Raw genomic sequence first — 72,089 nt, 5'->3', positions numbered from 1 at the left:
GAACACCACGGGTCCAACTCACTGGGGACCACTTTGGTGACAATATACATGATTGATACTGTGCTTTTGTTCGCAACGTTCAGTTTAGTGGACGTCTGATGTCGTGATATTTTTCTATGCTCATCCACCCACATATATTGGGATTTCAATTTTGGATGCTTCTAAGAATTTTCCAGCTGGGTCCGTTTTATTGGGTTGGATACGTTGTTCGTGGCACAGCTCAAGCGGATTGGTAGACACACACCAACTTTATTTATGCCTTGATGAAGTCTCTGTGTGAGACGAAACACGTGTTGGCGAATTACGTGCTGGGAGATCTTTTATGAAATTATGAACACTAATAAAAGAACTGATGAAATCTGAAGAGGACTATCTTTGAATTTACTTTGGATTGTTTGGATCCTTGCTCATCTAATTGGTGTGCTATGTTTGTGTTCTGTTATTTATAGTAGGCAGACTGTTTCTCCGATGATCAACCACTTAAGCCAAGACTAAAATATCAAGACTTTAAGGTGTGCTGTAATCAGAACCTCATTCCTAATAGCTCTAAATTAGAAATCCTGTAGGCCAACAATAATTGGCAGATCTCTTGAGTTCTTCCACGTCTTTTCAGTTGATGATGGGTAGTTAATGCTGTCCACCAGTAACGTACTGGGTGAGGGACATGACCCTTTTCCTATTACCTGGTCATTCCAAAAACAAACTAACCTGGACCATTATTGAAATGTTCATAACAGCTTGAACATATGCAAGAAACCTTTAAAGTGAGAACAACACAAGGTATATACTCTTAAAAGACACCTTACTGGTCTCAATGATGATGTCCCTTGGAATCACATTCATTCCTTGTAAAATGAGAGTCACTCAAAAACACAGTTGGGATGACGGCCCATAACCATGTCCCATAGTGCACCAGGGAAGTGGAGCCATCATGACGTAGGCCATACCATCTGGTGTTATAGTACACGTCATTTATCCCAGTCAAATAAATAGCACCCTCTCTCCATCAAAGGATCTGACCATTGATGTACTGGTACTGATGGCATTTCTTGCCTCTTAACGGTTATGTTCCCAAAACAAGAGTTTTTTCCTGCAACGTACAGGAGGGTTGTATGACAGAACAACACATTCTGTTGCAATGCATGCCTTTACCCCACGTGCGTTACAATGCGAATGCCTTTACCACACATAACCTTTACCACGCATTTTCTAACAACCAATATGCCTTTAATATGCATGCTTTTCCAACGAATTAAGCTGTAAAAGCATGGATGTTGAAAGCATTTGCGTGGTTAAGGTTTTCCCCAAGCCTTAAATCCTGGTCCCCAGCCATTTTTACAAATGCCGACCCCTGCCCTGAGCCCTAAAAGCGGACGTCAGCGCAACCAGCCCCCCAGCCCTTCTAAATAATACCTGTCCCCTGCCCTAACTCCTAAAACCAGTACCTCTGTGTGACTCACCTACTCCACCCCCCAGCTCTGGGCCCCCAGCCCTTTAAAAAAATACCCAACACCTGGCCTGGACCCTAAACCAGGACCCCAGCACACACACCCCTTTGGCCCTTTTTTAAAAATACCCTAAAACCATAACCACCGCCCCTAAAGCCCTTAGACTGCCCTCCCCATCGCACGCCCAATCTCCCCCTTACCTCACTCACAACGAGGAATCTCCTCCGGCGCGGCACAGGTCGTAAAGAGGAAGCAAAAAGGGTTTCTCTCTTTCCTCTAACAAGGCCGATAGCCTTAACCATGCCAGCAGCTTTACCACGCATATGACCTTATCATGCATACCTTTACAATGTTAATTCATTGTAAAAGCATGCATGGTATCACACTCACACTTATTTATCAGACGATCATTGCGCATCGCAAGGAGTGGCGCCAGGAGAACGTCCGCACTCAGGGGGTCTGTCGCAGAGTTCAGAATTCCATTCGCAGAGTTGCAAAAACATGTACGGAAATAGCAGCTAGAATTGGGGAGGATGAGGAGAGGATTTCCAACCTTGAAGATGCTCTAGCGGCGCAGAAGAGCGCAACTGACTTGATTGGCACGCAGAAAGAGGATATATTATGGAAACTTACCGATTTGGAAAATAGGGCCAGAAGGAACAATCTTAGAATTCTAGGGGTTCCTGAAGGCCGTGAAGGGGGCGATGTGAGACAATTCCTGGTGGAGCTCTTCGGCGAGGCATTCCCGGAAGTTAAACAGTGGGATTGGCAGCAGGAGGTTTTGCGTGCTCATCGATTTCCCTTTAAAAAACAGCAAAAGACTGGGGACAAACCTCGTGCAATTTTGATATGCCTTAATAATTTTCTGGCAAGGAAAAAGATATACGATTTAGCTAGACCGGACAGAAAAAGGCGGGGGAAAGATTGTGATTTTTTTTTTCCGGACGGATTTCTGCCCAGCTACAGTGGAGCAGAGGTGGCAGCCCCGCCAGCTGATTTCCCCTTTGCAGGCGAAGGGCGCACAGGCCTTCTTGCTTTTTCCTTCTAAGTTGAAAATCATATTTCAGGGGCAGACAAGATTTTTCTTGTCGGAGATCCAGGCCAAGGAATTCCTCTCCACGATATATAGTTTTGCTGGGAGTAGCCTGCTAGGGGTGCTTAGCTTTCTAGTCAGGGTGGGAGACGAGGTCAAGCGCTACTTGGGTTATAGGGATAGACTAGGGAGTTGTATCCCCTATTGTCTCTCTTTACCAATTTTTTTCTTTTTTTTGCAAGTGCTTTCGTCCCTAGCCCTTCATTTGTTTATTTTTTTTTGACGGGGTGAGTGAACCCGGGCGGGAGTGGGCTACCAGCTCTTTCCATCACAATGACTTAGGTCCTGTTGCCACATAAGGGTGTTGTAAGGGATGGGTGGGCCTGTCTGGGTGGTTGGACAGGGGTAGGGAGGGGGGAGGTGTTGGGGGGGTTGGGTAGGGGCACGGCTAAGTAGGGATGTGAAAAGTTTTGCAGTCCTAGCATCAAAGTTTGAACAAAATGATCATATGCCTGTCTTTTTTTTCATTTTAAAAATGGAAAAGTTGCAAAGTAAGTGGAATTTCTTTGTTCTGATGGGGCAGGGTAAATTTATTTTAGGTACGTGGAATATCTGTGGCCTCAACGATGCTAAGAAGAGGGCTTTATTTTCTAAAATAATGCATACTATGCGCCTTGGCATTCTATGTATACAGGAGACGCACATAACCTGGGGGAGGCGTGATTGTCTGAAACTGCCAGGGTATGATCTGATAGCATGTTCTAAGCAAACCTCTATGATTAGAGGAGTGGCCATCCTTCTGAAGCGAGGGGTAGGGGCCTGCAAAAGGGTTCGGCATCGAATGGGGAGGTGGGCCATAGCTGAGCTATTAGTTGGCGGGAGGATGTTAACCGTTTGTACTGTCTATGGCCCAAATACAGATGATCCCGAAGTAGTTAAATACTTAAATGTAGAATTGGCCACTTGGCCTAGTCCACTTCTTGGGTGTGGGGATATGAATATTAATATAGCTAGCAACTTCAATCTGGCGGGGAATGGCAACTACTTAGACAGGAAACCTAAAGTTTTCAAGGCACTTCAAACATTACTTCAAGAGCATGGGGCCATGGACTTATGGTTTCGGCATAATAAAATGGATGACGGATATACATATTTTTCCGCCCCTCATAAACTGGTCAGGCTAGATTATGTTTTTCTTTTAGATCAGCTCGCTGCAGTTTCCTCTATTTTTGCACCTCCCCGGATTTTATTTGATCACAATCCATTGATAGCAGAATGCCCTTGGCCCTGGGTTAGAAAGTCTCCACATGAGTGGACATTTGAAAGAAAGCTTTTATTGGATGAAACTTACTATGTTCATATTTAAAAATGGATAGTGGAATTCTTAAATATCAATAGGGGTACTGCGCCTGACCAAGTTGTCTGGGATGCTCTAAAAGCTGGAGTACGCGGAGAGACTAAAAGCTTTTCCTCATTCAGGTGGAAGACAGAACAAGAGCAGGTTAAGAGCCATGTGGAGGAACTCAGGGATGCAGAATTAGAGCTAGCCCTTAAAATTAAGCATGGTTATAACATAGAGGCCTTTCAACAGGCGGTTGCTATAATAAAAGGCAAACCTTTGGAGTCTTTTGGCCAGGGCCTTGCCACTAAGTATCTTCAATACCATACAATGATGTTTGAGTTTGGTGAAAACGCTGGCAGAGTACTGGCCAAGAGGCTCCATCAGAGAAGTGTACAGAGTCGTATCACCAAAATTCAAGACGAAACGGGCTTAGTACAGGACACTCAGGAGGGTGTGAATGGAGTGTTTCTAAATTATTATATCAAATTGTACACTGAGGATATTTTGAGTACTCAGGTAGAGACAGAGAGATAGAGGATTTTCTAACAGGGGTAGATAATCCTAAGCTAGAATAGGAATGCTGTATCGGTATTTATTGTCTAGTCTTCCTGATGATTTAGGGGCCCAAAGTGCTAAATGGGAAGGCAAACTCGGTAAGCCTGGTATCGATTTAAAGCCGGCATTGGAGCTTGCCATTGAGGTGTTGGTGTCTGGTAGTCTTAGAACCCAAAGTTATATGGCATTGTTTGACTTATACTATACGCCTGCAAAAATCTCGAAATGGGGCAGTAGGAAGGGGGACTCTTGTTCAAGGTGTGGGCTGTTTTCAGCAGATGTTATTCGCATGTTTTACTCTTGCCCACGTCTTGCTGATTTTTTAATAGAAGTTGAGTATTTCATTAATATTACACTCAAGATCCGGTGTAGCCTAACTCCAGAAATGGGGATAATGGGCTTTGATCCGGGGAATATTGGAAATACGTGGCATATGTCAGCCTTTTTGTTTATAGCTATGCTCCGGCTGTGTATAACTTCACAATGGTTGTCTTCTGAAGCACCAATCTTTATGAGCTAGAGAGCCAGACTGCTTGCTATTCACAGGCTTGAATTTTCCGTTTTCTTTTTAAAGGGTAAGCGGAGGAGGGAGTTGGCATCTAAGATCTGGGCACCGGTTGAGGAGTGGATAAAATGATAGAATTTCTTTTTTTTTGTGTGTCCCCTTTTTTTTAGGTTTATTGTTAAATGTTCTGCCCCATCTTAGTTCAGTTCTGAGCATCTTAGTAGGACTTGTGTAATTTCATTTTACTTTGACGATCATTTTTCTAATGTTTCTTTAAGAAATGTCCTAATATTGCTTTTGTCATATGAAATTAGATTTACATGTTGATGTATTAAGGTACTGAATGCCATGACTGCATTGTTTGGACTCAAAATCGTGTCAATAAAAGTAAAAAAAAAAAAAAAGTACAAGCATGCATGGTAAAGGCATATGCGTTGTAAAGAAATGTGTGGTAAAGGCATGTGTGGTAACAGCCGCGTTGTAATGGATATTTCCCATAAAGGAGAGATCTATAGCACATGCTGCAACCTGAGTTGTGTTTGGGTGAGTTCAGAATGTGGATGGGTGTTCATGATGGGGCAAGAGTGAGAGCTCTGAATTGAGGATAGAACAACATGGGGTTCTCACCGTGCCTTCCACAGTGTTCAGACTACAAGCACATCCAGTGCTTGGCCTCTCTGCAGAGTGTAGAGAGAGACGATCACATGCGCGCCAAAATAATGTGGTATTATATGGGACAGTGTGAAAGAGGTAAACACCTGTCTAAATGTGTGTGTGGGAGTGAAAGAGCATGGTGACATAGAAGAGACAAAAGAAATGCATGCAGAAGGAGAGTGAAAGAGTGAAATGAGAGCAATGGAGAGGAAGGAGTTCAGAAAGAGAAAGAGAGAGAGAGAGTGTGTCTCTCAGAGAGAGAGCGAGAGAGAGATTGTAGAGGAAATGGATATAAAGGGACAAAGAGGAGCAGTTACTTATTTATCTGATATTGAATAAAAAGCAGTCCTAACAAGCACTGGTAATTCTAATAGGTCTGACTGGTTTTATTTTTTTGTAACGTTTTTTATTATTACATAAAACAGAACAAAAAAACATCAACAAGCATTCAAGGTAATGTAATGGTAATACATCAGGTATACTTGTGCTCGGGAGGACGGGAGACACAGGACAACAGGAGAGAATTTCTTCGATTGCAGGTGGGGGTGGTCAAAGGCAAAATCGTATATAAACAGTACAATGCACCACAGCTAGAAGGAGTACAGGTCAGGGCGATTGGGAAGGGCTAGGAATGTCCACCAGCGGGGGCGTAGAAATATCAACCCGGTATGAGTTCCACTGGTTCCAGATCTTTCCCCATTTCCTGGGCCTGCCTCTCGCGATATACACTGTCTTCTCTCTGAACATGCACCAATCCACACTCTCTTTCCAGGCAGACACTGTAGGCGGCCTCGGGGACCCCCACAATTGTGCAATATCCCGTTTGGCAACCATATTAGCAAGAGTCACCCACCGAAGCTGCGATACATCATAATCATTCGGACCCCACACATTCAGCAAACATTGCCGGGCTTCTGGCCCCATCATAACACCCGTTACTTCGCTCATTACATCATGTATACGATGCCAAAAACCCACCACCTCGGGGCATTCCCACAATACATGGAGATAAGTGCCAAGGAGACCACAACCACGCCTACACAGGCCATCAGTGGAATAACCCATGTGAATAAGACGGGGGCCGGTGACGTAGATTCTGTGGAGAATCTTAAGTTGGACCAGACGGAGGCGGGCCGGAATCGCAACCTTTCTGGGAGAGGAGACCGCGGATTGCCAGTCCTCATCATCTAGTTCAATACCATCCGCAATCCAGGTTTCACGAAGGCGATCCAGCAAACTCGATCGGCCATTAATCATCTTTTTATAGAACAGTGATATAGTACTATCCGGCACATAACCATCCAATATACGATCTTCGAGGGGGGAGGATTCCGGAACATCACTACCTACAGGGAGCACTGAATTCAAAGCATGACGTACCTGAAAATAACAAAAAATGTCCCTATCATTCAACTTATATTCTGCCTGTAGATCCGAAAAAGATTTCACCCCTCCTTTAACCCAGAGATCACGCACTTTACTAATACCAATCGTATCCCATTTATCAAATCCCTTCGTCTTCCATAGACAGCCCAATTTTGCGGAAGCATAAAGCGGAGTAGCGCCCGTCAATCTGTCACTCCAGCCCATAGCCGCCGTCGCGCTATGCCATACTCGCACGGCTATAGCGGTAGGTCCCGACAGTTGCGAACGGGGGGACCCCGAGTAAAGCGCCCTATAATAGTCTCCACCCGGGAGTAGCAATCTATCCATCTCAAAGGCCGGATTCAGCGCCGGACCATACATCCCATGGTTGATGGCAGCAAGTTGGGAAGCCCAATAATACCTACGAATATCCGGAAGTGCTATGCCGCCATCATACCATGGAAGTGTCAGTTTTGGAAGAGCGATGCGCGAACGTCGTCCCATATCAACTGTCTCTGCAACGATTCCACCTCCCAAAAATATTTCGTCGGGATCACGTCAAAACTATTCTGAAGTGCATATAGAAATCGCAGCAAGGACATCATTTTAAAAAGGGCCGCTCGCCCTAGGGGAGACAACGCTAACCTACGCCAGCGCACTACATCCAAGCGTAACCTCTGGAGTGGGGGGAGTATATTACGATCATAGCGAACCACCGGATCCATTAAGATAAACACCCCAAGATATTTAAAACCAGACTGTGACAACTGGATGGGGCAGCCCCGCGGTAAATGAGGGACATCACCTGCGAGCACGTAGATACAGGATTTTGACCAGTTGATGACAAGGCCCGAATTCCTCCCAAAGGTGTTAAGCACGTCATACAATACGTTAAGCGATTTTTGGGGGGATGTGAGGTACAATAGAATATCGTCCGCATATAGGGAGATACGGTCCTCAAATTCCGGGTTCCAATGTATGCCCTTCAGTAAAGGTTCCCAACGTAGCCAAGCGGCGAGTGGTTCCAGCGCAAGTGCAAAGAGAAGCGGGGACAACGGACAGCCCTGCCGCGTTCCGCTTCCGAGAGCAAAAGGCATGGAGACACGACCGTTAACCACAACCTGTGCCAGTGGCGTTGCATACAGGAGTTTGACCCATCCGATAAAGCCAGCACCGAATCCAAACTTGGCGAGCACGGCCCAAAGATACGACCATTCAATTGTGTCAAAGGCCATCGTGGCGTCCAAGGACGCCAAGATGGCCGGTTCACGCAACTTCGGGGCCCTCGCGAGAACTCCATGCAAACGTCGTAAATTTAGAGCCGTGTTACGGTGAGGAATAAAACCCGACTGATCCGGATGAATCAGGTCGCTGATCACCGCAATCAGACGATTAGCGAGCAGTTTGGCAAGAATCTTAGGCTCCGCATTTAAGAGTAAAATGGGTCTATAGGACGAACAGCGATCCCGTGGTTTGCCTTCTTGTGGATCACCACAATAGTCGCAAGACGCTGATCCCCGGGGAGGGAGCCATTTTCTCGCGCAGCCAAAAACATACCTCGGAGATACGACGCTAGGATATCAGGTCGCAATTTATACAATTCGATAGGAAGACCATTGGGAACCCAGAGCCTTGCCAGAACGAATGGAACGAAGCGCGAGAGCAACCTCATCCACCGAGGGTGCGGCATCCAGGCAGTCCCGATCTGATTCTGATAAACTCGGCAATGCTATGTCTTTAAGCAACAATTGAGAATCCTCCTCGGGCCTGTCAGACACCGAGGTATATACCTCTCGGAAATAATCAGCAAAGCATTCAACAATTTCAACAGGGTCTATTACACGCATACTATCCGACTTCTCAATCACAGGAACCACATGACTCACTCTCTCCCGTCTGTCAAGCCAGGCAATCAATTTTCCTACTTTATCGCCCACATCATACAATCGTCCCTGTTGTTCCCTACTCATCATCTTGGCCGCTTCAGTAACCAAAGTTTTATATTCTAATTGTTTAAGGTGGAGAATATACAATGTCTCTCGAGTCACATCTTGCTCCAATGCAGTCTCTAAGTCTGTAATTTCTGCCTCGAGATGAACAATTGCCTCAATCTTACTTTTTTGGCACACCCAATCAAAGACAACGCCTGTCCCCTAATCACAGTCTTGAAGGCTTCCCACAGTGTGACCGGTGAGGACACAGAACCCACGTTTTCAGCAAAATACAGATCAAATGATTTAATCAATTCAGTGCGGGTTTTGGGGTTAAGAAGATACCAGGGGTTGATCGGGCCGTCCTTCCCTCAGCGCCTGTGGTAAGATTAAAATGAAACCAGATAGGGGAATGGTCCGATATGCCCGAGCCAGGTGTCTGATCTCTCCAATCGAAGGGGACAGAGCAGCAGGTATCAAAAGATAGTCCAATCTGGAAAGACTACCATGCGCTCCCGAGTGGAAGGTAAATTGATTCTGCGCTGGATGCATCAGCCTCCAGCAATCTACAAGCCCCAATGTGTCCAGAAAGTCACCCAACCAGGATTGCGCTGTAGGAAGGTCTCTGGGCGGGTAGCGGTCAGCTCTACCTGAAACGACGGAGTTAAAATCACCACCCAATATCAAAACACCCTCCGGGAGACCTAAGACCATTCGCCCCAAGTCAGTGAATGTCGTGGATTGTAGGCCGGGAGGAACATACACCGACACCAACGAGACTGTTTTCCCCTCCCACCGTCCCACCAGTGCGACATATCGACCCCTGGCATCGAGGACCACATCATCAACTTCGAAGGGGAGGGAATTCCTAAGCAAGATACCCACCCCTCTAGAACTAGATGTAAATCCAGAATGGGCAACGAGACGATAACCCCGTCTATTAAGAGCGTAACAAGTATTCCCAATCAGGTGCGTCTCTTGGAGCAAAACCACATCGGGCGAGAGGCGCCGCAAAAGTTACAAAACCACCCCTCTCTTTATCCGGTCACCCAACCCATTCACATTCCAGCACATTACCCTCAACCCCCTACCCCCCATCCAGAATCACAATGCACCCCCATCCCAAAACGAGCACAGCACCAAAGTCAAAAAGAGTGAAAGTTCTTTGCCTTGAAAAAGAAGAAACAAATAACCCCAACACAGTTCCCTCCCTCCCCCCAATGTTCCCAACACAACTCCTCCCCACCCTGCACCCCTGCACAGACTCAGAAGCCACCCCAATTTGCAGTGTGCCTGTCGCCCTAAGAAATACAAACAAACAACTAATCTACACAAAGGAACCCCAGAGGAGGAAGGGTCACGTCCACCCCGCTACCCCCAGTATACGAATGGAATGATCAATGAAGTAGTGAGCCACAGCCATTCACGATGAGAAGTTCTGTTGTTGTCCAGCACTGATGTCAGTTATTCTTGGTCCATAAGGCCTCCTTCAGCGCCACCAGCCTGGTTCCGGCCAGCACGGCGAGGCGGTAAGGTGTCCAACCATTCACTCGCTTCCTCAGGCCGAACAAAGAAGAGTGTTCGATTGTCATATTCAACACGAAGTCGGGCCGGGAACAACATCGCATATTTCAATTCCATGTCTCTAAGCCTCCGCTTTACACCTTGAAATCCCAATCGTTGCTTCTGGACCGATTGGGAGAAGTCCGGATAAAAGTTCACAGCAGCGTTCTCAAACTGTCGGGCCGTTTGTCCGTGCCGCCTGCAAAATGGCGTCGCGATCTCGGAAATTGAAGATCCGTGCGATGATCGGACAGGGGGGGGAAACCGGGCTTCGCCTGTCCCCCCGGGACCCTATGTGCGCGTTCAATAGCAAAGAACTTGCTCAGGCCCTTGGGCGCAAGATGATTGAGGATAAGGTCCTCCACTCTGAGATCAGTGGAGAGAGAACTAGAATCCTCCGGTACCCCAATAATACTCACGTTGTTGCGCCTTGCACGGCCCTCAAAATCCTCCAAGCGGCGGGCAAAGAAATCATTGGCAGTACGAAGATTGCGCACTTCTGTTTGCAGGTCAGACACATCCGTTGTGAGGCTGACTGTTTTTAAATCAAGGGACTTCACCCTCTCGTTCGTCTTGGCCAAGTCAGTTCGTATTAGGTTAACATCAATGGCCACCGTGTCCAGCTTCAGAGCCAGGGCTTCATACTGTTGGCCAATAGAGGACTTGATACCTGCGATGGCGCCCATCACGTCCTGTAGCGTCAGGTCCACCGATGTGGCAGGATCATCAACAGCCTCCTCCCGGGTCTTAGGTGTAGCACCGGGGGATCCTTTAGTAAGTGTGTAGCGGTCCATGACATTCGTCTGGGTTGAGCCTCCTCGGATGGTGGTCTTGACTTTCCGCTTATCACCCTCAGGCTTTCCCGTCATGGCGAGCCGTGCGCCCCGAAGGGAGGCTTGAGATCTAGTCCAAATGGCTCCTTAGAGTTCGCCCACACTAATACCAGAGGCAGAGTTGAGTCGGTGTGAGTCCACAGCCAAACTTTCGCTAGTTGCACTCCCAATAAACTGGCATAGAAGCCAGTTCAGGTCAGCCGTCACCCAGCGGAGGGAGACGGCGCGCAGGAGAAACGAAACCGAAAGTAATGTGAGGCTGGACGCTGAACCCTACCAGCCGTTGTTGTTTAATTATGACCCGGGTAAAGCCACCACTCAAGGCCCAGGCGGTTCCACGGAGAAGGCCACAAACTTCAGGATGGCGTAGCTCGGGGACCCAAAGTCCGATTTCGACCCAGCAACCTGCTAGCACCTCAGGCGGGCTGTGTCTTCAATGATCTTCCATCAGATCAGGATATTATCCAGGATTAATGCGGGTGGCGGTGAGGGTCTCCGGGAGCCCTGTGCTCACGCGGCCATCTCGGACGCGCGCAAAGCTCCTCCCCCGTCTGACTGGTTTTAGATGTGAGTTCATTGTTGTGTGAATTACTAGTGTGAACGGACAGCAAGAAAAAATAAGCCTGCAGCAGCATCCAAATGCTGGTCAGGAGGAACGCAGTGTCAAGCACGGGAATGTATTCAGACCCAGGATGTTAGGATACAGGATGTTTTAGGCCACGCCCTTAATTATGTGAACCAATTGGACTGGACACTTATAAATAGTGGTAGGTACAGTGAAGACCAGGGATATGAAAGGGGTAAGCCGTAAGTCCCCTAGTAACGCAATCTGAAATTCTGCCTTAACAATGCCTGGACCATATGGGGTGGTGAAGGAATGGTGGGCATCCTTAAGGGCCTCCTGGCAGCAGGGGGATTCAGGGCCCCAAGGTAGAGGCATAATCACTGACCACCTTGTATCCTTTTATTCATGGCGCTCACTCTCCACACTGGGATTGTCTCAAGACTGCTTTGCTGAATCATTTCTGTATGCTGCAATGTTTCCGAGCACTGGGAAGTGGCTGCAGAATGGAATGTTAGAACTATAAAACACACCTAAACAAACAAGCAAGCAGGGCCATGCTAGGCCAGTTGGTTCAGGGCTGCAAAAGCCCCCCCTTCTCCCTGAAAAGACTGAGCTCATTTGTGCAGTTCAGTTTTCTACATTTTTTATTTTAACTCGGTCAGACATTCTGAACAGGAGCTAGTAGTTGCTGCTACCAGACACGGGAGGTGGGGCGGGTAGAGACGACGAAAAATTAAAAAATAAAACCACTTACCTGTAACTGCCGGCCACTGCCTCTCCTACTTCCTCCATCATCTTCCTTCTCTTCCTGTAGTCCCGGCCGGTAGCAGGAAGCATCTGGGCTCCCAAGCTCCCCTGAGCCAATCACAACGCTGCAATGCAGAAATAAAGAGAGTTTGACTGGCAATGCAGCGTTGTGATTAGTCTGAGAGCTGTGGTTTGGCGCTCAGACTGAGAATGGGAGGCTGTGCATGCTCCTCACCAGGCTGTGTAATGCAAGTCTGGTGAGGAAGATGCAAAGTGCGCAAAACTGTTTGGCTGGGCCAAGAGGGTACTTAGGGAGTGTAAACCACTCCTCCCACTGCTCAGGCCAGCCTCGCCCCACAAGTCACTGATGAAATAGAAAAACTAAAATGATAATAGTTATCATTTTATTTTTATTTTGTTCAGTAGGGCGACGCTCCTCCGCCTTAGCGGAAGAGCTGCCACTGACAGGAACAATCACATGTGTGCTGTCACACACATTGAACTGAGAGGCACCAAGGGCTTAAGAATCTATCAGATCATTGGATGAGATGCTGTCCTACTGAATTGTATGTGCAAAAATTTCACTTACAGGACATTATGCACATAAACAAGAATCAATGTGTGTAGGCATCTGGCCTGGGAGTCGTTGGAGCATGTTTTTTAAACATTCAAGCAACGCGGCAAAAAAAGTTGCTGCGCTGCGTGACGGGAAAGAGTTCAACAGTGCCGTTTCTACTAAGAAAGCATGTTTTTAGGTTTCGGCCTGCGTAGGCTGCGCTTGCGCAGTCTCACCGGCGAGATCTTATGTTTCTTAGTGTGGGGCTTGAACCCACCACTCTTCTCCATTGGCTGGCTTCCTAAACGGAGGCCAGCCACTGGAGAAGAGGGGTGTCTGTCCATTTAAGCCCAGTCTTTTTGGGTTGTGTTTTTTAGTTTCTCTCTTCTTCCCATTTGCTGGAATTTTACATTCCAGCCAATGGGATGAGGAGAGAAAGAAAAACACGCCCCCGAATCCGAAAATCACGGGCCGTTTTGGAAATCCATTTCTGGCCTGCGAACGGAGAGGGCGGAGCAGCGACTGCTGGCTCCGACTGAGGGATTTAGTCTCAGCGCCTTCCATCCCCGGCTCGTGCACGTCCCTCCACCCTCACATCCCCAGACCCTCCATGGAGCGCTCTTTGGTGTTAATCTCCTCCACCTAGCCAGAGTTGGACTGAGAGCCCGACATAGACGCCTGCCTGTCCCTGTCGTCGAGGAGAGGGCCATTGGACTGGGAATGGTGGTGCCTGTGCATGCCATTCAAAGGGCCCATCATGCCTCCCCCGGGGGCCCGAGTCCCCTGCCCAGGTGGTCTTTGCTCCTGGAGAGCATGGCGGCGTGCTGCTCGAAGCCATTGGGGGAAAAGCATCTTGTTGCTGGCCAGGTGCCCGCTGGGGCCGTAGGAGACGCCTGCCTGCTGTGCGAGCCCCCATCAGCTCCCCGGCCTGGGAGTGGGACACGCTGTGCAGGTTGCCCAGGTTTTCCATTGTAAGTTCCTTGGCATGGAGGTGGCTGGCTCTTCTCCTCGGCTTCCCAGGGTATTTCTGATTCAGAGCGGGGGCATCGGTTCCAGCGCCGGGCACTCAATTCAGCATGATTTGATGAGGTTCCGCCGTGCCCGGGGCTCTGGTCCTGGATGTCGCCCTGCCGCTGGTGGCTCTCTCCCAGTCTGTGCACCTCCAGCAGCGGGGCTCAGCTCAGTGCCGGCGGGGCTGCTGCTGGACGGCTGCACATTGCATGAATACCAGCCCCACAGCCAGCCTGCGCCTCACAAGCAGCCGCGCCTGTCGTCAGCAGCTCACAGCTCAGCCGGCACCCATGCACCTTCCCTCTCACTCTGTCCCTCTCACACTCCCGCCTCCCACGCCCCCTCTTTCGCTTTCACTCTCTCTCCCTGTCACCACTCTTGCCCCCCGCCCCCCTCCCACGGCTACCTGTCCCTTCTCCTTAATCTCATCCCATTGTTGTGTTTCCCTGCCTTTCTCAGCGCCTTCCAACCCCAAACGGGCGCCTATCTCCACTCGTACAGCTCCTTTAATCCCAGCTCTGTTTGCCAGCATCCAGTTGAGATTGGCCATCTTTCTCCTGTTTCCTCTTTTTACCCTTCTTTTTGCCGCTCTTGCTTATTTTCGTGCCGATGCAGCCTATATCATTTCACCTTCGTCTAACGGGCGCAAGTGTCTGCGAGAGGAGATCTACCGGGACGTGCTAGTGACTGGGGAATACAAGGTGAGCAAACAGCCTGGGGTTAAGACCCACTTGAAGGTAAGACCCGATGGGGTGGAGTGTTCTAGGTTCATGCAGAATTAGTTCATCAGACTCCGGAATGTGTATCCCAAATCGAGTGACAAGTTGTGGACGACTGAACACAACTGAGCCCATGGTATAATGCTTCAGGAGGCCGAGAAAGCCTCAACTCACATACCTGATTATTGTCAAATGCTTTTCTATCCTCAGTCAGGGCTAACGAACAGCTGGAGGGTCGAAGGGTTGAAATCAACAAGGGAAGAAGATATAGGTTTCTTAACTTCAACCTTATGATAACACCAGACTTTTTGTCCTTGCAAAGTTGACGTTCTTTGCACAAATACCCATTCCAAGAATATGTAAGTCTTCCAAGTGTTGCCTCTGTTCCCTGGTTGTGATCGTTTTTTCTTGCCTCTGTTCCCTGGTTGTGCTAGTTTTTTTTCTTGCCTCTGTTCCCTGTTGTGCTCGCTTTTCTTGCCTCTGTTCCCAAGTTCTGGACGACTGAATGCAACTGAGCCCATGGTATAATGCTTCAGGAGGCAGAGAATGCCTCAACTCATATACCTGATTGTCAAATGCTTTTCTATCCTTAGTCAGGGCTAACGAACAGCTGGAGGGTCGAAGGGTTGAACTCAACAAGGGAAGAAGATATAGGTTTCTTAACTTCAACCTTATGATAACACCAGACTTTCTGTCCTTGCAAAGTTGATGTTCTTTGCATAAATAACCATTCCAAGAATATGTAAGTCTTCCAAGTGTTGCCTCTGTTCTCTGGTTGTGATTGTTTTTTCTTGCCTCTGTTCCCTGGTTGTGCTAGTTTTTTTCTTGCCACTATTCCCTGGTTGTGCCCGTTTTTTTCTTGCCTCTGTTCCCTGGTTGTGATCGTTTTTTCTTGCCTCTCTTCCCTGGTTGTGATCGTTTTTTCTTGCCTCTGTTCCCTGTTGTGCTCGCTTTTCTTGCCTCTGTTCCCTGGTTGTGATCGCTTTACTTGCCTCTGTTCCCTGGGGCGTTACTGGGCAGAGGTGGGCGTGTGGTGAGGGGCAGTGGGTGCCCAGGGTATGGACGCCAGCGCACCGGCTGACCTGGACTGAGGGAAGCAAAGGGTGAGCTCTGGGAGTTGGTGGGGGCCTCGAATAACCCATTTGTAAATAAGGAGAGTCCCCAGGGTGAGTGTGTGTGTGTGTGTGTGTCTCTGTGGCTTTGTGTGTGTGTGTGGCCCTGTGTGTGTGTGTGGTGCTTTTTGTGTGTGGCTCCGTGTGTGTGTGTGTGTGTGTGTGTGTGTGTGTAACTCGGTGTGTGTGTGTGTGTGTGTGGGGCTGTGTGTGTGTGTGTTGGGCTCTGTGTGTGTGGTGGGCTCTGTGTGGCTCTGTCTGTGTGTGTGTGCGGCTCTGTGTGTGTGGCTCTATCTGTGTGTGTGTGGCTCTGTCTGTGTGTGTGTGTGTCTCTGTCTGTGTGTGTGTGGCTCTGTCTGTGTGTGTGTGTGGCTCTGTCTGTGGCTCTGTCTGTGTGTGTGTGGCTCTGTCTGTGTGTGTGTGGCTCTGTCTGTCTGGCTCTGTCTGTCTGTGTGGCTCAGTTTGTCTATCTGTGTGGCTCTGTCTGTCTGTGTGGCTCTGTCTGTCTGTCTGTGTGGCTCTGTCTGTCTGTGTGGCTCTGTCTGTGTGTGTGGTTCTGTCTGTCTGTGTGTGTGGCTCGGTCTGTCCGTGTGGCTCTGTCTGTGTAGCTCTGTCTGTCTGTGTGTGTGGCTCTGTCTGTCTGTGCGTGTGGCTCTGTCTGTGCGTGTGGCTCTGTCTGTGTGTGTGTGGCTCTGTCTGTGTGTGTGTGGCTCTGTCTGTGTGTGTGTGGCTCTGTCTGTGTGTGTGGCTCTGTCTGTGTGTGTGTGTGGCTCTGTGTGTGTGTGTGTGTGTGTGGCTCTGTGTGTGTGTATGACTCTGTGTGTGTGTATGACTGTGTGTGTATGGCTCTGTCTGAGTGTGTGTGTGGCTCTGTGTGTGTGGCTCTGTGTGTGTGGCTCTGTCTGTGTCTGTGTGGCTCTGTCTCTGTGTGTGTGGCTCTGTCTGTGGCTCTGTCTGTGTGTGTGTGGCTCTGTCTGTGTGTGTGTGGCTCTGTCTGTCTGTCTCTGTCTGTCTGTGTGGCTCTGTTTGTCTGTCTGTGTGGCTCTGTCTGTCTGTCTGTGTGGCTCTGTCTGTCTGTCTGTGTGGCTCTGTCTGTCTGTGTGGCTCTGTCTCTGTGTGTGTGGCTCTGTCTGTGTGTGTGTGGCTCTGTCTGTGTGGCTCTGTGTGTGTGGGTGCGTGTGGCTCTGTGTGTGGATGCGTGTGGCTGTGTGTGTGTGTGTGTGTGGGTGCAAATGCAATAGGTCTCGCATTCGCGAGAGATTAAGCTATTGGCATTGTAAATGACAATGCCATTAATTTATATGTTTTAAAAACAAAAATAATGTCATGAGCAATGCCAATAGCTCTAACTTTAACAAAGACGAGACCATTGCATTGTAAATGCTTGTTTAAACATCCAAGGAAGGCGGCAAAAAAAGTTGCTGCCCTGCGTGGCGGAAAAGAAATGGCACTCTTCAGCGTTCTACCTGTGCTGGCACGCTTGAAGCTGTCTGCAGCATGGCACAAGGGTGCCTGTTTAGGCGCTAAACGTGCCTAGGTTACAGGCAGGATTGTGTTTTGCGGAGGAAAGTACACCTTCCTGCACAAAAACAATCCTAGGAGGCAATCACCTCTTTCTATGTGAGATTCAGAATTCATTACACATAGAAACATATCACTCATCATTACACCTCTCCGCGGTAGATGCACCACTTTGGTCCAATACAAGGATTACTACCATTAGCATATCAGGGATTGCATCAAATGACATGTGTGGATGGGTGGGAACGCCAATGCTCCACCCATGGAATGCCCATTACAACAGGATGTAACACAATGCAGAGTAAGCTGCTGCGTTGCATTATATTTCTTTAAAAAGTCAACCAAGGCGGCCTAATCAGCCCCATGTGTGGCTTTTTAAATTCCATTTGAGGAACTGTGTTGCCTTGAAATGACTTGCAAAAAACAACAAGTGATGGACTGAATGTGGATCAATGTCACACACTCCCCCAGTCAAAAGATCTGGGCCCAAATCCATCGTTTTTTTGCACTCCACACCACCCTGGGTCAGATAATGGCTTTATGCAAATCAGCTCTGACCCTGTTGCCCCATGGGAACAGTCCAGTCCGAACTACAACAGCCATATCTTTCCCAGACCGGAATCAAGCATCCGAGGACCGGATTCGAGGTAACACCTCTCTTCAGCCCGGCTAGCTTGACTCCAAGTGGTGTGGAGTGCCTGGGACCCACGTCTGGGCAACCCCAGCGCACTTAGGGCGGCAATTGCAAAAAACAACAAGTGATGGACTGAATGTGGATCAATGTCACACACTCCCCCAGTCAAAAGATCTGGGCCCAAATCCATCGTTTTTTTGCACTCTACACCACCCTGGGTCAGATAATGGCTTTATGCAAATCAGCTCTGACCCTGTTGCCCCATGGGAACAGTCCAGTCCGAACTACAACAGCCATATCTTTCCCAGACCGGAATCAAGCATCCGAGGACCGGACCGGTTTCGAGGTAACACCTCTCTTCAGCCCGGCTAGCTTGACTCCAAGTGGTGTGGAGTGCCTGGGACCCACGTCTGGGCATCCCCAGCGCCCTTAGGGCGGCAATTGCAAAAAACAACAAGTGATGGACTGAATGTGGATCAATGTCACACACTCCCCCAGTCAAAAGATCTGGGCCCAAATCCATCGTTTTTTTGCACTCCACACCACCCTGGGTCAGATAATGGCTTTATGCAAATCAGCTCTGACCCTGTTGCCCCATGGGAACAGTCCAGTCCGAACTACAACAGCCATATCTTTCCCAGACCGGAATCAAGCATCCGAGGACCGGATTCGAGGTAACACCTCTCTTCAGCCCGGCTAGCTTGACTCCAAGTGGTGTGGAGTGCCTGGGACCCACGTCTGGGCAACCCCAGCGCACTTAGGGCGGCAATTGCAAAAAACAACAAGTGATGGACTGAATGTGGATCAATGTCACACACTCCCCCAGTCAAAAGATCTGGGCCCAAATCCATCGTTTTTTTGCACTCTACACCACCCTGGGTCAGATAATGGCTTTATGCAAATCAGCTCTGACCCTGTTGCCCCATGGGAACAGTCCAGTCCGAACTACAACAGCCATATCTTTCCCAGACCGGAATCAAGCATCCGAGGACCGGACCGGTTTCGAGGTAACACCTCTCTTCAGCCCGGCTAGCTTGACTCCAAGTGGTGTGGAGTGCCTGGGACCCACGTCTGGGCATCCCCAGCGCCCTTAGGGCGGCAATTGCAAAAAACAACAAGTGATGGACTGAATGTGGATCAATGTCACACACTCCCCCAGTCAAAAGATCTGGGCCCAAATCCATCGTTTTTTTGCACTCCACACCACCCTGGGTCAGATAATGGCTTTATGCAAATCAGCTCTGACCCTGTTGCCCCATGGGAACAGTCCAGTCCGAACTACAACAGCCATATCTTTCCCAGACCGGAATCAAGCATCCGAGGACCGGACCGGTTTCGAGGTAACACCTCTCTTCAGCCCGGCTAGCTTGACTCCAAGTGGTGTGGAGTGCCTGGGACCCACGTCTGGGCATCCCCAGCGCACTTAGGGCGGCAATTGCAAAAAACAACAAGTGATGGACTGAATGTGGATCAATGTCACACACTCCCCCAGTCAAAAGATCTGGGCCCAAATCCATCGTTTTTTTGCACTCCACACCACCCTGGGTCAGATAATGGCTTTATGCAAATCAGCTCTGACCCTGTTGCCCCATGGGAACAGTCCAGTCCGAACTACAACAGCCATATCTTTCCCAGACCGGAATCAAGCATCCGAGGACCGGACCGGTTTCGAGGTAACACCTCTCTTCAGCCCGGCTAGCTTGACTCCAAGTGGTGTGGAGTGCCTGGGACCCACGTCTGGGCATCCCCAGCGCACTTAGGGCGGCAATTGCAAAAAAACAACAAGTGATGGACTGAATGTGGATCAATGTCACACACTCCCCCAGTCAAAAGATCTGGGTCAGAGCTGATTTGCATAAAGCCATTATCTGACCCAGGGTGGTGTGGAGTGCAAAAAAACGATGGATTTGGGCCCAGATCTTTTGACTGGGGGAGTGTGTGACATTGATCCACATTCAGTCCATCACTTGTTGTTTTTTGCAATTGCCGCCCTAAGTGCGCTGGGGATGCCCAGACGTGGGTCTCAGGCACTCCACACCACTTGGAGTCAAGCTAGCCGGGCTGAAGAGAGGTGTTACCTCGAAACCGGTCCGGTCCTCGGATGCTTGATTCCGGTCTGGGAAAGATATGGCTGTTGTAGTTCGGACTGGACTGTTCCCATGGGGCAACAGGGTCAGAGCTGATTTGCATAAAGCCATTATCTGACCCAGGGTGGTGTGGAGTGCAAAAAAACGATGGATTTGGGCCCAGATCTTTTGACTGGGGGAGTGTGTGACATTGATCCACATTCAGTCCATCACTTGTTGTTTTTTGCAATTGCCGCCCTAAGTGCGCTGGGGATGCCCAGACGTGGGTCCCAGGCACTCCACACCACTTGGAGTCAAGCTAGCCGGGCTGAAGAGAGGTGTTACCTCGAAACCGGTCCGGTCCTCGGATGCTTGATTCCGGTCTGGGAAAGATATGGCTGTTGTAGTTCGGACTGGACTGTTCCCATGGGGCAACAGGGTCAGAGCTGATTTGCATAAAGCCATTATCTGACCCAGGGTGGTGTGGAGTGCAAAAAAACGATGGATTTGGGCCCAGATCTTTTGACTGGGGGAGTGTGTGACATTGATCCACATTCAGTCCATCACTTGTTGTTTTTTGCAATTGAAATGACTTGCATCACGCAAAGTCAAAGGTTAATAAATCTGGGTCCTAAGGGCAGGCCTCATTGGATTAAAGCCCAAAATATACCTCCAGCTTCTTTTCTTACTCACAAAAGTGTTTCAAGCCTTAGACATACAAGTAACACTCAAGGAGCCCAGGCTTCCCCTATTGCTCAGCTTCCAACTGCTTCCCCAGGTACTGCTAAGCTCTAAATGCTTATTATAAATGCTGTTAATACCATTGCAGGAAACATATAATATGAGAAATAAAGTATTGATTTTAAACTGCAAAAAATCTTTGGTTCCAAAAACATTTTTATGATGAAAATTGTCTAAGTGTTTTCATTTCATTTTGGTTTTTTTCAATGCTTTGTCGCTTTGGGTCTACGTTTACGGTATATATCGCTCTGAATATACACATATACAAACTTGCAAATAACAGGGACCTCCTGATATTGGATCACATTCCTGGGTCAGGGTAAGACAATTTGTGACAAGTAACTGGCCCAGGCAAAATAAACAAGGCGGCAATGTAAAATAGAAAGAAAAAACAAATAAACACTTTAAAATTGCAAAATTATTAAATTTAATAAGTTTTATAAAAATGAGATAAGATAATTTATAGTACATATTCTTTTAAAAAGGAGGGAATTAAAAAGTTATCTATACACAAAATCAAAACTAGTTGTTCAAAAATGTATATAATATTCAAATTAGTATAGAGAAAAGACGGGTTCCTTCATATACACATATACAATCCATGATACTTTTTCCAAGAAATTTGTAGAAAAGCGATATTTTATTAAACTATGGATTTCATAAGAAAAACACTAAAAAAACATTAACACATAAACAACGCATTTTTCCGTACAATCTACATTAAGCGATGCAGAAGAGTGGGAAGTAACGCAGCGATGCTACAAATCCATAAAATGGACAGTTCTCCTCTTCTTTGTAAAAGGATGTACCAGGGACTGTCCTTGCCAAAGTCCTGCCCCATTGTCACAGGACATTTTTTTTGCACAGTGCAGCTTGTTGTTGTTATTCTAGAACAGAAAATAAAAATCAGTTAGTGTTGTAAAGTCTAGCTTTCTACCTCCTCTAGCAGGAACCAGAAATACCCAGAGTAGATGGAAAAAAGCTAATGAAAAGATCTCAAGCTACTCCATGGCAGCCTTATGTCAGGTATGAACTTGTGATAAAGTCCAGGCTCTTTTTTACTTTCTGGTACTTGAGGCTTTGCAGCTCCCAATACATGGAGGTCTACAGGCACCCACTCCTGCAGCACTGAAAAGTGCAGTGAGGGGCTCTGGGGATTCCCACCATCCATAATGTTCCTCCTACCCTCCCCCAGTGGTTAATTTGTAAAAAAAAAAAAAAAAAAAAGGCGGGCAGCTTGTTCCAGCCCATTTCTCCTGTAACGCTGCCTATAACAGAGCCAACTACTAACTATGTAATGGGGAGAGGATGTGGTGTAATGGCCGGAGCTGGCCACTTGAAAGCTAGTGCACCAAATTTGAGTCTCTGCATCTGCTCAACATCCTGTCTGATTCAAGTCAAATCACTATGCCTACCAAAAATGAGCGTGTACTTGACTGGTGCTCATGAAACTATAGCGTCGCTGTTAATAATTAAGTGCTGCCACTGAGCACCGGAAACCACTGGCTCAAATTAAGCACTGCCCCCACCTCCCCCTTCTAACCTCAACGCCTCCCCAAAGTGGGCCAACGGAGAACTACACAAAGGTCTGGGCCAAGCAAAAGCTCCCGGGTGGTGTCGGCCTCTGCAGTGCAGACGCCTCCTGGATCCATGTTTCACCCAGCCAGGCCCAGAATGCAAACATCACGACTACGGTCGCTACACAGACTTGACATTGAACAACTTGAGACATCTAGCACAGCAATCACCTATTACAATCAATCAAGACTTTATTTCGATCTCTGCGGATCATAAAAGTACACCATAGAACAAGACAATCGCAAGAAAACACACAATACAAATTAAACATTTCAATATAAACAGTCAGAGCCTATTTACCATCACAACAAGGCAGTACAGTCAGAGTGCATTGGTGTTTGTGCAAAAGGGAAAAAGTTCCATATAGTAGCAACATAATTGTAAGAGTGACATGGTTATTTACAGTTACAAACTTCATAGGTTTGCCTAAAAGAAACGATTATATATGCTAAAACTACATTTGTACGAGTATTAAAAATGGTAAACTCTTGAGTGCTAATAAAATAAAGACAACACAGTAGAAAACAAAAAAAACACTTCATAACTTAAAGGACCCTCATAATATACTACATCATAAGAGCTAGACCCTTAAAACTTTCAGAAGAGTACTTAGTACGCCTGATCCATGCAGCCATTAAAAACTTTGCTATACAACATACAATCATACGCATTGTTTTCGTCTTCATTATTCTATATTCCTCCTATGTCTCCTTACTCCCAGATTTCCGCATAGGGGGCAATCCATTTGAGTCCGGATCAGGAGTATAGGGAGCAGAAGAATAGAACATGTTCAGGCGACTCAGTAATCCCTTGACAGCATGGGCAACATTCAACACTCTCCCCTACTTTACCCCAATTTCTTTTGAAGTGATTAAGGGGCAGACAACCCTACCTAAACTGTAGGTACAGTTTCCTCGCTAGAGGAGGTTCGATTTCATCCAGTGTGGGCTCAAATTACATCCAGAGTTTTGAGGGAACCTAAAATCCTCCATTTTCAGGAAGAAACTCTAAAGCAGAGTAGAATCCAAAGACAATTCAGAGAGGTGAGGAGCGAGGCTTATGCCAGTATCTTGGAGGTCATCCTCCATTGTACAGGACACATTCTGGTACCAGCATTAAGCCCATGCCAAACGACTGCGACTACAGAGAAATGCAACCTCCAGAAATGCTGTATAGCGCATACTGCAACCTGCCTCTAGGTGTTTGGGTGAGTTCAGGGTCAATGTCCACCAACCAATCAAAACAGGGGACCAAAGGTGGTATTCTGGGCCTTGAGCATTACGTTCTGTCCAAAAAGTCTGAACCCCGCAAGCGCTGCTGTCTTACCTGCAGTGTAACTCAGTTTAAACCCCCTCATCTGAACAGTGCGGTCACTGGAGAAGATTATCTGCACAGAGCTTGTGAAAGAAACCCAAGTGTTGGCTGCAACAGTGCCGCAGTATCTGTTGCTGGGAATGTTCACCGGGACTTCAGACGGGTCATCAAACTTCAACAAGTCGAACATGCAATTCAAGCTTTTTTCCAACTCAAAATCTACAAATGTAATGTTAACCTGTGGGAAAGGGAAAGGTACAGTTAAACCCCACAAAGCAAATTTACATTGTATTCCAACAAAACAGCCCTTAGTACCACCCACCAGTAGGAGGCAGTGTGGGCAAAGTGATTATGTAAGCAAAAAAAAAAAAACAGACCTTCCATTCCCACCAAGAGGTGGTGCTGGTGGGCACTGTGCTTATAGATAAAATAAGTTCTTCTAATCCTATTCTACAGAAGGACGCCCAAGAGGGTGTTGTGTTTAATCACAAATGAAGGAAAAGGGAAAGTGTTTTTTATACGTGAAGTGAGTTCTGTAGGGAGATTTTGCACATATGTAGAAGAGGAGTTATTTGGGAGAGTGAAAGGGTATTTTTCCATGTATAAATTTCCTCTTTGAGCATAGTAATTAGCTACAACTGAGGACCTTACTGCCAGGTATAAAATGCAGTTGAAGGTCACACTGTGTGTCTGGGCTAAACATAATCTATTCTGGATTACTGTCCTTTTCTTACCTTGCTGACCCTTGCCTTCCTTAGAACCTGCAGTACAAATTTGCTCCAGTTTCAGATTCTTAAGGTTATACTGATCTCTAGCGCCTCCTAAACTTCGGTAGTAGTGGCATGGTCTGCCCCCTTAGTGACTACTGTCAAAGCACAACACTTTGTGGGAGTTGGTCATGCACCGTTACTGCCAGAGATGTTCACTTCCATCTTTGACCTCATCCATTAGCAGGGCGGGCACCGCCAACTACACTGGAATAAAGAGTGCTTTGCACCACAGTATGTTAAGTTGTAATAGTAAATCCGGGGTTCACTGCCCATCTGTGCTCTGGGGCAGAAAATGTGGCGAGTGTGGCTCTATGCTCTGTTCACTGCAGCTGTTGCCGGATACCTTAATTAGAGCAGAGCTGGGAATGAACACTACAGCTTGGATTAATGCCGGACACCTGAAGTAGAGGGGGTCTGATAATGACACTGCAGCTTGGATTAATGCCAGACACCTGGGAGTACAGCGGGTCTGGACATGAGCACTACAGCTTAGACTAATGCCGGACGCCTCGAAGTCAAGGGGGTCTGGGAATGATCACTACAGCTCGGATTAATGCCCGTCACCTGGGAGTAGAGCAGTTCTGGGAATGAGCACTACAGCTTGGATTAATGATGGACACCTGGGAGTAGAGCATGTCTGGGAATGAGTACCACACCTTGGATTAATGCCTGACACCTGGAAGTAGAGGGGGTCTGGGCATTAGCACTACAGCTTGGATAAATGCCAGATGTCTGGAAGTAGAAGGGGTCTGATAATGACACTACAGCTTGGATTAATGCCAGACACCTGGGAGTACAGCGGGTCTGGGCAGGAGCACTACAGCTTAGACTAATGCCAGACGCCTGGAAGTAGAGGAGCTCTAGGAATGAGCACTACAGTCCTATGGATTAACGCATGTACACCTGGGCGTAGAGCAGAGCTGGGAATGAGCCCTACAGCTTGGATTAATGCCGGACACATGGGAGTAGAGCAGGTCTGGGCATGAGGAATACAGCCAGCATTAATGCTGGACACCTGCAAGTAGACGGGGGTCTGGGAATGAACACTACAGCATGGATTAATGCCGGACACCTGGGAGTGGAGCAGGTCTGGTAATGGACACTAGAGCTTGGATTAATGCCTGTTGTCTGGGAATGAGCACTACAGCTTGGATTAATGCAGGACACTTGGGAGTAGAGCAGGTCTGAGAATGAGTGCTACGGCCCTTTGGATTAATGCCGGATGTTAGATCTGGGGGTCTCTAATTAGCAGAGGTAAGTACCTTACACCAAGTAGGGACCCTTGCTTCTAGTCAGGGTGAAGAATTACACAAAGTATATAACCCCTGCTCACCCTCTAGGTAGCTTGGCACGAGCAGACAGGCTCATCTCTGAGGCAATGTGTAAAATAGTTGCACGTAACACAAACAATGACCCCCCATCCACCACAAACTGAGACCACACAGGTAGGTATATTATAAAAATATATCTTTATCTAGTTGCAGCAGTAAAAATCGACAATATGCTACAATTACTTTCTTTAGAAAAAAAATGTTACACTTCTTCCAAATGGTTGCACTTAATCTTTAAGGTGGTACTTAGTTTCAGGAAGTTCTCATACAAAATGTCTCCAGTCTCTTGTGAATCAGTATTAAGAATAATACTTTGCACTTATCTTAATTCAGCTCTCAAAAACGAGCAAACTAAAATATGCCACTGCTTTTGTTAGCAATAATCAGCCCGCCAAGTAATGGTCCCCAAGCGTGGGATGCGCGCCTCACCAGATTCACGGGGGACTCCTTGTTTCCAATCAGCGTGTCCTCGCACCTCAGGCGCACCGCGCCAAGCAGAACGCCCTCGCTCTCAGCCCCGGCCGGTCCCTTCTGCTCTCCCGCCCGCTCTCGACAATCCAACGAGCGGCAGGGGAGTTGGTTCAGCACACCTCGGGGGACGACCGGCCAGGGATGCGGGACTCACTCTTGGACTCCCTCGGCGAGGACGGGTCGCACGGCTGTCAGCTCCTCGCTGGGGTTCTCGTCAGTCACGGTTCTCGGCGGCTCCTGCAAAGGTCCCGAGGACGGGGACCAATCCTGTCACGGCGTTTGGGGCGAGCCTCTGACACACCCGGGAGTCAGCCAATGGCAGTGCGGCTCCCGGGACAGACCAGAGATGACGCTCCGCTCCTCAGCCAATCACGGCACAGCTGCAGTAGTGACGCTGCGGCGCATGGGCCTATCCCGTCGCGCGTTGCTGTGGGGGCTCGGCTCCTCCAGCCAATAGGAGCGCAGCGGCTCCGATCTTCGCCGCGGCAGCCCCCCTTTACGAACGGCAACTTCTAGGGATATTCTTGGCCCCGGGCAGCGGCGGTGAACAGGCGGCAGATGGTTTTTGAGGGTGCAGGTCACGGACAGACCGCCCTCTCGGCCTCACAACCGCTTAGAGCAAAATTCACGAGGGGAGGCACCGCAGACCTCTGACCCTCGCTGGGAATGTGCCGATGAGCACACCGATCCCACCTCACGCTCAGCAATTGTTCACCAAGCACGCTCCAGGTCAAACAGCACGATCTGCATAGCGTTTTGGGCTTCTTCTAGGAACCTTTTATCCCTGGGTTCCAGAAACAGGAGGCCAGCTCTTCTCAGGCCCTTTGGAGATTCAGTGAAGACACAGCACACAGCAAAGTCTTGGTAAGTTCAAGCAGAAGGGGCACAGCACACAGCAAAGCCCTTCTCCTCTCCTTCAGTTGGATAGCAGGATAGGTCAGCCCTTAGAGCACACAGCAAGGCAATCTTCCCTCAGTTCCTTCAGCAGTCCTTCTGGCAGAGGTTCCTCTTGATTGTAGAATCTACATTTTCTGTAGTCAGGGGTCCTTCTCTTATACCCCAAAAAGTCTTTGAAGTCCTTTGAAGTCTTTGTGCAAGTGGGCCCTGAGCCCGGTCTAAACCAGTTCTGGGTGTTGCTGAGGCACTGGAGGTTTCCTGGCTTCCTTCTTCCTCTCAGTATCAGGGACAGAGGTGACAGTCGCCCAGCAGGGGGGTGGAGCCAGCATTGTGGTCAGGCAGGCACAGCCCTGTCACTATCAGGTGTGATCTCCTCCCACTTCCCTGCCAGCAGATGCTGCCTTTCATCCACGGGCTGACTCAGACAACCTCCTGGGGGCGCTGCAGCCCCTGTCACACTCAGGCCAGACAGTCAATCCACAAACAGGCCCAGGCACACAGAAGGGTTAGACAAGAGAACAGCCACTTTCTAAAAGTACTATTCTCAAACACAGAATTTAAAAACAACCCTTCCTAAAAGATGTGTTATTAAATTCTGAGTTCAGGGATATCAAACACTTATGTCCCATCTTGTTCCTATGAGAAGATAGGCTGGTATCCAATGGGACCAGCCTCCCCCATGTTATCCTATGGAGCAAGATAACCTTACAGCAGTGAGCACACAAAATGGCTGCTGCTCACTACCAGAGCATGTGACCTGCACTAGTACATGCTCTACATTACCCCTACACTGCACCCTGCCCAGGGGGGTACCTTAAGGCTTCCATAGGGGTGACTGATGTGCACAGACAGGGAAGGGTTAGGCCCAGCCAGTGGGGACACTGGCCAGGCGGACATGGCAGTCCACTGACTGCGCACAGGCCCTGCGCTGGCAGGCCTGAGACACCATTTTAGGGCTACTCATGTGGGTGGCGCAATCAGTGCTGCAGGCCCACTAGTAGCATCTGTCATCACCAGCCCTGGCACACACAGTGCACTTTACTAGGGACTTCATGGTGATACAAATACGCCAATCAGGTATTCCCAATCAATATGACAATTTACATAGGGAGCACTTACACTCTGGCACTGATCAGCAGTGGCAGAGTGTCCAAAGCATCTAAACCAGCAAAAACGAAATCCAGCACAGCATCAAAAATACAGTAGACAGAGGCAAAAAGATGGGGGAAAACCACGCCAATGGTGTCAGGTCTAACACCGGACACCTAGGAGTAGAGCAGGTCTGGGAATGAACACTAGAGCTTGGATTAATGCCGGACACCTCGGAGTAGCAAAGGTCTGGGAATGAGCACTACAGCCCTTTGGATTAATGCCAGACACGTTGGAATAGAGAAGGTCTGGGCATGACAATACAGCTCAGACTAATGCCGGACACCTGGGAGTAGAGCAGGTCTGGAAATGAGCACTACAGCTGGGACTAATGCCGGACACCTGGAAGTACAGCAGGTGTAGGAGTGAGCACTAGATTCCTTGGCATTATTAATGTCTAACTCCTGGAATTACAGGTAATGTGGGCTTGAGCATTACCATCCCTTGGATTAATGCCGGACACCTGGGAGTAAAGCAGGTCTGGGAGTGAGCCCCAAAGCTTGGATTAATGCCCGTCACCTGGACGTTAGAGCAGATCTGGGAATACAGCTGAATTCATGCCAGACATCTGGGTATGATGCAAACCTCACAAAGAGCACCGCTGATGGGGTCAGTGTCGAATACCTGGTTCTACCAGGCACCTCACAGTGTTAACCTCCCCAGCAAAGAATGCCGGACACCAGTCGCTATTGCTGATCTCACTGTGCGCAAAGGCGCTGGGACCAATGTCTCAACACCTAGCTTAATATCCAGGACTTGTTGTTATTTCTGCCTCTACCTCAGTGACTGAAGCCTCAAACCCGCAAGCAGAAACAGCCATGGTATCAGTACTCAGCACCAACAAATACTGCCAAAAATTAAACAATGGGCACTCCTGCTTTGGCCACCAGGTTCGCATCTCATGGATATACCTAGAACACCCTCTGTGAATCAAGAACCCACTTTCCCAGTCCATCCTCTTAGAAAGAAGCCATTGTGAAATCCTTGGGTTATTAAGCTTTTTTTGGTTGCAGATGCTCTTCAACAGCCAAATAAATTTCAGCTCTTACCTCACAAAGGTAGACCCAGCAACAGTGCAGTTTAAAAAAAAAAAAAAAAAAAAAAAAAAAAAAAAGGTTTATGGGCTTGTGTAAAAATTGCAGTTTATTTTTACCAAAATCATAATTTTATGATTTTTTGCCAAATCACAAAATGCTGGAGAGTTTGACTAAAGCATGACAACTCATAGCAGACACCGGACTTGAATAATATTAATATATTATGAAACATCCTGGGATGGCAGGTCTGTGCCCCACCATCATTGTCAGTAACCATCTTGTTATGCATGTTGATAGGAGTGCATGGATAACCTCACGGGTGACAAGAAGCGCTCTACAAATCTACTGATTGATTGATCGAGGGTTGTGCTTTGAGATGCATTGAAGAGTCAAAGTGTGATCCTCTCTTACCAGTTGAGTGGCTCTGATGGTCCAGATGCATATTGTAGATCTTGGGTAATGCTGAGGATAGTTTGGGGTGGTTATTTGTCCAGAGCTGGCCGTCAGCGTTCCACCACAAGCTGCAATTAAATTCAACATTTTACTCATTATTGACATTTATAAATGTTCATCGTCATTGGTTTTGCTTACAACACAGAAGTCAACCTCAAATGGATGCCATAATATGTACCATTATGCACCAGCCATTCTTTCTTTTTTTTTTTTTTCTAGGTACTGGTCCCTTCTGAAGCACTGGATGGCTGCTAGATGTTGTTATTCAGCACCTTGGGTTCTATGACACAATACTAAATATATAGGAACATAGATTTTCTTTTCTTTAACTTTATTCGATCTAATATAAAAACATATCATAAAAGTATGCATATCAAGATAATATCATCCTTCTGAATACAATAAAACTAATGAAAACTGACAGTTAAAATAGCAATATACAAATTACAGCCCAGACACAATGGGGTGTAGTATTGAACTGTGCAAAGATTCACAATTCATTGTCTATACTTTATGCGATAAGTGCAACAGAAAATCAAATAAAGTGCTACAGATTTCCAATTACCAGATTAATTAATAAATAGCTAATAGAAGTGATTTAAAGAAAGAGCTACCCATCGGGGACTTGTAAAACCATTCAAAAATATCACATAAGATATAGGAGTCCTGTGTCGTGTCAAACCTCCTTCACGTCAAATAAGGGTGGAGCTAAGGATTAACATAGCTTTCCAATTGTAGTAAATGTCTCCTTCGCTTGCAAGCCCAAAGGAATGGTGCTACGCAAAAACAAACAAAAGGCTTGTGGAGCTTCTGCAAGAAAAACAGGGCGACACGACATTGATTAAAATTGTACCACCTTAGAAGAGGTCAAATATAGATTTATTACTGTTAACTCTGCCTAAGTTGAAGATATAATGGTGGTCTATACTGTGGATCAAATATATTTGTAGAGCTATATTTTTAGTCCACGATATATCAACCGCCCCTAACTCCCATCTGACGTTGACCATTATATCAAGAATCTGTTTTCCAACTAACGAATTGGTCTATGGCAATGTTTTAACCCGTTGACCGCGGCGGGAATTCCGCTGCGGTGCGGGTGATTTATGACTGGGCGTGGTCAGGACGGCCCCTCACCGTCCTCCGCACACGCCCACCGTGACGTCGGATGGCCGGGGGCTGTCCGATGCACGCAAACGGTTAATATGATTTCAAGGGATAAATAGCCCAGATCTCATTCATTCATTCATTCATTCATTCATTCATTCATCATGTATGCCAGATGGAGGGAAGCCAATACATGCTGCTCCCCACCAGAAACCACATAAAGGTAACGGAAACACATTGGTCAATCCAGTTAATATTCAAATGAATGAATGAATAAGTGTCAGCTGGTGAGACGGAATGCCTGCTACTTTACACTTCCTGTGCATGACTTACTTGCACACACCAAGGCTCATTTGGCCTCTCCAGTATCTTCTTGTGTGGGGATAGTGGACTCAACCACCTCCAGTCAAGAAGTGGCCTGTGCATCATCTAGTTTGTTCAGTTATGCATGCCTCACATTTTCCCGAATCTTTGGACCTAACTTCAGTTGCGGCTAACAACTTCAAGCTGGCATGTTGTCTTCTCTAGGAAGAGCAGCTCAGAGTGAAATGAATGGTCATATGGGGGACACCGCAAGGATATGGTGGTAGCTAAAATGAATGGGCTAACGGATGTACTGCACACTGGAAAATGCTCTGATTGCAGTGACAGCGCATTAGCAGCAGCAGCTGCTCCTCCGTAAAGGCGAAGGAGCGTCATTCCATTGACTCAGAGCCCACAGCTTAAAAATAAAATAATATTTTCTTATTGTTTTATTTTTCAGCTGCTGGTCGAGGTGGGTCTGTGGTCACAGGGAGGAGTGGTTGGTGCACCTCTAAGAGTGCATATCTGTTTGGCAGGCCTTCTTAGGCTGGCCATACAGACATGCGCAGTTAGGTTTCTCTAACGCAGCTGTAGTGGGAACACGGCACAAGTTCAAGTTCAGGAATTTGTATAGCGCACAACTCACCCAGAGGGTCTCAAGGCGCTTGAGGGAGGGTGGGTACTTTACTTATCGAATAACCAAATTGTTAGTTGCTTTCTGAAGGAGAGGTGGTTCTGTGTAAGGCGGAGGTGGGTGGGGAGAGAATTCCAGGTTTTGGCCGCTAAGTAGGAGAAGGATCTTCCCCCCATGGTGGATCTATGGATGCGCGGAATTACGGCGAGGGCTTGGTTGGACGATCGTAGTTGGCGGGTGCGGTTGTAAAAGGACAGGCGCGTGTTGAGGCATTCGGGTCCTAGGTCGTAGAGGGCTTTGTGTGCGTGGGTGAGGAGACGGAACGTTATTCTTTTGTTGACGGGGAGCCAGTGGAGGTCTTTCAGGTGACCGGAAATGTAAGCTTGGCGGGGGATGTCTAGTATGAGTCTGGCTGAGGCGTTTTGGATGCGTTGGAGTTTTCTGTAGTTTGGCTGTGGTTCCGGCGTAAAGGGTGTTTCCGTAATCCAGTCGGCTTGTGACCAGTGCGTGGGTGACCGTCTTTCTTGTTTCGGTGGGGATCCAACGGAAGATTTTTTTGAGCATGCGTAGGATGTTGAAGCATGATGATGAGACGGCGTTGACTTGTCTGGTCATCGAGAGGGAGGAGTCCAGGATGAAGCCCAGGTTACGTGCGTGGTCCGTATGTATGGGTGCGGTTCCCAGGGCCGGTGGCCACCATGAGTCGTCCCAGGCAGTGGGGGATGCACCTAGGATGAGGACTTCCCTTTTGTCCGAGTTCAGTTTTAAACGGCTGTTCTTCATCCACTCGGCTACTTCTTTCATTCCTACGTGTAAGTTGGTTTTGGCGGTGTTTGGGTCTTTGGTGGGGGAGAGGATCAGCTGGGTGTCGTCTGCGTAGGAGATGATGTTGAGGTTGTGTTGGCGCGCGATGGATGCGAGGGGACTCATGTATACGTTGAAGAGGGTGGGACTGAGTGATGATCCTTGTGGTACGCCGCAGATGACTTCGGAGGCCTCTGATCTAAAAGGGGGAGGCGGACTCTCTGGGTTCTTTCGGCGAGGAACGAGATGATCCAGTCCAATGCTTTTCCTTGAATTCCGACGTTCCTGAGGCGTTGTATGAGGGTGTTATGACAGACTGTGTCGAAGGCAGCGGAGAGGTCAAGTAGGATGAGGGCAACTGTTTCTCCGTTGTCCAGTAGTGTTCGAATGTCGTCTGTTGCTGCGATGAGGGCGGTTTCGGTGCTGTGTTTGGCTCGGAAGCCCGACTGAGGGGTCGAGGGATTTGTTGGATTCGAGGAAGGCGGCGAGCTGACTGTTGACGGCTTTCTCAATGACTTTGGCAGGGAATGGGAGGAGCGAGATGGGGCGGTAGTTCTTAAGTTCAGTGGGGTCTGCTGTGGGTTTCTTCAGAAGGGCGCTGAGTTCGGCATGTTTCCAGTTTTCCGGGAAGATAGCGGAGTTGAGGGAGCAGTTGATGATGTCCCGGAGATGGGGTGCGATAATGGAGTCTGCTTTGTTGAAAATGTGGTGGGGACATGGGTCGGTTGGTGATCCTGAGTGGATGGAGTTCATCAGGCGGATGGTGTCTTCAGTGGTGATTGGGTTCCAGGCGCAAAGGTTGTTAGAGGGGGGTTTTGGGTCAGAGGTGGGTGGAGAGGACTGGTCTCCGGACTGGTTTTCAAAGCTGTAATGTATGTCGGCGATTTTGTTGTGGAAGAATGAGAATAGGGAGTCGCAGAGGTCTTGGGAGGGAGTGATGTCGTTGGTGCCGGCGGTGGGGTTGGTAAATTCTTTGACGATGTTGAATAATTCCTTGCTGTTGTGGGCGTTGTCGTCAAGTCGATCCTTGAAAGCTGATTTCTTGGTGGATCGGATCAGTTGGTGGTGTTTGCGGGTGGCTTTCTTGAAGGTGGCCAGGTTGTCAGTGGTAGGGTTTTTTCTCCAGGCTCTCGATGGTGCGACAGAACTTCTTGGATTTCTTAAGGTCATCGTTGAACCAGGGGGCTTTTTTGCTACCTTGCTTCATTTGATGGTTTTTCAAGGGTGCTAGTTCGTCGGCGCTGTGGGTGATCCATTGTGTGAGGTTGGTGGCTGCTTGGTTTGGGTCCGATGATTTGGCAGGAGGGTTTTGGTGGAGCGATGTGAAGAGTTGGTCGGTGGTAATTTTGTTCCAGTTTCTTCGGGGAATTGGTTGTGGGAGGTTGTGGGTCGTGGTCTTTTTGTAGTTGAAGTGAACGCAGCTGTGGTCCGTCCAATGGAGAGCTGTGGTGTGATTGAAGGAGATGTGCTTGCTGGAGGTGAAGATTGGGTCGAGCGTGTGCCCGGCATAGTGAGTGGGGGTATCAACAAGTTGTTCGAGTCCGAGGTTGTCCAGAAGGGTGGTGGTGTTGCTGTCGTTTTTCTTTTCCAGGTGGAAGTTGAGGTCTCCTAGTAGAATGTAGTCCTTGGAGGGGAGGGCGTGTGGGCTGATGAGGTCAGTGATGTCTTCGCTGAATTGTGTGTGGGGTCCTGGTGGCCTGTAGATGAGGGTGCCTCCGAGTGTGGTTTTGGGGTTGGTGTGGATCTGGAAGTGAAGGTGTTCGGCGGAAGCGAGGTTATCGTAGGAGCTGGTCGCGATGCGGATGGTGTTCTTATGGACGATGGCAATGCCTCCTCCAGTTTGGTTGGTGCGGTCCTTTCTGATGATCTTGTAGCCGTCCGGGATGGCTATGGCGATGTCGGGAGCTGATGAGGCGTTCATCCAGGTTTCTGTAAGGAAGGCGACGTCCGGCGATGTAGTGTCGAGTAGGTTCCAAAGGTCAATGGCGTGTCTGTGGACCGAGCGGGTGTTGAGCAGGATGCATTTTAGGTGGTTATTGTCGGAGCTCTGTTTGGAGTTTGTGGATTTGGTGTGGGTTCTGATGCAGTCGAACTTGCAGGAGTGGCAGGTGAAGGGTCCATGGGTATGTCCTGGGGCGGCTTGGTAGCAGTTTGGTGGTCGTCCGGGGTTAAGGGCTGAGAGGGTAGTGGCGTCGTACGTTATGCGGGCGGAGTGGATTTTGCAGGGGCTAGGGGGTCTGGCGCTGGGTGCGGTCCTGGCGCGGACGGGCGTAGACGGGCTTACCTTTGGCGCACCTTCGGTGCACATGGGGCGCGACCGCTGCGCGTGAACGCTGCGCGCAGATGCATCTGTCATATGTGGATAGTGGAGGGGGGAGGGGCGAGGGAGGAGCAGCTGGGAGGTGGGAGCGGGTGGAGCGGCTGGCTACGAGGCACAACAGACAAAATGACAACGAAAGCAAAACTGAAACAGGACGAGATTGGGGCACCGAGATGAATGACGCTATGGGCAGTGGCACCGGCACAATCAAGCAGTAATTCTGATTTTAAAAGTCTAGCAATGCGAGCGCTAACTTGCACAAAATAAATGCGAGCAAAGGACACTATAATTAATTAGCAATAGCGAGCAATGGCGATATAATAGTGAGCAATAGCGATATTATAGTGAGCAATAGCGCTACGGTACCCAGGCACTAAGATTCTTCACAGGCAAGCAGTGTGAGCCAAGCGCTGCAATACAATATCCAGGCAGGGAGCGTGGGGAGCGACCGCTTCTCAGCAGAGTCAGAGAGGTCACCACTCCATTCAGGCACAGACTCCCTGTGCCTGAATGGAGCATCAAACCAGCCCGATCAGGCAGGGCCGGACTGGGAACCAAAACCGGCCCCGGCTCCCGTCCCCACTTGGGGGGTTGGAGGTGCCGCCGAGCTCTTTGCCAGGGCCAGTTTTCGGCCGATTTTGTTACCGGGCCGTTTTTGCAGCTATGCTGCAAAAACGTCCCTGTAACAAAAACGTCCCCCAGGGCCCCAAAACCAGCCCCCACCCGTGCAGCGCACCGTCAGATTGCCCGGTGCCTGCGCTCAGGCTAATCCAAATGCTGCTCACATAGGATGAGAGCACCATCTGGATTGGTTAGAGAGTCTGTCTCAGGGACTGTCGGGAGCAGCGGGAGAACCGAAGAGTTCCGAAGCGCGAGGCGGTTGCAGAATCAGGTGAGTTTAAAACATTTTTTATTTGTTATGTCAACCCTCTCCCCCCTACTGCTGCTGCCCTGCCGCCTCTCCCCCAGCCCCCCTCTCCACTGCATATTGGCAGCAGCTGCAACTGATTAGCAGCCCACTGGATATTCTTATTGCCATGGCAGTACAGAGGCAGTTGTTCTTATTAAAGTGATAGCACACTGAAACGTGCCTCTACTGCAGTGACAGCCCAAAGCATCTGCTATTACACTGAGTACTGTTCTTATTGCAGTGACAGCACACTGGTAGATGCAGCAACAGCAGCGACTGCACTGTGGCAACTCCTATTGCAGCGACTGCACACAGAACTTGCTTGCAAGTTATTTTTCTGTAGCAGTTAAGGATGGTAGTACCTAAAAGAGAGTGTATTCCTTCAGGGCTGCTTACTGGGTTGGCTGATCCCTCATTTCATGCAATCCTGAAAGCAGCCCTATAAGCATGGGCCGTTGCAGGGCGTAGGTATCTCTTGTGCACACACTGCCTGCCCTGTCATATTACTGTGACAGCACACTGCTAGTTTCTCTCACTATAGGCACTGCATAGGCCATCAACGATATTTTTAAGTGTACAAACAGATGTAACATACACGCCCGTTCTAAGACTTCATTGAAAAATACCAATGTGATGGAAAGAGACCAAAATCCCCAAAAGTCACATAAACATGTTTCGTGGGTAGTGAGTCAGCTGTGCAGGAGAAACCAAGTTCATAACATTTTAGTTGTGTGGTCCAAGTTGTAAAGTTGTGTAATCTATTCAAGATGCAGAATCATGTAGTTCTCCTTTGAGATTAATAACAAAAATCAACTCAGTAGTAAATCTGTGGAACAAAGCGAATATTATTGCAACATAAAGACCACTTGCTTTCAACCTACCTCGATCATTGAAAACAGTAGTGGTAGTTCCTAGAGTAGTCGGGGTTGTTGTTGCAGTTGTGGTTGTAGTTTCAGTTGTTTCGGTCGTTGTTGTTGGAATGCGGTTGATTATTTCCTCCAGCTCAGTTGCAGTCTTGACAGTGGTGGAGGTCGCTGAAGTGGTTGGGGTGGTTGTTGTTGCTGTGCTGTTGATGGTGTCGTTTGTGGTATTCATGGTCGTACTTGGAGTGCTGGTAGTCGGTGGTGTTGTGGAGGTTGGAGCCGTTGTGGTGATTGTTGCTGCTGTGGTGATGGACCGAGAGTATTCTATGATGGATTTTAAATCTTCCGGGAAAGGATCTGTTGGAAATCACATAAATATAAAGACAAATAAATAAAAGTATGCATTATATTTAATAGCCAATCGGCCTATCTTATGTTCTGGCATGTAAATCACTTGTTTGTGTATGGAAATCTCTCACAGGCCTAGAACAGAATCAGCATAGCCACAGCATTGTTCATAGACTATGTATGCTTCCCAGTTCCTTCACGCAAGTGGAGTGGAGTGGAGGCTGGAGTGCCATGTCGATACCTGGACACGCGTGCTGTAGGTGAGCACCCATGGGCAAGTGAGAGTCTGATGTTTAACAAAAGATAGTGGCTACTGTTCCTTCTTTCTGTGTGCTGGTAGCCCACACTATTTAACTGTCAGCAAGATATTTACCCAACTTGACCCTCCAAAGCTGGGACTCCCAACCCATAGACATTCAACTGCTGACCTGCTTTCACACACAACCCGGGTTACCATGCCAGCAAAACAGAGGCGCTTCCACTCCAAAGCGAGGCAGGGGAGTCAAGCCAATTCTGCATCAACATTAACGAGCACCATCATGGTCACAGCTGATCAAAGACACTAACTTTCACCTTCAGTGGTGTATTCTAGCACCACTAGCAGACAGAAGAATGAATGCTCCATTCCCTAGACTGCCTGTATCAGGGGCCCTACAGGCGTCACTCAGCTACATCAGCCGACCTTTTATCACACCTTGACACCTTTTTAAAGGTGTGTGATTTTTTTATTCACTTACTAACTATTGGGCGCACTGATACTCAACAAAGGCTTTCTGGTCCCAAAAAAAGAGCAATGCTCATTTAATAGCAAACACAACAAGATGATGGACGGATTCAAGCTAGCATGGCTGATGAGGGGTGAAACCCCGAAATTGGTCCCAGGATGCTTGTTTTCAGTCCAGGGAAGGCCTGGCCTGGCAGTTCAGACTGGACTGTTTCCCTGGGGAGGAGGATTAAGACTGATTTGCATATGGCTGGGTTTAAACTGGAACAGCATGGGGAGCAAAAAAAACAATGGATTTAGGCCCAGATCTCTGTACTGGGTGAATGTTTGACATTGTTCAACATTCTATCCACCAATTGTTCTTTTTTGCATGTGTCACCCCAAGTGGGACGGGTATACCTAGACGTGGGTCCGGTGCTCTCCATGCCACTGGAGTCAAGCTAGCCTGGCTGGTGAGGGGTCAAACACCGAACCCGGTACCAGGATGCTTGTTTTCAGTCCAAGGAGGACCTAGACTGGGAGTTCGGGCTGGACTGTTTCCCTGGGGAGAAGGGGCAAGACTGATTCGCATATGACTGAGTTCAAACTGGAACGGCACGGGGAGCAAAAAAACTATGGATTTAGACCCAGATCTCTATACGGGGGTGAATAACATTGTTCAATATTCTGTTCATCAATTGTTCTTTTTGCAATAATCATTTAAAACAAAAAAGTAAAACTAAGACTTGATCACAGTCGAGTAATGGATCAAAGGCAACATAAACAAGGTTTTCAATGCACTCATTGCGATTTTCTACCCCCTGCAGGTGACCAGCCGTTTTGTTCCCGAGTGGGCGCATTAGATACTTGAGGGCGCCCACCCTTGTGGGGCTTCTTGATTCGTGTCACATGGTAGATGGAAAGATTCGGACACCACAGACTCGAATAAGAGCATGTTTCTTCAGCAATAGGATGATCTCTGATATATTGTGCAGTAAAATATACGGTTGTCCCTACAGAGACATTTAGGCCGAGATTTATCTAATCTTTGCACCTGTGCAGTGTCATCCAAATTGACACAAACTGGCACAAAGTATTGTTTCGGATTTACTTTCCAGCTCAAAACGTGTTTTGTGCTCGAAAGCAGCCCTCAAGTAACACAAAGTGGTGCTTTGCACTACTTTGTCCTACTTTGCAAAAAGGGGGCATTCCATGGATGGTACATAGCTCCTCTTATCAAACCATCCATGGGCTTTAGCAAATCACTATCTACTAACATTGGTAGACATGGATTTGGGCCAACAAATTATGCCTTCTCGAGGAAGGTATATATTTGCAAGATTGTTTAAATATCTCCAATCCCTTCAAACATTGGATGTGTACTGCACTGCAACAAGCACATGTACAAACTGGGAAAATATGTAAATTATATCTAGGCATGGTATTTTGTAATGGAAACATACCTTTCCAGTACAAGGCCTATACTAGACATCATACAGACACACTTGCAGTCTGGTACAACGGATTGTGGGTTGCGGAAGGCAGCCTTAAGTGCACCAGTTCTGTGGAAGAGAGCAACAAGTTCATATTTGCACTTTGTGATGCTAACCTAAATTCATAAGCTCCTTCCCTGACAAAGATGGGCTGTGCATCCTCAGCATACATATGAAGTCTGTAGTGGCTGCTTAATTGATTTAAAGGACTGATTCATTTATAGAGGAATGTTGCACCCATTCCAGGATGGTCCCTGAGATTACCATCCATAGATTAAGGATTTTAATCAGTATGGAGAAGTCCACAGTGTCTTAAGCCATCAGACTTGCCGGTTCCAACTACCAATCGTCTGGAGCAAGTTCTCTCCAATGTTCGTAACTGCAGTTTCAGGTTCTCTCATAGACCTGAAGGCCGACTGATGGTATTGAAGAAGATTATTTCCTACCAAAGGGGCTTGCAGTTGCCTTATCAATTCACTCTCAAAAACTTAATTTGAGAGATGGAAGTTTGAGATCAGTTTAGATTTGGTTAATATCACGCCAGAAGGTTCCCTACACCCAGTACTATTACAAGCAAGACACTGCAAAGTCCACACCTTATAGACTGGGCGGACCAGGAAGTGCAAGCAGCCCAGGGTTCGAAATGTTCGCAAGCGATTCAGCCCCCCGAAGCTCCATCAACAGTCGCTGATAAGAACCAAAGCACCCAATTCGCTAACCATGAAGAGTCACCCAAGGTGGACCAGGAAGAACAAATGGATCGAGGGCTTACACGCATTTTAGTGACCCAGTCCCCGGACGCAACAACAACAGTTGCCATCAAGAATTTAAGCATCCCAACTGCAAAACATTCTCATCTAACAACGCAATCGGCGGTTAGCTCTCCCGTGCCAAAACATCACACAGAACAGAAAACTATTTCACACTATTTTTCGAAAACGGTGTCGGGCCCCAAAGAGAACCAATTTGCAACAGAGTATTACCAACCAAGACCCTATACTCTAGTCCTAACGGACCCAACAGTATAGCATGCGGTCTGTGATATCGAGAGGGTAAAGCAGCCGTTTGGCTTAAATCAGAGCAGCCCAGACAGACTACCCACGCGAAACATCCAATTCCTCTCCTCAAACCGAATGGGAGGTCAGAAACTACCCACTTGGTGGGCTTAACAAAACACGAACTAATACCGCATTACAGTTCAAGGGGGAACCATGATATATTAAATCAGAGTGCAATCCTAAAACTTACCACCTCGTTCGAGACGCTTAAACATGTGGATACAACACACATACACAGCATCGAATTCAAAACAATCCCCAACACAAACGGGAATGAAATGACAGTGGTAACATGGAAGGACCCCAAAATTGCCAATTAAGTGTGGCAATACAGAGAAGAGTTCGCCAACTGGGGAATTGAACTAAAATCAGTGCCGCCGGAAAGATATCCTGGCCCACTAGCCGCCCTCGTGGAAAAAAGATCCAAACCAGAAGGCGGAATTCTCCGGGGGGCTGTTGGTGGTATGGCCACCAACAAGGAGGAATGGGCCAATTTGCGAATCATTCACCACGGTCAGACAGGGGGACCTAATGAATGTCGGAAAATTTTACCCCCAACGCAAAACTCATCGGTGGCAGGGAGAAAAGAGGAATGAAAACCGACTTTAAAAGCCTGTTCTTGGAACATTAATGGCCTGGGGGGCAAAACAAACGAAGCCGAACTAATGTCATTTCTAAAAACTTTCGACATTTTATTATTACAAGAAACTTGGCTAATGGCTTTGCAGCAAATAGACGGCTTCAATGAAACCCAACTATTAGCAACCAAAAGTGGCCGATCGGGTAGGGCAGCCGGAGGTCTATCAATCTACCTGTCTACCAGCATCGCTTGGTCATTTGTCAATATCAACACATGCCAACAATGGATACAGTGTATCAAAATCGACCTGACGCAAGACCCCGACAAAGGCATACAGAGGGCTCAAGACCTCTCGCCAATGATAATTTTCAACATCTATATACACCCAGACTCCAAGAACAAAGTGGAGAAAATCTTGACCTTAAAAGCCCTTATCAAATCAATGCAATCCATCTTCCCGCAAGCCGGGATAGTTGTGTCAGGAGATTTGAATATGTTCTTGCTACAAAAAGACAACATTCTAACCAGGCCTCAAAACAAATGGAAAGGCGGATCAATCCCAAGCCTTGTCACTACTCATCGTAAAAAGGATAAAATCAGCCAACAGTGCGCCTTGATGTTCGCAGAGGTGGGAATGATCGCTTTGAATGGCCGCTTCCCTCAAGACCAACCAGCAGCCGCAACCAGAATTACAAAACAAGCTCATTCAGTTCTGGACTATACCATTGTGGAACTATCGGTCTTGCAATCCATCGTAAATTACAAAATCATCCACCGAACGGAGAGCGACCATAGTGTACAAGCATTTGAACTCAGCCTCCAACATAAGAGGGCCGCAGCATACGAAGTCTTGACCAAACCCCCAAGCCTTTACAATCTCAAGAGACTAGTGTGGAACAGGAATAATATCAAAGAGATAATGACGCACATTCATAACGCCCAAACCGATGAGACCGGAGACGACCCACTTTCACCTGTGGACAATTGGGAAAGCCTGATCACAACATTAATAGAAAGATTTGGCAACATCAATTGTACTTGGGCAAAGCCCCTCAAGTGACCCTGGGAAGTATAGCATACAACAAAAGGACCTTAAACCAAGAAATCAGAAAAACACAAGCGACAGCTAAAAAAACGGGTGAAGACATAACCAATCAAATATACAAACTAAGGCAAAATTACAAAAAAGAAGTATGGTTGAAAAAATCAAAACACCAAACTGGCATTTGGCAATCACTATTAGCATTCAGCAAATCCAACAATAATGCTAAATTTTGGGCAGAAATAAACAAAATCGTAAATGGAGCTGCTCAGAACTCCAACGTTAACATACTTGAGGGCGATTGGATACAGCACCTAGAACACACACAATCCAATAACACGCTCGCATGGAGTCCAACCCCCAGACACCAAACTCAAAAAACAACCAAGACGTGGATCCACAGTTCGACGTAAATTGGATAACGTCGTCACATGTAGAAAAAGTATTAAAAAACCTAAGATCAAAAGGCGCAGCTGGACCGAATGGCTTACCGAACGCCTTGTTCAAACAAGATAGTCAGTTCTGGGCGGAACATCTCACCCCACTATATAACATTGCTTTTCAGTCTGAAAGCATTCCTCAAACATGGAGAGGCAGCATCCTCCATCCAATCTTTAAGGCAGGCTCAAGATCTGATCCATCTAACTACCGCCTCATAGCGCTCATAGATGTCGAGGCCAAAATCTATGCCTCGAATTTGTTGACGGCCTTAGAAGACTGGGTACGCACGGAAAAAAATCCTCCCGATCACGCAGACAGGATTTAGGCCCGGAACCAACACCTTATGTAACCTGTTGGCGTTAAACCTCTTGGTCGACAAAGCAAGGGAGAGAACCACCAAGCTGTACACCTGTTTTGTCGACTTAAAAGCAGCGTTCGACCCAGTCCAGAGGGAGGCCTTATGGGAAAAAATGGCCTCCTGGGAAATACCACCAAAGCTGTTGCGGGCAATTATCAACCTATACTCATCCACCTGGGTAAGAATAAAACTAGGGAACGGAGAAAGAATAATTAGAAAGATACCCACCCATGTTGGCCTCAAGCAGGGTTGTGTATTGGCACCAACGCTGTTTAACATCTTCACAGCGGACCTGGATAAGAGCATCGCGGAGACAGAAAGCGACCCACCAAAGCTAGCCCAGCATAAAATCAGGAGCTTACAGTACGCAGACGACATCGTACTGTGCAGCCAGACCCCGATGGGCCTCCAACGCTCCATCACAAAGCTCCACGATTACATCAGTGCACAGGGCCTGCAAATCAATTAAAAGAAAACAAAGATCGTCTGCTTCGCCTCGCGTTTAGGGAAGAAACCTTTCAAATGGCATATTGCAGGCAACACCATAGAGCAGTCTGCCTCGTACAAATATCTGGGCATAGTGGTTGACTCCAGATGGACTCTGAAAGACCACCAATTGTACAGAAAGGCTCAGGCAAACAAATTGCGTTTTGCGTTAAACCTACTGAAAACAAAATTGAATTGCCCCTCCAACTCGCACCTGTTGAAGGTAATAGCTGCCAAGTTTCTACCATCTCTAACTTACGGGTCGGAATTGTATAGGTGTAAGGACGCAAACGTTTTGAATACGCAACAGTCAGAGCTGTTTAAACATATTTTCCATATCCCGAGATCCGTATCCCAATCGCAGATTCGACTGGAATTTGGTCTAACAAATCAGCACCAAGTCAGACAAGCGGCCATTTTAAAAACATGTTGGAAACTAAGAGCAGCTCAAGAAGACACGCTCATGGGTCTGTGTTGGACGGAGGTGAATCACCAGAGAAAATCAAAAAATGACTGGGACACAGTATGCGTGAACGCCCTGTCTGAACTCAATCTGGAAAAGGCATGGAACACAAACCAAACCTTCGCGGCTTTTAAAAAAGTGACCAACGGAGCCGCAAAGCAAAGATCATGGCTATTAGATAAAGCAGCAATAGCAAACAAAAAACACGGGTGGACGGTGTTGGCTACGTATGGGAAAATGGAGCCTCAACCTTACTTAGTCAACCACATATCCACGGCTGCCCAAAAGACTCTTCTAAACCTACGGCTCGGCTCTTCCACCTTAAAAGAACATACACCAGCATGGAAGCAATCATGGCCATCAACTGACTGCAGACTATGTGGACAAAAGGAAGAATCATTGTTGCACATACTATGCATCTGCCCCTCTCTGAAAAATTTGAGACGTTACTTTCTCCTCCACGCATTCCGTTCTTTTAAAATCAGATCATGCCGCTCGGCTGTCATGCTAGCACTGAATAGCCAACAATTGCAGACAGCTTGTAGAGCCGCAAGATTCTGTCAAAAGTCACTGGAGCTAATACAAACTACTGAGAAACACGATACTAAAGGTCTGAAGTCGGATGCGTGAAGTGTAACGAACTGATCCACTGAACCCCCTCTCTCCTCTCATAAATACACCAACAACATGGATATTTAGTTTTTTCTCTTTTTAACCATTTGAGACTTTGTACTCTTTTTAAATCATGTGTTTTATGTTACAATATTGTAATGGTTTTAATTAACTAAATACCATAAACATTTCTTCTTGGTTAATATCACTGGGTCAGCTTTGGGCTCCTTCAAGAGAGACGTGGTGAATGCTCACTACATTCAGGTGGGAACTGCACCTCTGATCAGTCACATTCATGTTATCTGGAATTAAATATAGGAGCATGTCTTTAAGGCGTGCTGATAGGCCATGTTGAGACTTTGGTTCTGCTGGACAATTTCCTACGCAAAAAAACAGTTGATGGACAGAATGCATAACAATGCCATACATTCATCTCAGTACAGAGATCTGGGCCTAAATCCATTGTTTGTTTGCTCCCCATGCCACTCCAGTTTGAACCAGCCATGTGCAAATCAGTCTTGACCCTGTGCCCAATGGGAACAGTCCAGCCCAAACTGCCAGACCAGGTCCTCCCTGGACTGGAAACAAGAATCCTAGGACCGGTTTGGGGGTTTCACCCCTCATCAGCCAGGCTTGCTTGATTCCAGTGGCATGGAGATCACAGGACCCACGTTTGGGCATACCTGTCCCACTTGGGGTGACAAATGCAAAAAGAACAATTGATGGACAGAATGCAAAACAATGTCATACATTCACCTCAGTACAGAGATCTGGGCCTAAATCCATCGTTTTTTTTTGCTCCCCATGCCATTCCAGTTTGAACCCAACCATATGCAAATCAATTTTGACCCTGTGCCCAATGGAAACAGTCCAGCCTGAACTGCCAGGTCAGGTCCTCCCTGGACTGGAAACATGCATCCTAGGACCGGTTTTGGGGTTTCACCCCTCATCAGCCAGGATAGCTTGACTCCAGTGGAACGGACAATTTCCTACAGCCTTCCTCTTATCCATATTGAAAGAGGGCTGCGATGCAGGCATGATGGGTGGAGTCACAGTGTGGAGCAAGGCGAGCTCACAAAGTGACTGTATACCATCAGATAGTAACCATTTTTCTTTTTTTTTTAAGGCTCAATTTGGGGTATTCTTCAGTACTTGTGTATTGTTCCGGGAATATCAAACAATTTGTGCCCAGCCGTTGGTGTTCCAAGTTAAGCCCAACACATAGAAACAGAGATAAGTAGGTCGTAACTTCCCTACCACTATCTCACCCATACTTTTAATTTTGTCCAGTTACTTTTTTATTAAACATTGTATAAAAGCATTAACCAGGACAATTTTAACATTTACACTCTTTTTTGTTCGCACCCCACACTTCACTACCAGCTCCACTGCAATCGCAGGTGTTGAAGCACACCCAAGTGACGCTAGGCCACTTGGGTGGGCCCCGATGATGAAGCAAGTCACCACTAGGTGGTGAGTGAGGGGTTTCCTAACAAAGGAACAATGTTTCCTGAGTTTAGACAAAAGCCTTCTGTTACCCTTCTGTTACCCTCATCGGGTAGTACTCCTCCATTTTGTTCTTCTGAACCAAGTTAAGCCCACACATTGCTGTGTAGCCAGTTGTACCGACTGCTGTTCAATTATTTCTTTTGCTTTGTTTTGGTCCCTTTAGATTAGTTGGTGTGATAATGTCTAGCATTTTTGTTTTGGTCCCTTTAATTTAGTTGGTGTGATAATTTCTAGCATTCTAGTGCTGTTCAGATGGAACATTCCTAGAAGGACTCCACCAGCCACATGCATCAACAGAAGGAATTGCGATTCCTAAATAGCGATTAAGAAATTGCGATTCCTAAATAGGGATTTTTAAGGAATCGCTATTTAGGAATCGCAAAAGCCTTTCATGTAGGAATCTCTATAAAAATAGCGATTCATACACATTCCTTAATTGCTACTCGCAAATTGCGAGTCGCAATTAAGGAATGCTGTCCTATTCATTCCTATGGGCCTCCAGGCCCATAGGAATGTACCAGTAGGTACTCGCAAATACTCGCAAATTGCTCATGCAATTTCAAGGGTGTCAAAATGACACCCTGTTGCACCCCTGAAATTGATCTGTGCACATATGTTGTACACACACATGCCCTAAGGGCATGTGTGTGTGCAACATGAAACTTTGAAAAATGCACAAAAGTTCATTTTTCAAAGTTTTTGCAAATTACCATGAAGTTCCACTTCATGGTAATTTGCTACTCCTATTAGCGAAATTGCTAATTTTTTTACTTTGATGCATTGCATTTAAGGAATCTCAATTTGGAGATTCCTTAAACGCAATCGCAATTTAAGGAATCTCAATTTGGGATTCCTTAAATGCAATTGCAATTTAAGGAATCTCAATTTAGAGATTCCTTAAATTGCGATTTTTGCATCTGGGATGATGCATCCCAAATGCAAAAATACCCGTCGCAAAGGGGCAGCGCGACCGGTTTTTAGCTTGATGCATGTGGCTGCATATTCTGTGATTTCCGGAGGTGTTTTTTTGTACTGAGATGGGTGTGATGTAGAAGCGATTTTGACAATTTTTAGTTTGATGGCCATTGCTCTCTGGTGCATGATGCGGTGAGGAAATTGGATCTACCTCATTCACAGGAGTTGGAATCTGATCAATGAGTGTTCCGACCAAAACTGGTGTTGTACTGATAGAACAGGTATTTCAGCACTATATATATATATATAAGCTCCAGGTCTAGCGTGTTGCTTGCCTTTCTTTGGGGTCATACAAGAGTTGGCTGAACCCCCAGCGATACTTTGCAGTTTATGAAGATTGAAGCCTGTTTGTTCCCAGGAATGTCTGTCCACAGGTTAAAATCTCTAACCATAGATCTTCTGGGCTTTGGTTTGCAGGTAGAGTACCAGATCCAGGTCCTCCTCAAGGAAGGGTTCATCAACCCACCTGTGTGAGATCACTGCTGTGATGATCATATTTGGGATGACCTAGCAATTATCTACCAGACATTCATACAGCTCCTTTGTGGATACCATGATATTGGCACACAGCAGGTCATGAGTCAACACAATAGTCTCTTGCACCTTTACCTGCCTTATTATTTTTGTAAATTATTCTGTGGCTCAAGGGGATGCAACTCAAAGTCTTTCAGGTTTCAGTCAAGCCTCGCTGAGAGCCGGATTCACTGACCAACGTATGGATGTTGAAAACAAATAATGGACATTGATGACCAAACCAAGGTGAGACATTCGGCACTGGTGGGTCATACACCAGACGGTGTTCATCAGACCCTTTCTGCCATTGGTGTAGGTACAGTAAAGGAGTCTATGACATGGAGCCATAAGGTAACCCTAAGCATGATGTGCCGATCATCTAAACATCACCATTCAAGTTTTTAAGCATCGCATGAATGGGGCCCTGCTCTCTGTATAATGACCAGTGGTATAACAAGAATACCGTGTGCTCTAATGGAAAAAAGGACAGTAGCCCCCGTTCCCTATCTGTATATCAAAAGGCAGTCATAATTGGGGTGCAGTGGCTCCCTCACAACTCCAAGCCTCTATAACACTGCACCTGCTACATTAAACATCATCTACGCCCTGATGGTGACAGAGGGGTGAGTCTGGTGGCTCAGTGGGTTAATGCATCAACTCCAGGAATCTCGGTTTGATCTCGATGTGAGTCCATTCAACCTTTCATCTTTCTGAGGTCAATAACATGAACTCCATTGCATTGGGTAATAAAACAAGTGAGAGCCAAGATGCCTCAAAGTTGAACCTTGTGCAACACAAATAAGTGTTACGTTAGAAGCCGTTTATGTATGTCCTTCTGACACCAGAGCACTACCAGGTGTGTACCTTCTACAAGCCCTGTCCCTCCATATTACAAACAGGACAGTGCCTGATGAAGCAGTGAGGCGCTCTACAATCCTTTTCAAAGTGGAGTCCTCCAAGTGAGAAACTTCTATGCCACTGCCCCGTTCCCTTACCAAAGGAAGAACGTATAATTTCAACTGGACTCCTCTAGTCACAGGGTGAGCTGAGCGTGTTAGGTCACACGTCTGCAGAAGCTCCTTAAACCAATGCTCCTAAGTTGCTCAAGTCCATACATGTGTAGATTACATTACTATTTGTAATAATATTGGTGTTTTTATTGTTATTATTATTTTTATTGTTCTATTCATATAGCGCAGACCTCACTGCATGGAGAGGGGATTGCTCACATATAACGTTTAACATGAATTTTTAGTGCGTCGCCAAAGGATAAGAAGTTTAAATCGAGTCTGAGTCCTTCAGGGAGTAGATAATCTAGATTAAGTTACTAGTTTAAAAATGTCTTTGTATTCTGGAAAGTGTAGTCCTGTTTATCCCATCATAAACACAGACCTACAAGTAGACAAATGCCCAAAAAACTTGGACAGGAAGAGCTACTTACTCAAGGACCGGGGAGACTCTGCTCTAGGCAGCTCTAAGAATTCATAGCCACAGGCTTCAATGATACTCTCTCTTCTTGATACTGATTGCCCAAGTAATCACTGGATGAGCGGCTATGGCCCTATGTCACTATGTTCACAAGCATTGCCAAAGCCAATAGGTCTGGCTTTGGTCACCAGCCTTTTGACTTTGTCAATGCTTGTTTTATTTTGTGAAGGTCTTTACAAAACTTTATTATTAGGGAAGCTGCAGGGCCCTACTGAGTTAAAAAAAAGATCCATGGTTAAAAGCAAAAACAATGTTTTCGGTCTCAAAAAGTCCACATTGCTATAGCAGTCGCTGACACTTAAGGGAACTACTTTGTCGGAGGGCTCCTTGTAGAAGGGTCGAATGACATCACTCGCACTGAAGTTACACAGGAGTGGGCTGAACCAGACCCATGTTGTATGCTGTGGTGGGAGGAAACAAAATGTAATTGAGACAATAACCAGTCCACCGGTTGAAGAGAGTTTGCTGGAAATCCCTGTAAATAATAATAACATACATATAATTTTAGTAAAATCAAAATGTCTTAAAACCTAAAATTGCTATCAGACGGCCTAAGTTGACTTTTGTGTGTTTTTTAAATGAAGTGCTAATTGGAATAAATAAACAGCACAACCTACTTTTGAGTAACACAACGAAATCTCACCTTTTGCAAAAACACCACCAATTTGTTACCTTGAGTTGAAGAACTCTAAGTATGAGTGAATATTTGCAGCAGCTTCTTGAGCAAATACCAAGGTGAGTTAAAGCGGCAAACAAAGGAGAGGTCAGAACCAGAGGGAGAAAGGAGAGGTCAGAACCAGAGGGAGTTATGGAGAAAGAAGAAAGGACTAGGAAGTGTCCAGGAAAGTGCAGAGAGACAAGAATAGCACTTGTATAGACACACTGAATTCTTTCCATTTCCTCAGGATTGGAAAGATGGAAGAGTGAGTCAGTCGAGAGGGATTTAAACCTGTAACGAGCAGATTACACAGATCTGTCTGTGAAAGCATCAACCCACAAGGCTATCTCCCCAGTCAGGGATAGCTGATGTGCACAGTGGTGTGGGAACAACCTTGGGGAAGCGTAGTAAGTATGAGAACAAAGAACGACAGCTTGAGAAACCAAGTTAAGGGTAAAGTTGGAAAGGGAAATGAAAGAGGAAAAGCAAGAAGAAAGAGAAAAGGGATAAACAAGACAGAATGAGTGGGAGGAAAATAGATGGTAGAGATGGGGGAGATTTGAAAACTAAGAAGGAGACCCTTGACCTTGCTGGTAGGTCGCTCCCCCACCACACAGCTCAGCCTGTGTGTCCTGACCCTGCCCCAGCTGTCGCTGGTGTAGAAGTTGAGGCCCTCCTCCACCCGCAGGCTACCACCTGCGCCTCATCCCTGTTGGCCAGTGGTAGGCCTTAGGTTTGTATCACTGTCGCTGTCTGTCTGTCTTCCCTGCACTGCCCATACTGTCTTCTGGTGTCTGTGACCGCCGTTGCCGGTCTACCCCCTGTGCCTGCATTCTTATCTGTGCCCGTTCTCTTGCCTTGTGTTCCCTGATTGTGCTCATTTTCTTGCCTTCTGCTCCCCTGATTGCGCTCGTTTTCTTGCCTTCTGCTCCCCTGATTGCACTCGTTTTTCTTGCCTTCTGCTCCCCTGATTGTACCCGTTTTTCGTGCCTTCTGCTACCCCGATTGTACCCGTTTTTTTGTGCCTTCTGCTCCCCTGATTGCACTCGTTTTTCTTGCCTTCTGCTCTCCTGATTGTACCCGTTTTTCATGCCTTCTGCTCCCCTGATTGCACTCGTTTTTCTTGCCTTCTGCTCCCCTGATTGTGCTCATTTTCTTGCCTTCTGCTCTCCTGATTGTACCCGTTTTTCTTGCCTTCTGCTCCCCTGATTGTGCTCGTTTTCTTGCCTTCTGCTCCCCTGATTGCACTCGTTTTTCTTGCCTTCTGCTCCCCTGATTGTGCTAGTTTTCTTGCCTTCTGCTCCCCTGATTGCACTCGTTTTTCTTGCCTTCTGCTCCCCTGATTGTACCCGTTTTTCGTGCCTTCTGCTACCCCGATTGTACCCTTTTTTTGTGCCTTCTGCTCCCCTGATTGCACTCGTTTTTCTTGCCTTCTGCTCTCCTGATTGTACCCGTTTTTCATGCCTTCTGCTCCCCTGATTGCACTCGTTTTTCTTGCCTTCTGCTCCCCTGATTGTGCTCATTTTCTTGCCTTCTGCTCCCATGATTGTGCTTGTTTTCTTGCCTTCTGTTCCCTCTCACTGCCCCTGATAGTGCCCGGCTGCCTTGGTGACCTCGCTGCTCCCAGTGACCCCTGCGGCCCCGCCCCCTCACTGCCCATTCGCTGCTCCTCCCGCCCACCACCCCATATAGGCCGGCCGCTGCGCGGTGAGGAGAGCGACCCTTTACCTTGCTGGTAGGTCGCTCCCCCACCACACAGCTCCGCCTGTGTGTCCTGACCCTGCCCCAGCTGCCGTGCTGTAGAAGTTGAGGCCCTCCTCCACCCGCATGCTACCACCTGCGCCTCATCCCTGGTGGCCAGTGGTAGGCCTTAGGTTTGTATCACTGTCGCTGTCTGTCTGTCTTCCCTGTACTGCCCATACTGTATTCTGGTGTCTGACCGCTGTTGCCCGTCTACCCGCTGTGCCTGCATTCTTATATGTGTCCGTTCTTGCCTTCTGCTCCCCTGATTTGTACTCGTTTTTCGTGCCTTCTGCTCCCCCTCACTGCCCCTGATTCGTGCCCGTTTTCTTGCCTCCGGTTCCCTGATTGTGCCTGTTATTCTTGCCTTCTGCTCACCTGATTGTGCGCGTTTTCTAGCCTTCCGTTCCCCCTCGCTGCCCCTGATTGTGCCTGACTGCCTAGGTGCCCTCGCCGCTCCCGCCGCTGCGTCCCCTACGTCCCTGCCCCCTCACAGCCCATTCGCTGCTCCTCCCTCCCACCACCCCATATAGGCGGGCCGCTGCGCGGTGAGGAGAGCGACCCTTGACCTCGCTGGTAGGTCGCCCCCCCCCACCACACAGCTCCGCCCGTGTCGCCTGACCCTGCCCCAGCTGTCGTGCTGTAGAAGTGGAGGCCCTCCTCCACCCACATGCTACTACCTGCGCCTCATCCCTGGTGGCCAGTGGTAGGCCTTAGGTTTGTATCACTGTCGCTGTCTGTCTGTCTTCCCTGTACTGCCCATACTGTCTTCTGGTGTCTGTGACCGCTGTTGCCTGTCTACCCGCTGTGCTTGCATTCTTATATGTGTCCGTTCTTGCCTTCTGCTCCCCTGATTTGTACTCGTTTTTTGTGCTTTCTGCTCCCCCTCACAGCCCCTGATTCGTGCTCGTTTTCTTGCCTCCAGTTCCCTGATTATGCCCGTTTTTCTTGACTTCTGCTCCCCTGTTTGTGCTCGTTTTCTTGCCTTCTGCTCACCTGATTGTGCGCGTTTTCTAGCCTTCCGTTCCCCCTCGCTGCCCCTGATTGTGCCCGACTGCCTTGGTGCCCTCGCCGCTGCGTCCCCTATGTCCCTGCCCCCTCACTGCCCATTCGCTGCCCCTGCCTCCCGCCTCCAAGCTGCTCTTCCCTCCCACATCCCCATATATGGCGGCTGCTGCACGGTCTAAGGCAAGCCTATCTGCGCCCGTCCACGCCTGGACCGCGCTCAGCGCCAAAACCCTTGGTCCCCGCACCCGCCACGATGACCACCACCACTACAATGCAAGCACACTCCATGCTCTCAACCCTGGATGGACCCACACCTGCTTCAAGGCCGCCCCGAAACGCACAAACGGACCATTCACCTGCCAGAACTGCAGCTACACCAGCCTCAGAGCAGCCAAACAACCCTCCAAGAAAGACCTCAACCACCTCCGATGCATCCTACTGAACACCCGCTCCACACGCAAACACGCCGTCGAGCTCTGGGGCCTGCTCGACACATCATCCCCGGACCTCGCCTTCCTGACAGAGACATGGATGAACGACTTCTCCGCACCCGACATTGCCATAGCCATCCCAGATGGCTACAAGGTCACCCGCAGAGACCGCACCAACGGAGTCGGAGGAGGAATCGCTATCGTCCACAAAAACAGTATCAGCGTCTCGACCAGCACTGAGGACACTCAGCACCGCCAAACACATGCATTTCCAGATCCACACAGACCCCAACTCCACCCTCAGAGGCACCCTCGTCTACAGACCCCCCCCCGGACCCAGACCCCAGTTGAGCGACTCCATCGCCGACTTCGTCAGCACGCACGCCCTGACCTCCACCGACTACATTCCCCTCGGAGACTTGATCTTTCACCTTGAGAACAACAATGACAGCAACTCAACAACCCTGATCGATAACCTCGCCAACCTCGGACTGAGGCAACTCGTCACAACACCTACCAACTCCGCTGGCCACACGCTTGACCCCATCTTCTTCACTAGCCCCCACGTCTCCTTCAGCCACACCACCGAACTCCTCTGGACCGACCACCGCTGCATCCACTTCTCCTTCCAGAAACCCACCACACACCAGCGCACCCAACAGATCCCTCGCCGCTACTGGAGAAAAATCACGAAGACCAACTGCATGCAAACCTCGCTCTCAGCCCACCCACCAACACCGACGATGCTGCTCACAGCCTCACACGCTGGATCGACGACTGCGCCAACACCCTCGCCCCAGCTGAAGAAACCCCCCCACAGAGACACCAGCAAGAGGGCCAGCTGGTTCACCCTAGAACTCCTAGCCTCCAAGCGAGCCTGCCGGAAACTAGAGAAGAAATGGCACAGCGAACAGACTCCGGACAGCCACGCAGCCCACAAGGACGCCATCCGCAACCACCATCACCTCATCAGGACTGCCAAGAGGACCTCCTTCCAAGACCGCCTCGACATCAATGCATACAACAACAAGGAGCTCCTCAACATTGTGAAAGAACTCTCCAACCCCAGCTCCAACACCAATGACGTCCCGCCTTCGCAAGCCCTGTGCGACTCCCTCGCCACTTTTTTCCACCGCAAGATAGCAGACATCCACGACAGCTTCATCACCCAGACAGCCCCAACAGACAGCCCCAACAGACAGCAACACAACAGACTCTCCGCACACCATCGACCATGACCCCCTGCTAGCCAGGGCCAGCGTGAGCATCGATGACACCATCAATACCATGGGCACAGTCCACTCAGACTCCCCGTCAGACCCATTCCCGCACTACATCTTCAACAAAGCCAGCAGCTCCATCGCACCCCACCTGCGCAACGTCATCAATCTCTCCCTCAGGACTGCGACCTTCCCAGAGAGCTGGAAACACGCAGAGATCAACGCCCTACTCAAAAAACCCAAGGCAGACCCTAGAGACCTCAAGAACTTCCGGCCCATCTCCCTGCTCCCGTTCCCGGCCAAGGTCATCGAGAAGATCATCAACAGACAGCTAACCCGATACCTCGAAGAAAACAGAATCCTGGACCCTTCCATGCCAGGGTTCCGCAGCAACCACAGCACCGAAACCGCCCTCATCGCCGCCACTGACGACATCAGGACCATGCTGGACAATGGTGAGACCGCAGCCCTCATCCTCCTGGACCTCTCCGCTGCCTTCGACACAGTCTGCCACCGCACATTACGCGCACGCCTCCACGCCATAGGGATCCAAGACAGGAATAACAGCTTTATGAGAGAAAAGTGAAATAGAAGGGTTGCTGGTGAGGAATCGAGAGAATGGATAGGAGAGAGAGAGAGGGACAAATAAAAAAAACAAGGGTAGTGAAGCATGGGACTATAAGTATTGGAGGAAGAGGAGGCAAGAGGGTAGAAGAGACGGAGGAGTGCAAGAGTGAGAAGGGCAGCAAGAGAAAAGTAGAGTGCGTGAAGAAAGGGAGAAGAGACAAACGGTGGGTGGAAGATGGTGAGGAGCAGGAGGAAGGAAGAAAGGAAAGTAATATCTTAACCTCAGACAAGCGTTGGGATAAATGATGCACTGGTACTGCTAGAGAGGCAGGATGTGCAACCCTTTCCTATGGGTTTTAGACATTGTGCTTTCACTTTCTTACATATTCCTTTTTGGAACTTTAATCTTTGTATCCTGGGGTGTACCATATTCGATTGTTTGCTCCTTTTTCTACACCCCATACCTCTGCCTTTAAAAGTGCCAATTCTTCAAGGAAGGAAATGCCTTAAGTGCCTTCTGTTTCTAAGTAATGATTATCTGAATTGGAAATCTAGCAGTTTTTTAGGTTTGGCGTTAGCCAAGACCTTTTGATTTTACTACTATTATATATAAAACACACTCACTTATAGAGACTACCAGCCAACCCTCTTCTTCTCTTGGTCTTCTGTTGTGTCATTCAAATTTTCCTTCCACCCTCCACTCGCTCAGAATGGGATAATGGGTCAGCCCACTTCAGCCACTGGCTAACTTCACTGCGAGTGAAGGCATTCTGCTCTTTCACAAGAAGCACTGCCACACACACAAAGTGGATCTTTTCAGTGCCAGAGACCACTAAGGCAATGTGCACTTTCACAAGAAGCACTGCCACACACACAAAGTGGATCTTTTCAGTGCCAGAGACCACTAAGGCAATGTGCACTTTCACAAGAAGCACTGCCACACACACAAAGTGGATCTTTTCAGTGCCAGAGACCACTAAGGCAATGTGCACTTTCTGAAACCAAAAAAACGCTTTACTTTTACCAGTTGTTTTTTTTAGATTGGCTAGAGCCCGGCAGCTTCCCCAAGTGTAACATTTTGCAAAAGCCATGGCAAAACAAACATCAGCAAAGCCAAAAGGCTAGCAGCCAACACTAGATCTATTGGCTTTGCCAGTGCTTCGTTCCATCAGAGCTCAACTCAGATTTGTCCACAGGCTGCATACCTCTGCAGTATGCACTGCTTGCACTTCAGTGAATTTGTCCTAGAAAAGTAACCGGCAAGTAAATTGTTATTGTAAAGCTCCCTGCTCCCATTTTTATGCAGTCAGTTTAATTTAAAGAGAATGGGCCAACACCCTACTGGCTCAGGACTGCCCCCCCCGTAGTTCAGGGCCTCTTCTCTTCCTCAACAAAGCAGGGGGTCAGTAAAAATGGGTGCATAGGTCCTTTCTGGGCCTCTGCCTTATGATACAATCCTTGCCATGGAGAAGTGTGGCCCTGAAATGTCCCCATCGAGGGTACGTTACTTTCTAAAATCCACTGATAACATGACCGGCTTCACCCATGCCGATGATAGAGAATTTTATTAGAAATTAAAATAATATAGTTAAAACCACAAGTGCAGTATTTTATGTGCAATTTATATTGAACCGAGAAGACGTTTATAAATGTGCAATTTGAAGTAGTTAGTAATACTTATTTGTATTAGGCCACTGACTAAATGTGTTGTAACACGCATAAAATGTTTAAAACCTTGACCTTTCCATGACTATGCCTTTAATGAATAGCTTCACATAACTCTGCAAAATGTTTGATTAATAATAATGACATTTTGAAATGTTTACTGAGAAACTTTATCGTTAGATGGAATTATGAAAAATTATCACATAGGAATGTAATGCTTGAATACAGACGTTAACCTTTTAACATTTTTCCTTATGTTATAAAGGAAGATGTGGTGGTAAATCATTTCTTGTTGTTTCGATTTTGCTTAGTACATTGTTTAGCTAACATACAATTTGTTTTATTAGAAGGTTAGAAATGTAGTCTCGCTTGTGAAAAAGGAGGTCAGAGTCCAAAATACCTCATTTGTAGTCATTGTAATAACTTTGTTTCACACTTCATGATAACTGTCTGTAGTTCATTGCATTGTACGTGGGAAAGGAAGGAGCGAGCAAGTTCTCAGAAGCTGATTGGACGAGAGGAAAAGAAGATGCAACATGGATTGTAATATTTCTTTACGACTGTTTAGATTAGTGTGTGTGTTCCTAGAGTAGGGCTGGACATGCTTTTGGCCCATATGCTTTACCCTCATGCTTTCTGCATACACCATTTCCCATCCACTCCTGAGGCTGAATGCTGAAGGCTTAATGCTGAACGCAGCAAGCGGATTTGCCACATTTTAGAACCTTATTGCGGATTGTTTCATGAACCTCTCCTTATCGGATGTTCTGCTGTTATTGATGAATTGAATTTGAGCTTTACGCTCTATCTCACTTTTAACTCTCGAACTGGAATTCATCATGGGTTCATACCGACACTTTTCATCCAATTTTTAAAACAGAGATTCTTTCCTTTATGGAACTCGCTCGATGCATTATTATGATTTTGTTCTAACCATATTTTATCAATTCTGTTAAAAGATTGAGATATTGAACTATTCGAATAAAAATAGATTTTACTAAATCTTGAATAAAAATAAAACCCTTAAAATGAACTCCAACTCTCATTATTGACTGAATTTAGAAATAAACATTGTGATTATAATTTATGTGATGATTTGCTCCTCATTCTCAAATATGATGATCAAGGTATGTGGCATATTTTGATCAAGAAGAAGAAAAACAGAAAGAGAAGAGAAACCCGAGGGTGTACCAGGGCTGTGCGTGAGAGAGAGAGAGAGAGAGAGAGACGATAAACCACACTATTTAAATTGATTCCCACTCCAGCAGATTCTGGTAGCAGAGGGAAGGTTAACGTCTTGAAAAGACGAGCTATAAAATACTTGCCCAAGTTAGAGTAATGCACGAGTGGCAGAGCCCAATGCCCAGAACTTGAAGGCTGATAAGGTGGAATTAGCGAAGGCAGATGCTGTTTTGTTTGAGTATTAATAGTGTGATGCGTCATGATATTTGATTATTTGTTGTGTTATTGAGAAGTGATTTAGGATATGTAAATTCAATGATTTGATTAAATTATATTTTTTTGTGGAGAAGTTAAAGAGTTATCAGGCTCGGCGTAGCCTAAGAGCCCCGGATATCGATATTGAACTTAATAGAAAAGTGTAGAATGCACTTTATGGTTTTCTTGCCTGCTGAATGTTTGTGGTGTAGACTATGACGTACCGTTGACTACACAATTGAGATAGGGATTATAATAATCTGTTGTCATTGTATTAATATTGAATGATGTTGGCAGAACCGTATTGTCCAAAGGGTGATGCTACATTGATCAGAGTGATCAGAGTGATTTCCCGCTGGTCTAGATTTCACTTGCGAATGTGAAAATCTTTTTTTATGGAAAAAGTCAGAAGGTGTAAAAACCTTAATATTCCCATTGTTGAATTGCTCTGATTTTCTTTGGTGACGCAAGCAAAGATTGTTTGATCCAATTTGTTAAATGTTGTAGAATTGTGTTTATAAGAAAAATTGTAAAGGAGGATGAATTGCTGCAAGGTACAAGACCATACGTCATAGTGTGCTGCGCTGGAATTGGTTGGTTGGTGTATTGTTGCACTGTGATTGGTTGATGACGAAACAGAATGTCACACTGTGATAGGTCAGGTGTTTTTTTTTTTTAAGTATTTTATTGATTTTCAACACACACATAACCCCCCCCCCCTAATATCGGCACAGTGTTAATAGGTCACTTTACTTGATACATTGCATGGAGTCATTTCCTCAGTAATGCGCGTATTCACAGCTTAATCAATATCACAGTAAGCTTCCCAGCCTCCACTTCTTGTAGCAGTAGCAGCATCATTACATATATTCATTACACCCCACAACATATTTATAGAGTCTTAGCTTAGTGCTTCCCCCTCCCTCACCCCCAACCCCTTTCAGCGGTGTGCTCCTAGTATTCTAAGCCAGAATTTTCAATCATCAGCATCATGCAAGGGTGTGTGGACCTCCTATTGTGTTTGAGTTGCTTTCCGGTTCCTGCCAATTCCGACCCCACTTCCTTCCCCCTCAGCCAAATCAAACCTATCTACAACCTATGCGCATCGACAATCTCCTGAGGAGCCTCTAGAGAGTCAGTGTCCGAATCCGGTTCTGGCAACTTCAGTAGTGTCACCAGGGCCTCCCATGCCTGTGCTGTTTCCATCGCCTTTTCATTATTCGCTCTTCTGGCCTGCCGGAACTTGACCATACCCTCCGTGCCGCCCAAGCTGTGAATTCCGTCTGCCATCGTTCAATGCAAGGGCCCTGTTTAGATTTCCACTTCCTTGTTAGTTCTCGTTTAGCTAATAATAACCCCCGATCAATAAATTTGCTTGTGACCTTAGTTCGTGCTGTATGAGGAAACCCGTGCAGTATGCATGCTCCCATGTTGGGCTCTATCTGCCTATCCGTCACTCAGCATAGGGCATCTACCACCTCCTCCCAGTACGTTCCATGCTGCGGGCAATTACACATCATATGCTGGAAATCTGCTGCATTCAAGTGGCACCTAGGGCAACATGCTGAGTCCACATTAAAATATTTGTTTATCTGCTCCGGGGTTATATATGCCCGAAGTATAACATAGAAATGAATAAGTTGGAATCTAGCATTCCGCGTACCCTTCCACGCCCTCTCCACTATTTTAGCCCAAGTCGATTCGGGTATAACTTTGCCCAGGTCCTCCTCCCATTTTCCTTGCAGCTGATTCAGTGGCTGCAGCCCCTCCTCTGCTATTCGCCTCTACAGGCACGTTACTGCCTTTACCGTCCCTGCTGCCATTACTACATATTGGCATGTCAGGGATGTACTTGGTTCTAACAACCCTTCCCCCCGTGTTTCTGAATCGCAGACACCAGAGCGGCATTCAGCAAAAATCACCCCTAGGCAAACCATATCTATCTTGCAATGCCTGAAAGGGCAGGAGGGCTCCCTCCTCATACAGGTCCCCGACCATTTGCAGCCCCAAATCTTCCCACGACGCCAGTGCCGACCAGTCTCCGCCATGCGGGAGCGCCGTGCACATTCCCAGAGGTATTTCCAGTGCATACGGGCGAATTACGCCTCCCCTAGGCTTGCTTCTATTCCAACACACTCTCAACGCTTTCGCCTCAAACGTCAATGAATCAGCTCGCAACCGCTGTCCAAGGACCACAAAGGTCAGAACATGTGGCAGAAACCAACGGTCCTCTGGGCCATCTGGCCCCCTAAACTCCTGAGCAACCGCCTGTGTGAGCCACTACAGCTGGGCTGCCAGATAGTACAGTTTGAAGTCTGGGACCGCCCATCCTCCCTCTGCTCTAGGCCTCATCTTCGTGGTCAATGCCACCCGCCTCCTGCCGCACCCCACAGGAATCCCCCTACCATGGTTCTGAGCATTCAAAACACCTGGCCCAGGATCCATATCGGCAACTTCCTGAAGTAATATAGTAGTCTAGGCAGAGCTACCATTTTCAGAAGCGCTACTTTTCCTGCCACCGATATTGGCAAAGTACTCCAAAATGCCATGCTCCCTTTGATCCCTCACACCGCTCTATTCACATTGCCCTCCAGAAGATCCGCCTGTTCATGATAAATGTTAGTTCCCAAATATGGCAGACAGCAGGGCTCCCACCATATCCCATCCAGTCCGTCAGGGGTCCCCAGCGCCCGATGCACCGGGAACAGGCAAGTCTTCTCCCAGTTCACACACAGCCCCGATACCGCCCCAAACCCCCACAGCAACGTCGTCGCCACTGTTAAAGCCTCGCCTGGGGCAGCTAAAAACATCAGCAGATCATCTGCGTATAGCAATATATAATGCATGTCTCCACACATCTCCTGTCCAGCATAGTACCTCCCAGATCTAGCTCGCACCGCCAGTGGCTCAATCGCCAATGCGAACAGCAACGGAGATAGCGGGTAGCCCTGTCGCGTCCCTCGTCTCACTGAGCGGGGTTGCGACACTGTCCCCCCATCCTCACCTGAGCCGTCGCAGACTCATATAGTATTTTAGTCCATCTCACGAACGCCTCCCCCAATCCCAGCTTGAGCATAACCTGGAAGAGAAAGGGCCATTCCAGACTGTCAAATGCCTTCTCTATGTCCACTGACAGAATCAAGGCAGTCGACGTCAAGTCTTGGCAGCTCTCTAGAATTCGGAGTAGCCGTCTCACATTGATGGACCTGTTATGCTTAGGGATGAAGCCCGACTGATCCCGATGGACTAACTGCGATATATATATATGGGAGTAGGCGGGATGCCAGTATCCTGCTCAGGATTTTGTAGTCATTTGTCAACATCGATAGCAGGCGATATGCCTTCATATCTGTAGCTTACCTTCAGGTTTTAGAAGGGGGATGATATTAGCCTCCCTTGTGGTCTCGGGCAGCTTCCCTCCCTTATGCGCCTCCTGATATATCACTTGCAAGCACGGAGCTAAGCAGTCCGCGTATTTGGAGTAAAATTCTACAGAGAGGCCGTCCACCCCAGGCGTTTTGTTGCGGGCCATTTGCTTAATTGCACTCCTGATCTCTCCCACCGTGAACTCACCTCCCAGCAGTTCTCCCTGCTCTTTACTCAAGCTCGGTAAATCCACCTCCTCTAAATACTCCTATACCCTTGGCACCCTGAGCCAGTTGGCTACTGTAGAGCCCGGTATAATACTTCAGAAACAAGCTGTTAATCCCGGATTGCGTGTTCACCGTCTCCCCTGTGGGGGCTATCACGCCCAATATCGGTACTCCCATGGGGATCGGGTTAGCCAACCATGCCAATAGAACACCCGATTTGTCCCCCTCAGCGTGCATCCCTGCTTTGTAATTCTTAAAATCAAAGAAGCGCAGTCTCTCTACCTGAACAGCCACTGCCTCTCTAGCTTCTGAAACCTCCGCCTGCACCCCTGGTTTTCCAGGTCAGTCGATCTCCGCGTTCCGCAGCCGGCCTTCTGCTTTCTCCAGGTCAATCAAGATTGTTTTCCTTACTCCCACCATCTTACTAATGCACGTTCCCCTGACCACAACCTTAAACGCATCCCACTCAATTTCCGCTGACGTCGCCGTCCCCGCGTTCTCCTCAAAGTATTGGTCAATACCCGTCCCCAGCTCCTCACCAAAGACCGGGTCTGCCAGTGCCTCCAGTCGGTGCCGCCAGGTCGGTATGACCGCCCTCTCTCGATTCCATTGTATCCGCACTATCAACGAGTTGTGATCCAATATTGTTCTCGCCAGATACTCACTACTCATCACTTTGGAGTGAACGTCAGGGGTGCATCCAGCCTCACATGCAAGTTGTGAAGGCCAGAATAATAAGAATAATCTGTCTCTTCCAGATGCTGGGCACGCCACGTGTCAATCAGCCCCCAATTCATCTGCCAGGCGCTTCTTGCCTTGGAGATCCTGTGTACTGGAGCACCAGATAGCGGGGGGTGGGACCTGTCTAGCTCCACAGCCGCTATGGAGATTAAATCTCCCCCCATTATTGTAGCAGTAGTTAAGTATGGTACTAGGCTCCCCGACAATCTCTCGAAAAAGAAGGGTTGGTCTATATTGGGGGCATACACACTGCACAGTGTGATATCCACTCCATTTAGCCATCCCATCACCGCTACAAACCTTCCCTCTGGGTCAATCAATTGCTACGTTGGCTGAAAAGGGACACCCGCTCTAACCCATACCAAGGCACCCCAGGCAAACGCTGAGTAAGTCGTGTAGAATAACTGCCAACTCCACCTCTTTTTTCAGAGCCGCCCCCTCTAACTGGTTAATATGTGTTTACTAAAGGAGCGCTATATGCACCCCTCGACGCACCAGGAAAGCATGAAACCTTATGGCGCCTCTGCATTGAATGAAGCCCCCTCACATTCCAGGTAATACATTTCATATCATGTAATGTCCCCATTTGTCAAACATTTCCTACTCCGCCAACACCCCACATCCAAGAGCACACTGGTAGCACTAGCATCCCCAACCCTCCCCCAAGTCCTCCCCAACTCCCTCCCCCAGAACAGGTGCTACAACTTTAGAACCCATCCAAACTACTTCTCAAATGCTTCCCCAACACCCCTAAGGAGCTGACCCACACAAACTGGCCCTAAGCTTCAGAGAGTCGGACTCTTAGTATCCCACCATCCTGCGCTTGACCCCCTTAACACTAACCTAGCCTCTTCCGGGGCTATAGGGCTGCAAGACTTCCTCCACATATGTTCCACAGCGCCCCCACTCCCCAGCTCTCAATAGTCAGGTACCGACCAACCAAGTCTGTAGCTAGCCCCTCCTTCCACACCCAGCCCCCCACCCAGTGCACTACCAATGTCCAGACAGAGTCTACATCACCCATCTACGATCTCATCCACCATCCCACCTGTCACATGAGGCAACTTCAGGCTCCCAGTCTCCGATTGCTCATTGTCCTCTTCCAAGAACCCCTCTTCCGATTCCGTCACCGCTGGGGATGGTCACCCCCCCCCCGCCTCTCGCGAGATAGCCCTGACGGCCTGCAAAGCGGCTGTTCACTCCTTCTCCGTTTGCGTCTGTCGGCTACTGGGGGATGTCGCCGATTGCGTCGCAGTCTGTGCGGTCGAGGTCCCTCTGTGCCTGCAGTCACACCACTACCCACTTCTCCGATTCCTGCCTTATACATCTCCAGCCAGTCCCAGGCCTCCTCAGGGCTGTCATGAAATGACATCTTGTTGTCTATAATTATCCTCAAGCATGCCAGAAACATCAGCACATTTTCTGATCTCAAATTCGCAATTTGACTGCCACGAACGAGACCCTGCGACGCTGGACCTCAGGTGTATAATCCGGGAACAATGTCACCTTGCTGTTGTCTACTGTGTAGGAGCCCGCTGTCCTGGCTTTGTTCAGTAGTAGATCTCTATCCTTGCAATTAAGCAGCCTGGCCACCACCGGCCTTTTCGGTCTCCCGGGGGCCAAAGGCCTGGCTGGCACTCTGTGGGCCCTCTCCAACGTAAAGAAGGAAGACAGTCCCGCCGTTGCGACGGTCCCCTTCAACCACTCCTCCAAGTATTCCACCATATTGGAGCCTTCCACTTCTTCAGGCAGCCCCACCACCCGAATGTTGTTTCTCTGGTTCCTCCCTTCAGCTTCTCTGCTCGCCACTCCAGGAGCTGCGCTGCCATCGACTTCTGGGCTGGTTCCAGGACTTCTATGGCTATCTCCGTTTGTTTCACCCTGTCGGCCAATTAGGCGCGGTCTGCTCTGAGCAACACTAGACCCTGCATCACATGCGCTATGTCCAGTTGCAAGGCCTCCTTGGTGTCCATTATGGCTTTCAGTACTTGATCGGCCTGTTGCAGGAGCATCCCTTGTGGACGTTGTTGCGATCCCTCTCTTGCTCCGCTGGCACCCCGCTTGCTTCCCTCTTGGCTTCCCCATGGTCCCTTAGGTCTCAAGGTCATTAGATCATCAGGAGCCCGCTATAAGGCTCCTCCTTTTCACGGACACCGTTCTTCGCCTTCTGTCAGACTCACACACCCCCGACAGGTTTGACCACCAAGCCCAGCTGGGCCGCACCAAACCGCAGTCTCAACCCTCCAGGCGAGCGTCTCTCTAGCTGGGCATCATAGGCTCCGTTCCAGCCACGGGTCCCACTTCAGGCCAGCGGTCTCCAGCTGCGGAGTCTCTCTCGTCGCTCTGGGCCACAGCACCACTTCAGTGCCCGCTCCTGCCAAGCTCGTCGCACAGCCCCTTAGTCGTCTCAGCTGCGGGATTGCTCCTCATGTCACTGCCGCCAGCCCCCTCGCTTCACAGTGTTCTTGCTCCAGTCTCCCCTTGCTACGGTCACTCTCTGGTTATTCCATACGCTTCCGCTCCTAGCCCCTCATTTTCTCCTCGCCCTGCTAGGCCCCACCAGCTGGCCAAGTATCGCCTCTTCCTCCGTCCTACAGATTCAGTTGAAATGATTGTTAGCTCCTCAAGTGGGCAACGTGTTCGTCCAACCCCACTCGGTCAGCAGTTCCCTCCAGGCATTAGGTCGCTCCCCGCTGGAATCGTCCCGTTCTCAGGGATTCCTCTGCCAAACAAGCAGTAGCCAGGAGCAGGCCGGCTGCCTATTCCAACAGCTCCTCTGCAATGCTAGCCTCGCCGGGGCAGTTCTCCTCCCGGTCCGTCACCCTGCTCCAGCTCTCCTCAGTTGCTGCCCTGCACTGCCTCTTAAATTACACTCAGCCCCAGGGCTCCAAGTCTCGGCCAGCCCCGCTGGTTTCCACCATACGCCACAGCAAGAGCAGCTCCATGTGCCTTACAATACAAGGCCGTTCCTCTGCACAGCAAACAGGGTTGTCTCGCAAGCGGCTCCAACAGTCCTCCCCTGCCTCAAGCCCCGACTCGCGGCCCCATTTAGGTGCACCAGCCTTACTTTTCCCCTTCCGTTGGGGTTGCCACAGTTCTGCCAGGGGGTCAGGGCAGCCCCGCTCACGGGCACGAGCCGCCCCCGTTGTGCCCGATGTGCCTCCAAGCCTCCGTGAGGTCACCGATTCCGCTCCTGAGCAGAGGGAGGGGGTGCCCACCAATACGCTCGCCCTGCTCCTCACAGCGACCGGGCACAGTCCATTGCCACTCCTCCGCTAGGCGTTCCAGACATTCAACAGCCGTTCAGGGCCCCCCTGGATCCACCAACGGCTAGAGTACTCAACCGCCGCGCTTCCCTGCTGGGTAGCTCCAGGAGCTCGAGGGGCAGAAAACCCTCGCCCCCTCTAGCGATTCCCATCTTGGGGCCACTCTGGTGGAGTCCTCCCTGCCAGCGGTCCTTCCCAGTGCTCTCACTCCAAGCCTCCGTCGCAGCCAGCAGGGACACAGACCTCCAACGCCGCCATCTTGTGTCCGCGACTTGGCTCCCCCTCTAGCCGACAGATCGCTCGAAAGCCCCGCTGCATAACTAGCTCTCTCGGCACCGGGTCCTCTAGCCTCACGCCACTGTCGCCCCAGGGGTTTGGGGGCTTCGTACTGCGTCTCTTAAACAGGATAAAAGACGGGGTCGGCGCCCGCTCTCATCCGCCTCGTGGCCATGCCCCGTGACAGGTCAGGTGTTGTGTGAATACTGCATTGATAATGGTTAATAAGTCGTCAAAGATATAAACTGTGAGAGGATTGGAGAAGGGGATTTGACGTTTATGGAAGAAAATCAAAAGATTGAATTTAGATTCATTTATTGAACTGGTTATTGTTGAACTTTGTAAAGATCATGAAGTGCCTTAAAGGACTTAATAATTTTGTGAAAGGTGATGTTACCATTTAGATATGGAAAGATGAGGAAGCACCTCACCAGGGTACACTTGCACATTATATTGGATTTATACATGTCTGTGGCTTTTTCAATGGTGCAAGATTACTGCAAAGGATGGGCAATTGAGTTTTCCTAGATATGGTGCCTTTGAAATTAGAAATGAAGGTTGAAGGAGAAGCTGTACAAAATGAAGCCACCACCTAGGCCCACCCAATACCAAGCACTGAATATTTGGGAGAAGGTAGCATGAGACTGGGAAAGAGTTAAATATCAGAACAGTATTTTATGTGTATAGCTCAGTGGAGTACTGCTTTTGTCACAGAGATCCCTTTGTTATTGTACAGTTCATTAGTTACAAACGTAATCTAGGTTAGAGTGTTTTATTTTTTCCCAGTGCTTCATTATCCTAATTTTGCTACAAAGGGTTTGTTTGGGTGGAAATAAATTCTTATTAGTAAAGTCAACTCTTACCAATGTGTTACGTTCTGAACCCTGAGTTTGTACTTCCCCAGACCAGGCACCCTTAAAAATGCCTACCAGTATGGAGGACATGTGAATCCTACACCTTGTAGTCCTCTTTGTCTTATGCAACATTTTCTATACATTGATTTACACACGTAGGTTTAATTGTCTCTGTATGTGTGTGTGTGTGATGTAAAATGCTCCGACACCCTACACTGGTAAGAGAAGTGCTATAAAACAAATGAATTAACTGCCCAGAGAGGGGCTATGGAGAGATGAGAGGTACTGCTGGAGGGTGATAGTGAGGGAATCATTGAAGAGCCCCATAAAGATTGTTGTATTCTGGTGCTCTGTAAGCTCATCATTCACTATGCTTTAAAAACTAATACAATTGAATATATAATGAAAAGTGGGTTGTAGAATGCACCATTTTGCTATATTTTCCAGGGGAAAACCCCCCAAATCCCACTTGTAGTGGTCGGGTTTGCATGCTGTGCTCGCTATGCACCGCATTTGGGCTGGGCTGACAAAATTTCCCAGGGCTGCTTTGGGTTCCCAGTCCAGCCCTGACAGCTGGTGTTGCTGTTTCAATTATGACAGTTGTGGTAAAATTACCACAACTTGCAACAGCACAGACAGTCCCAGACCAATTGCGACTGTCCAAATAACTATTGCCCCAACACCAACAACTCAAGTCACTCATTCCAAAAACTCACCATCCATATTGGCTTCAATTATAGGGTCGAAGATTCTCTTCAGTGGTACCCCGCCTGCAAAATGGAACACAGCATGAATATGACATGTTTACTGTGCAGAGTAAAGAGCTTGCAGGTGTGTCTGATTGGAAGACACAGAAAGTGTTGTACCCTTTTACCTCAATGCGTATATCTGTGATTTACTCAAATATTTGGCATAAAATGTTGAACCCTTTTACTACAGTCTGTATATTTGTGATTTACTCACTTGTTTGGCATTTAGTTTCGATGTGAGCACTGTTTCTATCTGTGAGAAAGTGCATGGAAGGTCAAATGTCAAATGTCAAAACTTTATTATGTTTTGGAACTCCTTAGAGGTCCACATAAAAGCAAACGACAAAAGAGTCAGAAAATACAAATACAAAATTCCATTCATAAAATAAGAAAATTATGACAAATACTGCAATACCAGAAAACGCAATTAATACACATGTCAATCTTCAAAAGATATCTAGAAAACATTTAAAACAATTAAAAATGTTGAAGCAGAATCTCTCGTTAGGGGGATTATGTAAAGCGAACAAAAAAGAGTTGGCATTTACAATGCCCATTTGCATACATATTTGTCTTAGCCATTTACGTCGATAAGGACGCAGCACTGGACATATAAAAAGTACATGCGTGCGATCTTGAATGGATTGATGACAAAGGTGACAATTTGTAGAAACTCCGTACCATTTAAACAAAAGGTTATTTAGAGGTAACAAGTCCTGTCTCAGTAAAAACCAGAATCTCCGGATGCTGTGAGGCAAATTCCAAGTTACGTAAGGTTGCACCAATTTTCTTGCGAATGAATCAGTTAGTGGATTAACGCCCTTCTTAGCAAGGATTAAAGTACTGTCAAGTCTGTAGCTCAGATCCCAAGTAGCTTCTTTCAGGACAGTCTTTAGTTGGGAAACGGATAGGGAGAAGAGAGTACTCTCTTCCAACTGCAAGAGCGATACCGCCTTTCGGAAGTTACTAACAATTAAGGAATGATCTCCTAAACTTCCTAGTAGTTCTGTCTTTAAAAGGGACCTCATAGTCCCTTCTTCTCCTCTGGCTATGCTTGCGACCCAGCGTACAACAGCTGCCAGGCCCTGCACCCAACTGCTGCGCAGACCAAACTCTAGTCTGCAAGCGGCTACAGAGCAGGCAGAACTAACAGAGGTTATACTTCTTAACAGTTTTCCCTCCACTTTGCTTAAAAAGTCCCAATACTTTATATCGATTAACTCTAATCCATATAGAAGAGTGGAAGGCACCTTTACTCTGAAGACCTCTAATAAATATGAATAGTGCCTTCTTCCCATTGCCGAGTACAGTGCACTTAAACTTCTCCCCTGCGATAGAGCCTTCCGAGCACTGCTATCGATATGGGGTTTGGCACTCGAACTCTCACAAAATACTTTTCCTAGGAAAATGTAACTCTTTACTACCTCGAGTTTGTCATCTCCCACATACCAGGAAAAATTCGAAAATGTATGTTTTTTCCAGCCAGAGATGCACATAACTTTGCTCTTTGATGCATTAATTTTTAAGTAGTGGGAATCTGCATACAAATGTAGAGCAAGGAGGCGTTTGGCAAGACCTTTAGGCACGAGGTCCATTATTATGATGTCATCCGCATATAGCATGCATGAAATATGTTTTCCGCCCAGAATTGGAGCTATACCTTCACAAGAGGACAGAGAGGCAGGTAAGTCTGCAATATATAATGAAAAAAGAAGCGGAGCGAGGAGACAGCCTTGCTTAAGGCCATTACATGAAGGAGTAATCTTGGTCAGGCCCCTGTCTCCACCTTGCAAGACCTGATACCAAGTGTCTGTATGTAACACCTGAATCATATCTAACAATTGAGGCGGCATCCCCAGGGCCGCGAGCTTTCTCCACAGCAACGGGCGGTCAACCTTATCGAATGCCGTGGAGAAATCGATAAAGGCCACGTAAATTCTACCGCCATGTACCCCTATGTATTTATCTATAATTGTCTGGAGGGCGGAAAGATTATCCAGAGTTCCGTGGCCTTTACGAAAGCCTACTTGTTCTAATGGTAGAATTCGTTTTGATACCACCCAATCGTTGATTAGGGATAATAAGCATTTAGAAAACACCTTCCCAATTGCGTCCAAAAGGGCCATTTGACGATAATTAGTTGGTAAATTTCTATTGCCCTTTTTGAACATAGGGACCAGAATACTCCCCTTCCAAGATGGTGGAATGGATTTTTTAATAAAACACATCCTGAAGAGGGGGTATAAAATTTTACTCCAAGACGTTGGATCTTGTTTCAAAACTGATATTGGAAGTTCGTCTGGTCCCATAGCACCAGATGGGCGCATATCCCTAATAGCTAATTCTATAGAGGATTCTGAGGGCCATTCAATTGTAGAATTGCTTTCTTCCCCAATTCCCCTAAGATCCACTTGCAGGTCATTCTTAGCATACAGGCTTAAAATATGATTGACCCAAGTTTGTTCAGAGATAGGGATTGGGAGGGGGCGCACTCGTGTGCCGCAGCCCTCACCGATGAGTGTCCAGAACTGTCTGGAATTCCCTTGGGCAGCGGCTTCCCGCAAACCAATCCATAGCAGATCCTCCTTTTCTTTTTTCATTTTTTTCTTTATCCTTCCTCTCCTTCTTTTGAGGAGAGATATTTTTCGAGATCTTTCTACTGCACCGCATATATATTGTTCCCTCACCAATTTGTTTATTTCCTTGTTAAGGGAAACAACTGCTTTCGGGAGGGTATTTTTTTTCCTAATTAGATTCGATTTTTTTACAGCAGAGATGATCTCCTTCATAAAAGCCTCAAAAGAGGACTGTTCCACCCCCTGCCAATTATTTAAATTAGATAGAGTTTCTTCAAGGATGGGTTCCAGGCCCTTCATGGCTTTATAGTCCCAGAAACATCTTCCTGTTTTTTGAAGGGAGACCGCGTCCCCGTCCAGGAGTCAGAATTGGGGGTATCCACTAGAAGAGTTAGCATAAGCACGTTATGATCACTAAGGGTAGTTTCTATGACAACCAAATCCCTTAAGAGAGTAAAAATAGCGTGATCAGCAATTATGTAATCCAAAATAGATTTACTATTGGGGGCACAATGTGTGAAGTTTGCAGGCACATCTGATGGAAGTCTGCCATTAACTGTAAGCCCCTCCATGCTATATAGTTCCTCCAGCAAAATTTTTCCCCGTTTATTTGTTTTTATATTATCTGGGAATTGGGCTTGCGGAAGCAACATGACTTCCTCTTTTACTTTATTCCTGAAGAGCTCCAAACTATAATTGGAGACTTTACAATTCAGGTCACCAACTAACAAAAAATTAGAGAGAGGAGCTATTTCCTTAGTTTGTCTAATAAAAATAAAAACTTGCTTCAACAAATTATTAAAAGGATCGCCGGGCGGTATATAAGAATTTATTAACACAAGAGGGTGCCTCTCTTCTGTTTTATCTAAATTGGAGAGGGTCACTGCCTGAAAAAGGTTACTGGGATCTGTATAGTGGGAGAAGTTCCACTTTATTCTATTGGACAGTAAGCAAGCAATTCCCCCTTTTGCATGACCTCTGCTAGAGCAAGTTGCCGCCGCTTCCAATACAAAGTAGTCCCTCCCCACATTCAGTTTGTCAATACACCAGGTTTCCTGGATGCAGATTACGTCGGCATTCAAAGAAAAAAGATACAATAATTTTTCGGGGTTATTATTAATGCCGGCGGCATTCCAGGAGATAACAGAAAAGACGCTGCTAAAGGTGGGAAAACAGTTTTGGATTATCTGTCATCTTAGATGATAAAACGCCAGGTAACCAATTCCATTGTTGTTCATTCTCAGTTATAGCCCTGTTTGTTGTTGTTGGGGGGGGGATAACGTGTGTAACTATCCTTTTAGTTTTTGAGACACAGATCTTTAGGTCTTCAAAGGGTTGAGAAGAACCAACATGGCTAGAGCCCCTATTTAGGCCATTCTCTTTGTGTTTATCAGGACATGGAGGTGTAAAGGGCACCACTCAATCCCCTGACTCTGGAAAGTTTCTGCTTTATTTAGAATAAGATTAACTATCAAATTTGAATAGAACCTTACCCTAATAAATGACATAGACCCCGTTCCTAATATTGTTACTAGGTCAATATCACTAGTTTTGATTAATTTCAATCCCTCGATGTCTTTACAGCATTTCAACAAAAACGATCTATTTAATATCAAGTCAAGATCAAATAATGGAACAAAATCTAAGATCAATGAATCAGTACGGGTTTCTATCACAGAATGAACAGGAATTTGACCAAAGACTCCCCTTTCTGTCCGTATCTGGAAAGAGGGAGCTGTAGGGTTAAGGGAAGTAGAAATCGCTGCAACGGAACTTCTTACTTCCACCACTGGAGAGGGGACCAAGTACCTTTCTTTTTCTCCACCCTGATCTCTCAGATTTAAATTAGAACAACCAGTGATGGCTTCATCAGTTATAGCAGGGAGCCCCCCAGAATCAGGAAACAACCCAATTGAGTCATGCCTCAAAGATCCGTTATCCACTTCAACCTTAGCGGAGGGGGAATTATAGGAAACTTGGAGATTATCAAAGAGAATTTGTCTCTGCCTCCTCTTTTTAAATCGACGGAGACATTTCCTCTTTTGTTTTCCTTTATACTTTCCTTGTTTTCCCACTTTTTTCTCCAAATCCGGCCCCTTATATTCAGAAAAAATAGGATATAGTGGCCTTAGCAGTATTAACATCTGGTAATACAGCACTGTTTTCTACTAGAGCAATACCTGGGACTGAATCAGTTATACAGTTATAAGCAGATGTTTTGAGAGTAGGACAAAAGTCCCTTAACTCAGGTATGACAGGTATATTCTCGGGTAAGAAGCAGGGTACACTAGCTAAGGTTGTTTGAGGTAGCGAAGTAATAGGAGGGTCAGGTACACAACTTTTTTCAGTAGATTTAGATAATAGGGCCTTTAAGATTTGGGTGACAGATTCCAGAAC

The 72,089-nt window shown here is 47.5% G+C and overlaps 1 protein-coding gene across 1 annotated transcript; it reads right to left on the bottom strand.

Moving 5' to 3' along the window:
• Nucleotides 1–21,391: 21,391 nt before the first annotated feature.
• Nucleotides 21,392–67,133, bottom strand: LOC144785066 (bone morphogenetic protein 1-like). Its single transcript, XM_078664177.1, has 5 exons — nt 67,084–67,133; nt 36,861–37,199; nt 29,860–29,969; nt 23,806–24,031; nt 21,392–21,788 (listed from the first exon to the last, which is right to left on the bottom strand). The coding sequence occupies exons 1-5, from the start codon at nt 67,088–67,090 to the stop codon at nt 21,784–21,786; spliced, it is 687 nt and encodes a 228-aa protein (XP_078520303.1). The 5' UTR covers nt 67,091–67,133; the 3' UTR covers nt 21,392–21,783.
• Nucleotides 67,134–72,089: the final 4,956 nt, after the last annotated feature.

The sequence above is a fragment of the Lissotriton helveticus genome, chromosome 10 (assembly GCF_964261635.1).
Source record: "Lissotriton helveticus chromosome 10, aLisHel1.1, whole genome shotgun sequence".
Classification (NCBI taxonomy): domain Eukaryota; kingdom Metazoa; phylum Chordata; class Amphibia; order Caudata; family Salamandridae; genus Lissotriton; species Lissotriton helveticus.
Note: the sequence above shows the minus strand (reverse complement) of the source record. Positions and strands in the feature narration are given on the sequence as shown.

Coding starts and splice junctions, on each gene's coding strand:
- LOC144785066 (XM_078664177.1), bottom strand. Junction 29,970..36,860: donor TACTGTTTTCAATGATCGAG/GTAGGTTGAAAG, acceptor ATTTAATTGCAG/CTTGTGGTGGAACGCTGACG. Junction 24,032..29,859: donor CCATCAGAGCCACTCAACTG/GTAAGAGAGGAT, acceptor CCTTTCCCACAG/GTTAACATTACATTTGTAGA.